Source organism: Prionailurus bengalensis, chromosome C2, assembly GCF_016509475.1.
Source record: "Prionailurus bengalensis isolate Pbe53 chromosome C2, Fcat_Pben_1.1_paternal_pri, whole genome shotgun sequence".
In the NCBI taxonomy this organism is placed as follows: domain Eukaryota; kingdom Metazoa; phylum Chordata; class Mammalia; order Carnivora; family Felidae; genus Prionailurus; species Prionailurus bengalensis.
In genome coordinates, this window is record NC_057350.1 from 126,265,657 (window position 1) to 126,337,745 (window position 72,089).

At 40.8% G+C, this 72,089-nt stretch overlaps 1 pseudogene; it reads left to right on the forward strand.

The window, feature by feature from the left end:
* The first annotated feature begins 36,293 nt into the window (after positions 1-36,293).
* On the forward strand, positions 36,294-36,988 carry LOC122492411 (annotated as a pseudogene).
* Positions 36,989-72,089: the final 35,101 nt, after the last annotated feature.

The following is a 72,089-nucleotide window of genomic DNA, read 5'->3' on the forward strand; positions in this document are numbered from 1 at the left end:
CCACCTTCCATCAGATCCTTCTCTTCAGCAACTTTTCTTTGGAAGGACTCTTGTGAGTGATGCGGGAATTCTTACAAAAACTCATGAAGGCCTGAGAGCACAGCATAAAATGAATGACATGCAACTTCCTAAATAATCAACCTGAGCATGTACACACTCACATCAGTTGTCTACATAAATGCCTACCTTGCTAGGTTCTGTGGTGTGACCCTCCCAACCTTCCTATCACACCTTTCTCTTTGTCTCTCTCTGACAGGTTTGGAGCTTCTGGTTCTACCTTGTCCCAGTTTTGCCTCAACTGCCACCTTGCTCCTGCATCCTGTGCTGTCTGTCTCATCATGATCAATACTGATGAGATGAGTGGATTGGTCTAAGGGCTAATGTAGTAATTGCAGGGGATACTCAACTCCTCTATGAACTTTCTTATCCTATTTAATGTTGCTGCTTGAAATCCTGCAAATCCTGGGAGTATGAGTCTCTTCCAACTCAGCCCCTCCTGTGTGTACCTGAAATGCCTTCTTCTCAGAGCTTTGTGTTAGAGCACCTGGGTTTTTGGGTGGAAAGGGAATAGTTGCCACTCTGAATATCACCTCAAACAGTTCCCCTCCGAATTTCCATTAAGCCCTTTACTTCATTTTAGTTCTTGGCTGCATTTTCCATTTGCCCATCTTGTGTTGGGTGACTTGCTATTTTGTTTGAACATTGTATATTTACTTACTTACCTATTATAAGTGTTTCTCAAATCCGTATCCCTAGATTTAGGCAAACAAATAAAGTAAACTGAAATGTAAAACTAACTGTACGTGTTTAAGCTGTGTTCAAACTGTGTACGTGTTTGGATCACCAAAACGGATTACTAGCATTCTACTTAGGAATTGAGGACTTGCCAGCTAATAAGACCCCAGGGTAACTTTTTATCCTGTTTGTTTTATTTTTTATTGGAATTTTTTTGAGGTTCTTTTTTAAAAAATCAATCAATTAATTAATTTTTTAATTTACATCCAAGTTAGCATATAGTGCAACAATGATTTTAGGAGTAGATTCCTTAATGTCCCTTACCTACTTAGCCCATCCACCCTCCCACAACCCCTCCAGCAACCCTCTGTTCTCTATATTTAAGAGTCTCTTATGTTTTGTCCCCCTCCCTGTTTTTATATAATTTTTGCTTCCCTCCCCTTATGTTCATCTGTATTGTATCTTAAAGTCCTCATATGAGTGAAGCCATATGATATTTGTCTTTCTCTGACTGACTAATTTCACTTAGCACAATATCCTCTAGTTCCATCCATGTAGTTGTAAATGGCAAGATTTCATTCTTTTCGATTGCTGAGTAATACTCCATTGAATATATATACCACATCTTCTTTATCCATTCATCCATCGATGGACATTTGGGCTCTTTCCATACTTTGGCTATTGTTGATCGTGCTGCTATAAACATGGAGGTGAATGTGCCTCTTTGAACCAGCATACCTGTATCCCTTGGATAAATGCCTAGTAGTGCAATTTTGGGTCATAGAGTAGTTCTCCTTTTAATTTTTGAGAAATGTCCATAATGTTTTACAGAGTGGCTACACCAGTTTGTATTCCCACCAACAGTGCAAAAGAGATGCTCTTTCTCTGCATCCTCTCCAACATCTGTTGTTGCCTAAGTTGTTAATGTTAGTCATTCTGACAGGTATGAAGTGTTATCACATTGTGGTTTTGATTTGTATTTTCCTGATGATGTGTGATGTGGAGCATTTTTTCATGTGTTGGTTGCCCATCTGGATGTCTTCTTTGGAGAAGTGTCTATTCATGTCATTTGCCCATTTCTTCACTGGATTCTTTGTTTTTTGGGTGTTGAGTTTGGTTAAGTTCTTTATAGATTTTGGATACTAACCTTTTATCTGATATGTCGTTTGCAAATATCTTCTTCCAACCCATCCGTTGCCTTTTAGTTTTGCTGATTGTTTCCTTCACTGTGCAGAAGCTTTTCATTTTGATGAGGTCCCAATAGTTCATTTTTGCTTTTGTTCCCCTTGCCTCCAGAGATGTGCTGTGGCCAAAGTAAAAGATGTTTTTGACTGTTTCTCCCTGAGGATTTGATGGCTTCCTGTCTTACATTTAGGTCTTTCATCCATTTTGAGTTTAGTTTTGTGTATGGTGTAACAAAATGGTCCAGGTTCATATTTCTGCATGTCACTGTCCAGTTTTCCCACCACCACTTACTGAAGAGACTGTCTTTATTCCATCGGATAGTCTTTCCTGCTTTGTGAAAGATTAGTTGGCCATACGTTTGTGGGTCCATTTATGGGTTCTCTATTCTGTTCCATTGATCTGAGTGTCTGTTTTTGTGCCAGTACCATACTGTCTTGATGATAACAGCTTTGTAATACAGCTTGAAGTCCAGAATTGTGATTCCTCCTGCTTTGGTTTTCTTTTTCAAGGTTGCTTTGGCTATTTGGGGTCTTTTGTGGTTCCATGAAAATTTTAGGATTGTTTGTTCTAGCTCTGTGAAGAATGCTGGTGTTATTTTGATAGGAATTGCATTGAATATGTAGATTGCTTTGGGTAGTATTGACATTTTAACAATATCTGTTCTTCCAATCCAGGAGCATGGAATCTTTTTCCATTTTTTTGTGTCTTCTTTGATTTCTTTCATAAGCTTTCTATAGTTTTCAGTGTATAGATTTTTCAGCTCTTCAGTTACATTTATTCCTAGGTATTTTATGGGTTTTGGTGCAATTGTAAATGGGATCGATTCCTTGATTTCTCTTTCTGTTGCTTCATTGTTGGTGTATAGGAATGCAGCCGATTTCTGTGCATTGATTTTAATGTTTTTTTTAATTTATTTATTTTTTTTTGGTGGGGGGACAGAGAGAGACAGAGCATGAACAGGGGAGGGGCAGAGAGAGAGGGAGACACAGAATTGGAAACAGGCTCCAGGCTCCGAGCCATCAGCCCAGAGCCTGACGCGGGGCTCGAACTCACGGACCGCGAGATCGTGACCTGGCTGAAGTCGGACGCTTAACCGACTGCGCCACCCAGGCGCCCCTGTGCATTGATTTTATATCCTGCAACTTTGCTGAACTATGGATCAGTTCTAGCAGTTGTTTGGTAGAATCTTTTGGGTTTTCCATATAGAGTATCATGTCATCTGCAAAAAGTGGAAGTTTGACTTCCTGGCCGATTTGGATCCTTTTTATTTCTTTGAATTGTCTAATTCCTGAGGCTAAGTCTTCCAGTACTATGTTGAATAACAGTGGTGAGAGTGGACATCCCTGTCTTGTTCCTGACCTTAGGGGGAAAGCTCTCAGTTTTTCCCCGTTGAGGATGATATTAGCATTGGGTCTTTCATATATGGCTTTTATGATCTCATCATATGCTCCTTCTATCCCTACTTTCTTGAGGGTTTTTATCAAGAAAGGATGTTGTTTTGAGGGGCACCTGGGTGTCTCAGTCGGTTACGTATCCAACTTCGGCTCAGGTCATGATTTCACAGTTTATGAGTTTGAACCCCTCATCAGGCTCTAGGTTGACTCCTCAGAGCCTGGAGCCTACTTCAGATTCTGTGTCTCCCTCTCTCTGCCCCTCCCCTGCTCATACTCTGTCTCTCTGTCTCTGTCTCTCAAAAATAAATAAATGTTAAGAAAGGATGCTGTATTTTGTCAAATGTTTTCTCTGCATCTGTTGAGAGGATCATGTGGTTCTTTTCTTTTCTTTTATTGATGTGATGAATCACATTGGTTGTTTTGTGGATATTGAACCAGCCCTGCATCCCAGGTATAAATCCCACTTGGTCACAGTGAATAATTTTTTTTAATGTATTGTTGGATCCAGTTGGCTAATATCTTGTTAAGGATTTTTGCATCCATGTTCATCATGGAAATTGGTCTATGCTTGTCCTTTTTACTGTAGTCTTTGTCTGGTTTTGAAATCAAGGTAATGCTGGCTTCCTAGAAAGAGTTTGGAAGTTTTCTTTCCATTTCTATTTTTTGGAACAGCTTCAAGAGAATAGATGTTAACTCTTCCTTAAATGTTTGGTAGAATTCTCCTGGAAAGCCATCTGGCCCTGGACTCTTGTTTTTTGGCAGATTTTTGATTACTAATTTGATTTCCTTACTGGTTATGGGTGCGTTCGATTTTTCTATTTCTTCCTGTTTCAGTTTTGGTAGTGTATATGTTTCTAGGAATTTGTCCATGTCTTCCAGATTGCCCATTTTATTGGCATATAATCGCTCATAATATTCTCTTATGACTGTTTTTATTTCTGTTGTGTTGGTTGTGATCTCTCCTCTTTTATTCTTGATTTTATTTATTTGGGTCCTTTCCTTTTTCTTTTTGATCAAACTTGCTAGTGGTTTATCAATTTTGTTAATTCTTTCAAAGAACCAGCTTCTGGTTTCATTGATCTATTCTAATGTTTTTCCCCCACTTTGGTTTCGATAGCATTAATTTTTGCTCTAATCTTTATTATTTCCTGTCTTCTGTTGTTATTGGGTTTTATTTGTTGTTCTTTTTCCAGCTTTTTGAAGTGTAAGGTTAGGTTGTGTATCTGAGACATTTCTTCCTTCTTTAGAAAGGCCTGGATTGCTGTATATACTTCCCTCTTGTGACCATGTTTGCTGCATCCCAGAGGTTTTTGGCTATAGTGTAATCATTTTCATTGACTTCCATGTACTTTTTAATTTCCTCTTTAACTTCTTGGTTAGCCCATTCATTCTTTAGTAGGATGTTCTTTAGTCTCCAAGTATTTGTTATCTTTCCACATTTTATCTTCTGGTTGATTTCGAGTTTCTTAGTGTTGTGGTCTGAAAATATGCACAGTATGATCTCTATCTTTTTGTACTTGAGAACTGATCTGTGTCCCAGTATGTGATCTATTCTGGAGAATGTTCTATGTTCACTGGAGAAGAATGTATATTCCTCTGCTTTAGGATGTAATGTTCTGGATATATCTGGTAAGTCCATAAGGTCCAGTGTGTCATTCAAAGCCATTGTTTCCTTGACTTTCTGTTTAGACAATCTGTCCATTGTTGTAAGTGGGATGTTGAAGTTCCCTACTATTATGGTATTATTATCAATGAGTTTCTTTATGTTTGTGATTAATTGTTTTATATGTTTGGGTCCTTTCACATTTAGGGCATAAATATTTACAATTGTGTCTTCTTGGTGGATAGACCCCTTGATTATGATACAGTGCCCTTATTCATCTCTTTTTGCAGTCTTTATTTTAAAATCTAGATTGTCTCATATAAGTATGGCTACTCTGGCTTTCTTTTTTCAACCATTAGTGTGATAGATGGTTCTCCATCCCTTTACTTTCAATCTGAAGGTGTCTTTAGGTCTAAAGTGAGTCTCTTGTAAACAGCATATAGATGGATCTTGTTTTCTTATCCATTCTGTTATCCTATGTCTTTTGATTGGAGCTTTTAGTCCATTGACGTTTGGAGTGACTAGTGAAAGATATGAGTTTATTGCTATTATGTTGCTTGTAGAGTTGGAGTTTCTGATGGTGTTTTCTGGTCCTTTCTAGTCTTTGTTGCTTTTGGTCTTTTTTTTCCCCCCCATCTTTTCTCCCCTCACTGAGTCACCTTAAACTTTCTTGCAGGGCTGGTTTCGTGGTCATGAACTCCTTTAATTTTTGTCTGTCTGGGACATTTTTTATCTCTCCTTCTATTTTGAATGACAGCCTTATTGGGTAAAGGATTCTTGCTGCATTTTTTTTTTTGATTCATCACATTGAATATATCCTGCTACTCCTTTCTGGCATGCCAAATTTCTGTGGATAGGTGTGCTGCGAATCTGATCTGTCTTCCCTGGTAGGTAAGGACGTTTTTTTCCCTTGCTGCTTTCATGATTCTTTCCTTGTCTGAGTATTTTGTGAATTTGACTATGATATGCCTTGTTGATGGTTGGTTTTTGTTGAATCTAATGGGAGTCCTTTGTGCTTCCTGGATTTTCATGTCCATGTCTTTCCCCATGTTAGGAAAGTTTTCCACTAAGATTTGCTCACCTAAATTTTCTACCTCTTTTTGTCTGTCTTCCTCTTCTGGCACCCCTATGATTCTGATGTTGTTCCTTTTTAATGAGTCACTGATTTCTCTAATTCTTAAATCGTGCTCTTTTGCCTTAGTCTATCTCTTTATTTCTGCTTAATTATTCTCTGTAAGTTTGTCCTCTATATCGCTGATTTGCTGCTCTGCCTTATCCATTCTTGCTGCTGTGGCATGTATTTGGGATTGCAGCTCAGTTATAGCATTTTTTATTTCATTCTGAGTAGCTTTTTACTTCTTTATCTCTGCAGAAAGGGATTCTAATCTATTTTCAATAGATCGTATTCTTACTATCATGATTTTAAATTCTGGTTCAGACATCTTGCTTGTATCTGTGTTGATTAAGTCCCTGGCTGTCATTTCTTCCTGCTCTTTCTTTTGGGGTGAATTCCTTCATTTTGTCATTTTGAAGGAAGAAAAGAAATTAATAAGATAAAAAAAATTAAAATTAAAAACAACAACAACACACACACACATCAAATAAATGATGTTAGATTCTAGTTGTGTTTTGGTTTGGTTGCTGAAAGGAGCTTGATAGAATAGAGAAAAAAAGGGGGAAAAAAGAAAAAAGAAAAAGAAAAGGAAAACATTTGAATATTTGAAAAAATGAATACAATGAAATAGAATAAAATGAAACGATGGAAGTCAAACAGAATTTGAAAAATTTATAAAAAAGTAAAAACATGCAGTAAAAAAAATTAAAGAAAAATAGAAAATAAAAATAATTTTTTTCTCTTTCTGCATTCAAGAAAAAGAAAAGAAAAAAATAGAAAATTGAATAGATGGACCAGTGAACAGACTGAAATACGATTGAAATTACATTGTTTTCCCCTAGGAGTCAAACTATGAAGCACTTTATAGTCTGTAAAGGCGGAGAGGTTTGTGGTGTTCCTGAAGAGCGATGTTGGCTCAGTTTGGGCGGGGCTTAGTGTAATGACTCCATTCTCCACTAGATGGCATTGCTTAGCTTACTGGGGTGGATTGTTGTGGTACTTGTAGGTGTGTATGCGCATGCCCCCCAGGGGAGTGAAAATGGCATCACCCAGCTACCAGTCTCTAGTATCAGAACTCTGTTCTCTCTGATCAGCAATTGCGTACCTGTCCTTTGTCTCCAGCTTCAGTCCACTCCCTGCTTTTATGCTATCTGTGACCAAGCCATCAGGTTGCCCAGTGGCACCTCCCTCCTGAGTTTTATCTCAGATGGGGCCATGTTTCCTGACCCCTCACTTCTGAGGGACTGTAGCTTTGACCCACTCAGGTCCTCTACAAGAGGGTCTCACAGGCATTGGCCGTGTGCCAGCCACACCCAGCAACGTTCACAGGACTGTGCTATTGCCGATGCCCAGAGACTGCAGCTGGGTGCCAGCCTGCCCCAGAAAAAGTTCATGCGATCGTGTAGCAGCAGTGTTTCCAGGTTTATGGAAAATCACAACACACATCTGGCACCAGCCTTCACCCCCAATGACCTTGTTCCTGCACTGACCAGTGTGGTTGTTCTCTGGGGTTTGCTGGGACCTGGTGGCCACACAGCCCCCATCAAATGTCCTTTGAGCAGAGAACCACCTCTCCCTGTGTGGCCTGAGGATCCCTGAACCTCACTCTATTCCTGGGGATTCGCCCTTTACACCAGAGCACCACCAAGTATTGAACTGTGGACTTTCAGACTCTGCACTCCCCCTATTTATAGAGTCTTAATGGAATTTAGACTTTCTCCTTTGTCCTTTCTCCCTTTTTAGTTCAGTCCCTGTGACTGTTTCTACTTTTCCACTTTGTCTCCAGCTGCTTTTGGGGGGGTGCTTTTCCTGTACTCTCCTCCCATCTCTGTCCTTTCTCCACAAGCAAAAACAGCTCCCTGCCCTCTGTGGCTTCTCTCTCCCTCAGTTCACCTTTCCATGCCGTGTACCTGCTGAGTTCTGTGGTTCAGGTTGTGCAAATTGTTGTGTTAATCCTCAAACCAGTTTTGTAGGTGTGCAGGATGCTTTAATGTTGATCTGGCTGTATTTCATGGATGCAAGATGCAAAAAAACTTCCATGCTGTTCTGCCTTCTTGGCTCCTCCCTTATTTTAATTTTTTAAAAAATTTCTTGAGAGAAAGAGAGAGAGAGAGAGCAAGAACAAGTGGGGGAGGGGCAGAGGAAGTGAGAGAGAGAGAGAGAGAGAGAGAGAGAGAGAGAACTCCAAGCAGATTCTACACCCAGCAAGGAGCCCAACATGGGGCTTGATTTCACCACTGTGAGATCCTGATCTGAGCTGAAATCAAGAGTCAGACCCTTAACCAGTTGAGCCACCTAGGTGTCCCTATCCTATTTGTTTTAAACTAAAGATGGGTTTCCATGGGATTCTCAGAGTTCATTTTAAGCCTATTTGGGGGTGAGCATAGTAAGACATATAGGCAGCAAATAAGGATTCAAAGTCCATAAAAAGAGGGAAGCTCCAGAGTGTCCCCAAGCTCTGAGGCCTGGGAAAAGTGGGAGGACTGTCAGTTCCTTGGAGTGACTGCAGGTTTCCTGCTCATGTGTAAAGCTCAGCACTGAGGGAACTTATGAGAGTGAGTATGTTATGAACTGTGTTTTCCCCAAATTCATAACCTCTAACATGACTATATTTGGAGATAGGACCTTACAGAGGTACTTGAGGTTAGGTCACACAGATATGGCCCTGGCCTAGTAGGATTAGGGTCCTTGTAAGAAGAGGAGGAGACACCAGGGACATTCATGCACAGAGAAAAGGCCATGTGAGGACACAGCAAGGAGGCAGCCATCTGCAAGGCAAAGGGAGAGGCCTTAGGAGAGATGAAACCTGCTGACATCTTGATCTTGGATTTCCAGTATCCATAACTGTGAACAAATAAATTTCTCTTTGAGCCACATAGTCTGTGGTGTTTTGTCAGGGCAGCCTGAGCAGACTGAGATGGTGCTGAACACTTCTGTTGTCCAGAGCTGTCCAAAGATTGAATGGCTTGCCTATGGAAATAATGAGCTCTTCATCCCTAAATTTAAGTCAGTATCTGCTTGGTAGAGATTTTGGAGCTGGACTCTGAGCATCAGCCAAGGGATTCTCAACTAGGGCAGTACATTCTCTTCTAGGTGTGTTTGGAAGTGTGGATGAGTGGCTTTGGTTGTTACAGTGACCGGGTAGATAAAACATGTCTAGGTAACCAAGTTTCTTTTAAGATCTACTCTAATAACAGCAAATTCAAAGGTGTGTGACTTTTCTTTTTTAAAAGCACCTTTAAAAAGATATGGTTACTCATGAATGAAAGCACAGAACTACAAATGGAGTCACTCAGAGGCTGTGATACACAATGGCTCCGTATCTGGTCCTGTAAAGGAATGTTCCCAAACTTGATGAAAAAATAATCTCTGCAGTGCTTGGTAAAAAAGCAGATTCCCAGGTCACATCCCAGACTGCCTGAATCAGGCCCTCCCAGGGAAACCTTGAAAAGCTCTGTGTACGTTTCTGAACCCTGGCTGTGAATGGAATCATACAGGGAGTTCAAAAAAGTCTGATGCCGTGGCCTTGCTCCCAGAGGCTGGTGTAGCTGTCTGGGTTGGAGGGATGGATTTCTTTCTTTTTTTATTTTTTTAAAGGTTTTTATTTATTTTTGACAGAGAGCGAGACATGAGCTGGGGAGGGGCAGAGAGAGAGGGAGACAGAATCTGAAGCAGACTCCAGGCTCCAAGCTGTCAGCACAGAGCCTGATGTGGGGCTTGAACTCACGAACCATGAGATCATGACTTGGGCCAAAGTTGGATGCTTAACCGACTCAGCCACCCAGGCACCCCTAGAGTGCTGGATTTCTTAAGGCTCTCTAGGTGATTCCGCTGTGTAGTCAGAGCTGAGAACCATGATTCTAAGTGATTCTTATACTGAATCATAATGGGTAATGTGTATTGAGGAATTAAGTGTTCGTTGATGGTCTGATTGATTGTTAGCACAGGCACTTATGAGCTGCGTGTAAGATTAAGGAGTATATCTTTATTGGAGGATCAGGAATCTTTAGGCCTAAGTTTGACTGGTAATAGGGACCTGATGTCATTTGCACAATTTTACCAGCATTGATTAAAGTGACCAATGCTACATCAAACTTGGGGTAACCTGGGTGGAGGGTGAGAATTAGGGGTTGAGGGGTGATGCTTCCCAGTGGGGAAGAGATTTTTTTTTTATCACTGATATTGCTTACAATTGCAGGTGCATAGTGATAATAGAAAGTAGGCCAGTGTTTAATCAGCTTTATTATTGCTTTTAAACTCCCCTGGGGCACCTGGTGGCTCATTTGGTTAAGTGTCAGACTCTTGATTTTTGCCCAGGTCATGATCTCAGGGTTGTGAGATTGAGCCCTGAATCAGGCTGGAGCCTACTTGGGATTCTTTCTTTCTCACTCTCTCTCTGCCCCTCCCCTGCTTGCACTCTCTAAGTAAGTTAGTAAGTAAGTAAATAAGTAAGTAAGTAAGTAAATAAATAAATAAATAAATAAATAAATAAGCTTTTTATTTTAGGATAGTTTCAGATGTACAAAAACGTTGGGGAGATAATACAGAAGGGTTCTGTACATCCTGCATATATTTACTGTATTGTTAACATATCACATGATGTGATAAATTTGTCACAACCAATGAATCAATATTGATAGATTAATTAGAGTTGATATTTTACTCAGGTTTCCTTAGTTTTTACCTAATGTCTTTTTCTGCCCCAGAATCCTATCCAGGATACAACATTATAGATCATATATCATCATGTCTCTGTAGGCTCCTGTAGAGTGTGACAGTTTCTGATGCTCTTCTTCTTTTCAATGGCCTTGATGTTTTTGAGGAACACTGGTCTGATATTTTAATTTAAGCAATGATCCCTGAGAGAAGAGAAACAAATGAGGTAAGCCTGATTGTTCCAGGTTACCGTTTAGAGTTTCCAGCACAGGAAGGGGAAACACATAATACAGTAGTCTTCCTGAGTTGAGGAAATAATTCAGAGTTCAGGGAGACCAAATTTGCAGAAAGTCTGAGGACAGAGTACCAGGGAAGGGAAAGTTGCACAAAGAATAAAGCTAGAGAGAATTCAGGGGATTCCTCTTGCATCTTTAACTGAGTACTGATCAGGGCATGTAAGTGAAGAGACCATTCAAGCCCAGGAGAAGAACCACTGGAAATGAGTAAGCAGAAACAATTGGTTTCCATGCTAGAGTGGCAAAAGCTCTGAGCACACTGGACACTGAGTGGAGTCCTCTGAATGGTATTGCTTAAATAGAGGGGTCAAATTGTTCCCAGATTAAGGGTGCATTGGGTCCACTGAAAGAAACTGAAAATCAATCCTTGAAAAAATCAAATTGTTTCCAGGAAATTTAACAGTGTCCCTGAATAAAGACCAGAACTATATAAAGGAATACACAAACATTCCTGTATCTAACAACATAAAAATCACAGTGACATCTCATTAAACATTATCAGGCATGCAAAGAAGCACAAAACTATAATCCATAATAAGTAGAAAAATCAATTTATTAAAAACAGCTCCAGATATGGCACAGATGATAGAATTACTAAACAAAGACATTCAGACAACTATTATTAATATACTCCATGTGTTCAAGAAGGTAGTAGAAAATGTGATGAGGGCATCTATGAAAGAATTTTTTAAAGACCCAAGTTAAACTCTAAAGATGAAAAATGCAGTGTCTGAGATGCAAAATACATTATATGGGATTAACAACAAAATAACTCAGGAAAAAAGATTAGTAAACTTTAAGACATAATAGAAAGTATCCAAAATGAAACACAAAGAGAAAAGATTGAAAAAAAGAACAGAGTATTGAGTTGTGTGTCAAAATCAAGTGGCCTGGTATATGTATAATTAGAGTGCAAGGAAAAAAAAAGCTGGGGAGGGTATAAAAATAACTGAAGAATTAACAGCTGAAAGATTTTCTAAGTATGATGAAAATTATAAACCTGCAGGTTAATATGTTTACATATGGAGCTAGTTATGATACAAAATGAAGATTCTGAACTCAGGAATAGCCGAATGTATGTTCCCAACCAGTTTTGCAATGCCTTATCTGTGCTGACTTGGTTTACTTAAGCTAAGCTTCAGTTTCCTTATCTGAAAAGTAGAGATTAAAATTGCACCAAAATACTCGTTTTTTCATGTTTTTTAGTAGAAAAATATTTGCAACAACTTAATGTCTATCTGGAAGGCATGGCTAAGTTAATTATGGTACAGCTATAGCATGGAATATTATGCTGATGATAAAAAGAGGAATGTCTATAAGAATTGGTATGGAAAGGTCTCCAAGAATACTGCTGTGTGAAAAAGCACATCAGAAGGTATGATTCCATTCGGGTATTCGAAAACCTTGTATAGATAGACACATACTTGTGTCCAGATACACACAAATGGCACCGGAGGGATGCTCGCCAAATTGCCTCTGAGAGAGAGTGAGGTGTGAGAGAGGGCCAGTCTCTTCCATGTTTATCTCTGTAAACCTCTGCATTGCTTACATGTTTTACAGTGACTGTGAGATAATTTTTACAAGAGGGGAAACAGAAGCAACATGGTTGTGGGAGTGTGTCCCATCTACCTGTGCTGAAGGATGGAGGCTGAATGCAAGGCTCAAAGATCAGGTGGACTGGTGACAGTGTGAATTCAAGGAAACCATTCCCCTGCTGAAAATCCTTCTGTGACTCCCTGGTACCTGGGAAATAAAATCCAAGCTCCTTAGCAGGGCTCATAGGAGCCCATCTAATCAGGCCCTGCCTCATTTTTCTGGGTTTATTTCCTGGAGTTGAGCACACTGGAGAGCTCTTTCCCCCTCTTGCACACTGGCCAACTTTTGGTCATTCTTCTGTACTTGTATTATTTAGTACACCACCTCTTTGCTTTCTCTCTCCCTGCCCCTAACCATTTACTCCTATGCTATCTCTCACCTATACATACCTCCAGATTGGAATTTATTCAGTGTAGTGCTGCTGTGTAATCACCTGTGCATTTAGACAAAGGGGACTGATAATATTCAGTTTTGAGATCTCAGTGCCTAGTGCAGGGCCTGGTCTATAGCAGGTGCTGAATGAGTGGTGAGTGAATGACTGAATGAATGAACAGAGATTTATTTATATCTATTAGTAATAGCATTTATCAGGTAAGTCTTATATTGGAAGTATGGACTGATAACTTTTTAAATTGCTTTAATGATTTCATCTCTGAGAATAAAGAAAGCAACAAGGAGAAATTTTGGTCTGGATATAAGTCTGATGTGAAAGTTGTATTAATTTTCTAGGACTACCATAACTAAGTATCGTAGACTATGGGGCTTAAATAATAGAAATTTATTTTATCACAGTTCTAATGACTAGAAATCCAAGACCAAGGTGTCAGCAGGTTTTCTTTCTTGTGAGGCTTCTCTCCTTGCCTTGCAGATGGCCACCTTCTTGCTGTGTCCTCAGATGGTCTTTCCTCTGTGCATGTACACCCTGTGTCTTTTTCCTGTTCTTATAAGGACATCAGTCATACTGGATTAGAAACAACACTAACAGCCTCATTTTAACTCAATCACTTCTTTAAAGGCCCTCTCTCCAAATAAAGTCATATTCTGAGGTACTGGGGCCTAAGACTCTAACATATGAATTTCAGAGGAACACACCTCAGCCCATAACAGAATTGCTCAAAACTTCAGAAGGAAATAGCCATTGTATTTTGAAGTTGGTGACATTAATAGACAGTATCATAGGTGTTAAATGTGTAAACCTGTAAGAAGACAGATTTAAGACAAAGACCATTCAAATAAAATCACACAGCTAGAAACTCTACCCAGGCAGATACTGTGCAACAGTTTTATAGGCATGCAATATGAGATAGTGAGACCATCATCATCGTATGTATTCCAGAAGAAGGATCTCTACATTGGGTAGGAATCATGCCAGATGACCTCTCAAGCTCTTTCCAGTTCTCCGTCTTTTAATTCTATGTTACTCAGATGCCAGATTGCAAGATGGAGAGATAAGATGAAATTCAAATCCAATCTTTTCTAAATGAAATGGGAGGTGAAAAAGGAGCCCTCTGAAAACCAAAAGTGAGGGTGGGAGAAACTGACGGGGACCGCCCACCTAGGGGGTGAAAATATAGGCAGCCAGGGGTGAGGTGGGCTTGCTTTGACTCCTGGCATGCCCCTGGAAATACCACTAGCTCCTGTGGTCTTACTTAAGAAAGAAGGTTTGTTGCATATTTTTGATGTCTTTGCTCTGGTGCCAGTGAGGATTGAGCCCTCACAGAGATCTTCTATTGCTTCTGCATTGCCTGGTTAGTACAGTCCTTGGAGGCATGCGCCTTCTGACTATCTGAAGAGGTACACTCTTGCTTTTCCTATTCAGAGCCATAATGTGAATTGGGATGAAGTATCTGATGCCCATCGCACTCAATCTGTGTTAAGAATCTGTACTTTGAAAGGAATATTGGAGCTGTTGGGAGACAGTCTGCAGGAAACAGGGCTGCTTTCTTATGCAATCCATACTGATTCCCCACCCCACTTTCTTTTTTTTTTATTGAACTGGTTACTCAGTCATACTAAACATGGAATAAAGTGAAATATATAAATATATAAAACTCAGAGTGCACGGAGTCTTTTCACTGTCAAGCTGGCTCAGATGTTCTCAAAGTTTATCAGAGAGCTTGGTTGCCCTGGTGAAAATAGCATTGTGCAGTGAAACAGAAAATAAGATGTCATGGCAAACTAAACATCTTCACTTTCTGGACAAATATCTGAGTTGACTGGACCATAGAGAGAAGCCGAGGAATGACCACAGTGGGGACGCCCAGCTTCCCTGCCCCATGCTTTGGGCCTCCCTGAGGTTCAGGTGAGCACCGACACCTGGCTCCTGCTAAAAGTTCTGGCAACTTCTGACCAGCTCGAGTCTATATTCAGGCGGCTCTTTTGTTTGTTGTGAAAGTGAAGATGTTTAGTTTGCCGTGACATCTTATTTTCTGTTCTACTGCACAGTGTTATTTTAACCAAGGCACCTCCCTGATAAACTCCCTGGGACTTGATATCTGTAAATGACTCCCATTAAAATGAATGGGTATTAAAATCAGTGTGTGTGTGTGTGTGTGTGTGTGTGTGTGTGTGTGTGTGTGTGTAGAAAGGATAGGGTGAAAAGTCTAGGGAAGGGAAGGGAAGGGAAGGGAAGGGAAGGGAAGGGAAGGGAAGGGAAAAGTCAGGTACATCTACATTCACTTATTAGCTTGTTATTTAATCTGTGTGCAACCCCCATCTAAATGTGGGGATAACAATGCTACTGACCTCAAGGGGGTTTTATGAGGATCAAATAAAATACTTGGATCATACCAAGCACCCCCTAAATAAAATCAAATGAGTACTGGCACAATTAAGCACTCCTTGCGTGTTAACTGTATTTTATTATTTACAAAAATGTAAGGAGGAAAAGTAGGACAAAAGAGCAAAATTTTAAAACTAAAGAACACATTGGAGATGAGAGGAAAGATCTTATTTCTTTTTTTTTTTTTAATTTTTTTTTCAACGTTTATTTATTTTTGGGACAGAGAGAGACAGAGCATGAACGGGGGAGGGGCAGAGAGAGAGGGAGACACAGAATCGGAAACAGGCTCCAGGCTCTGAGCCATCAGCCCAGAGCCTGACGCGGGGCTCGAACTCACGGACCGCGAGATCGTGACCTGGCTGAAGTCGGACGCTTAACCGACTGCGCCACCCAGGCGCCCCAAGATCTTATTTCTTAGCAAAGATTATATCTATGAAGCCAGATTCACTCATTTATTTGTTCATTCATTCAACAAACAAGGGCAAACACGTATGAAGCACTAACAAAAGTAGGTAATGCAGGAAGGTAGTAAAAACTGTCGGTGCTCCACTAATATCCCCGTGAGTCCTTTACTGTTTTCCTGCATGCTATTTCCTTGGATACTTTCATCCCTAACAGCTAGAACTTGGGCCTTTTTGTCAGAGGAGTTCCCTCAGGTACCTTAAAACTCACTTTGCCAGAGGCCCCCAGAGCACCTAAGGTGCTTGAGGATTTTCATCCCATTGGGAGCAGATCTTGACTGAGGGATGACACTATTGCTTCCCTTCCTTCTTTTCCTTGGTCCCCCTTCCCCAATCCCTTACTGGTTTTTCCTGACACCATATCCTAATGAATCAGTTTAGCATGGATTCTTATCTCAGACTCTGTTTCTTGGGAATCTAGTCTAAGACAAGAGTGTCTCCAACTTATACTTTTTTTTAAAAAAGGTTTGTAAATCAATTTGGAAATAAAAATGAATTATTTTGTGGGGAATATATTAGAATTGTTAGAATCCACAAAGCTTATTTAACTCATCATGTAATTAAAATACTGAGCATTTGCAGAATGGGGGAGAAAGCAAAACAAGAGCAATAACAGTAAAAAGCAGAGTTTTCCTTGAGCCTCAGTTTGTGAGGGAGTTTCTAGGAATTTCCAGGAATGTGAGAAGCTGCTAAAACTGGGTCTTTTTTTGTCTCATCTTTCTTTCCTTCCCTTCATGTAAATGCACCACAGATAAGCACCATTCTTCCCTTTCAAAGCAATGCAGTCTTTCTGATAACAAATATTTCTGATAAAAATAGGGAGGAGGAGGCCTGTAGGAGGACTTATGGGAGGGAAGGAAGAGAGGAGGAAAGGGAAGACATTCTTTGGGTCAGAATAGGGGTTAAAAAAAGACAAAAAGAGGAGAAGGGATTTAAGAGAATGACTGTAAACATGGGGAGAGAGGTGTAGAGGGAGGAAGTCATCAATCAGTGCAAAAAGGCAAAAAAGAACAGGTGTATGTCCCGAAGTGGCCACCAGAGGAGGTTATGGAGAACTCAAGAACAAGAAATTAAGGGTAGAGAGAAAAGTGTTCTCGAAAGGCATGAGGAGGATTGGAAACCTTTTCCTGGATATCTTCTCTCCCACTGCCTTACCCTTTTGTGGTCTAGAGCTCTTTCAGTGGATCCTATTCACCCTGTTCAGCGACCTACAGGTAATGTAAAGGAATTCTGAATCTCTTTTCCTCGTGGATTTTTGAGCTCTTTTCATACTGTTTGACTGGCAGCCAACTGGCAATACATGAATGAGTCTAGTTGATACCAGAAGAATCATGCAACTGAGCCCAGCACAAGTTGCCAGCCCACAGAATCATGAATGACATAAATAGTGGTTTTAAGCCCTGAGTTTTGGGGTGGTTTGTTTTACAGCAAAAGTGTCTGATAAAGTATTGCCCATGATAATGCATTAATTATCATAAAAAAACCATAATCATGACAATGCAAACATATTATATTCAGATTAATGTACATACATTAATATATATTAATACAAGAGATGTATTAATACTACTGGAAAGTAAAACGATTATAGTTTGAAACGAAGTTTTTAGCTTTTCATTTTTTTATTAGTTCCCTAGTATCTATAATCAGCTCAGAGTCTTTCATTTAATCACCAACACACTCACATTTAAGGAAGAAGGGTTTAGACCTGACTTTTGCAACTGTGGAGAACCTTAAATATTGGGACTGTGTGGTTCAGGGTCAGTATTTATTCCTTAACTCTCCATCTAGACATTCCTCATGCACTGTCCCTTGTGTCAGGAGGGTCCGGTCAGAAAAACAGAACCACATTAGTTATTTTAACAGAGGGAATTTAATACAAGGAATCATATAAACAGTAATTGGAGGACTTAAAAGGCCAACAAGGAACCCTGCAGTAAGAAGCCACAAACCCCAAAAGTTAGGAGGAGACAGTGGTAGAGCTCTAAGTGATTGGAAACTAGAAGCTGGGAGGAGCACTGTGGAGGACAAGGATAGTGCCTGGATAGTGTTGATGCATCTGCAGGGATGTACTGGGACTATGTCTGGAGGGCTGGAAGTAGCTGGAAACTGGAACCTACTGCTCCTGGAGTGAAGACTCATTGCTGGGGCATCCTGATAGAAGCAAGCAAGCAAGCAAGCAAGCAGGAAGGAAGGAACATAGTTCTGTCTCCCTCCTGTCTTCCAGTCTCCCTCTGGAGCTCCAATTGGTAGGACTTAACAGGAATCATTCGTTTATGACAAAGAAAACCTGTGTTTTCCAGAGTTCCAGCACCAGTATCAAAGATCAGCATATAGAAGGGTTTGGAGGTAATATATAATAGTTTAATAACTGTCATTTCCAATCTTTATCTCAAAGACTCCTTGAGCATGGCTTTCTTCTCTTTTCTCTGTGCCCACCTCAGATGTCCTAGACTTGTCACAACAAAATCTCCAAGCACAAAGTTGATGCTTAACAACTTTTGGTTTAACAACTAAATATGAGACTGTAGAGTTACCTTTTTTGGGTCAGATCCTGTACTGAGCAATGTTTGTCTTCTTCGATACAATAACCATATAAGGAAGAAAATTCTATTTCTCTCTCCTTGTGCCAGTCAGTGTCCAGTCAAGAAAACAGAAATCCACCTAGGTATTTCAAATAGAGGAAATTGGTTACAGAAAATGGGTTACAAAAGTTGTAAGGTCTGGAGGAACAAAAGGGGAAGATGATGCTACCCAGAGCCCATTGGTGTGTTCTCACTACTGAGGTTGATGGGCCTTTACTGCTGTACCTCTTTGCTGGGTAGAACCACAATACTGCTGCTCAGCCCAAGGCATGGATGCCTCATCCTCCACTGTTGCTACAGCAACTGCCTCAGCTGTAGTGACCACTGTCACTATTGTAGGGACCTGTGGTTACCTGCTGTTGCAGCTGCAGCAATCCACACTATTTCAGGACACTATGGTCACCTGCAGTAGCCTCCAGTCCCAATATGGTCACTCCTAGATCCAGAAGCAGAGAAAGAGCTGCATTCTTCTACCTGTCTTCTGATCTCTGGCCAGTGCCTCCCTTTGATGGCTTTTCACAGAAGTCAGCTGACAAGGGAGTTTTGAAAGTGTAGTTTTCAAGCATCTAGTCCTGGCCATATAGAAGAGTACAAAAGAACAAGTGTGAGGCTGAGGGCCCAAGATTAACATCTGGAACACCCACCCTTTTGGCTACTCAGCATCTGTATATACTTTTCTACTTTTTTTAAACTTTCATCAGCAATATAAACAAACTCATGCTTCCATTTACCACAATGTGCTATCCCTTATACAATGAATATACTTTTTAAAATATATTTATTTTTGAGAGAGAGAGAGAGCACAATTTGGGGAGTGGCAGAGAGACAGAGGGAGACACAGAATTCAAAGCAGGCTCCAGACTCTGAGCTGTCAGCACAGAGCCTGATGTGGGGCTTAAACCCATGAATGGTGAGATCCTGACTTGAGCTGAAGTCAGATGCTCAACTGACTGAGCCACCCAGGCTCCCCTAAACCAATATACTTTTAATCTCTTCCCAAAAGGAGAAATATAAAGTTCAAGTGGTTATCCATCTCTAGTATGTACCTCAATTGGCCCAAATCCAATATTTTGCTCATCTTACTTGGTCCAACAGTCTTATAATCCATTTCCACGTATACTTCTCAGGGTTTTTCCAATATAAGTGAACAAAATTTTGCACTTATTTAGGCATATAAAGCTGTATCCTTCAAGGCCAGACATTAATCTTTGGCCCTTAGAACACTTTGCCCTTAGACTCTGACTCTGATGTTGGTTATAAGTCTGGAGGCCATGAAGTTTGGAGAGAGTGAATCTTGAGAACTGCAACCTCTTTTAAGGCAACTTCTTTGGGTGAAGTTATTAAAAGAATCTTCTTGAGGGGCATCTGTGTGGCTCAGTTGGCTAATTGTCCAACTCTTGATGTCAACTCAGGTTGTGATCTTGTAGTTCATGAGTTCAAGCCCGAGTCAGGCTCTACACTGACAGTGTGGAGCACTGTCTCTCTCTCCTGTCTCTAAATAAATAAATAAATAAATAACCTGAAAAAAAAAAAAAAGGATGTTCTTGTAAAGGAAGACAAGTCTTCTCAGCTAGAGGAGGAAGGAGTGTTTCTATTGACAAGGGGACTTGGGGGGATCAGGAATTTCTCAGATTTGCATGAGTCTATCCAGATGGCCCCATTCCAATTCTCAGGCTCCCACCCACTCCTTCCCAATCAATCCTCAAACTCTCACATAAAATCTGATGAGCTCATGAACTGAAATTACATTCCAAATCTCCAACCTGTGGGGTAGAATTTTGGGACTATATCCCTCCTGTGGCTGCAAAGATAAGAGATCCCTTTAGGCCAACACAGAAGCTCTGGTTCTGTGACCAGAACGAGCTATTAAAGCCCTAAGCATGTCATTCTCTTTCTGCAGTGTCTCCAGAAAAGTCAGTCACAGACACCCCACCCCTGGTCTTATAGTCATCATTCTCACCATCACACCCACCCTGCTGTTATGATGATCACTATCATTCTTGCAACAGCCCATAATTACCCTCCAGGGCCTCCATAGCAAGTGCCTGCTGCAGCCACTCCCAGAGTCAGAAGCAGAAAAATGACCCTCTTTTCTTGTTGCTTTTAATCTCCCTCCAGAGTCTCCCTTTGGCAGAGACTAACCTGCCTGCAGCCAGCATAAGAGGCTGAAAAAAAAAATGTGATTTTTAGGTTTCCTGCTTTGGCAGTACAGAATAGAACTAAAAGGCCAATTGTTGGACTGAGGGCCAACAAGTTATTGTTATTATCTCCATTTTAAAGATGAGGAAACTGAGGCTAAAGCACTTACATAACCTTCCCCAGGACATAATAAACAGAACTCATAATAGAGATAAGACATCCTGAACTTTCTAAATCCAAGTATGTGGTCTTTTCACGTTTCCAGGAACCAGTTGTTCAGAGAATCTGAAAAATAACATGAATTTGAACATTTCCAGTTTCCCTGTTCCATTTTAGATTCACCAGTCATTGTTCCTAACTGATTTGGATACATTGATAGGCCTCCTTGCCATCAGCAAAGGTTGAAATTATGCAGGGATGGAGAAGATGCAGTAGCACATTAAGAGGCAACCATATTACAGTGGTTAAAGTCATAGACTGCCTGGGTTTGTAGCCCTGCTCTATGACTTATTCATTGTATAAATTTGAGCAAGTTATGCAACATCTCAGTGTCTTTGTTCCTTCATCTGTATAATGGTGATAATACTCCTTGCCTCCTATTGTTGGTATGAGGAATAAATGAGTTAATCTTTGTGGAGCTCAAAGAATAGTTAAATCTACTTGTTATTAGTGGGGTATTTAATTGCGTTTGACTACTAAGAAAGTCCTAAAGACAGAGAATTTATTTTCAGTGTCTTTCTCAGAACCAGTTGTGTCTACTGAGAGCTCTCAATAGAGAGTTTTAGATGCAGATCCCCAAAGTGAAAGGCAAGGGCTAGGTGGGGATGGTTGGGAGGAAACCCAGCTATTCCCAAGAAACAGGAGAGGCTTGAGGGAGAAGGAAGCCTGGAATGAAGGCAAAGGCCCACCATTAATGAGAGAGCCAAGGAGGCCAAGTGCAGCTGTGGACTGAGGCTATACCTTGTGCCCAACCTGGGGGAGGAGAACCGAAAAAGCTGCCTGCTTTCTGGGTGACAAGGGGCACCCACGGGGCACTCGGCATTGGGAGCTGTAAAAAATAGAGCAGAACCAGGAAGAGAAGCCATATCCCTCAGACATCCTGGCCAAGATGCAGTCTGGAGTGAAGGGCTGTGTGAACTGTCAGACCTCTAAGACTTATCCCCTGGCTGTGTAAGTCTAAGCCTTGTGACTCTGTGTTGTAGCTGGCATTGTTTATCCCTTACTTCTTATTCTTTTTCTCAGTCAACAGTTACTCATTAAGCAACAACTTATATGTCAAACTGCTTCAGGTTCCTAATACTATTCCCATATTACAGATGAGGAAACTGACATGCAGACAAGTTAGATAACTTGCCCCATCACACAGGAAGATTTGTAGGGGAATTCTTATTACCTCTACAGCTTACTTTTCCCAAGCTGTATTCTCTTAGGAATCCCTAAGTCTTCACTGGGATAGCAGAGAAAGTAGGAATGAGGTCTGTTTACTGGAAATTGTGTCACACTTACTCAGGCAATTGACCAATGGAGAAATCATGAGGCAATGCTCCTCATTATCAAGTGAAACTCTCCCTGTCTTTGAAAGTTTTGGTCTGAATACATTTTGTGTGTGCATGTGAAGGACAAGAAAATATCCAATAATGATGTAACTGGGTTTTCCTGGAAAGTCTAGTAGCCTCTGCTTTCGACCCAGTAGAAAACCTGAAATGCACCAAACTTGCTTCAGAGGGACATGCCACAGCAGAGTTTGGCTCAGACCCTAGTCCTAGGTGAAGGAAGGGGTGCTACTCTCTGCCAGTTCTACGTCTGTTTTATTATTCATAGTACCTGGCTGATCGTGCAAGATAGGGTTAGGAAGGTCAGCACGACATTAATATGTTGAATTGGGAGATGGCATGGACTGGAGATGGAACCTGTCACACCAGAGTGATTCTTATTGAGGGGGCTTGATTTGATATTAATATTAATTTGATGTTTCTTCCCATCTTCAAGAAATTTGTCCTACCCAGATAGGAGAAAGCCTGAATGCTAGCCTCATGCAAAGCAGTAAGGTATGTTGGATTTTATGGTGGGGGTGGGGAGTTGGGGGTGAGTGAAAGGAGGATCAGAGTATCTAAAATATTTAGTGTGAGGCTCTACCATGGATGTTTGGGAAGGTATGTATGGAGCCTTTACTGGAAATTATACAGGTTCCACATTTCTGCTCAAATATATAGTTCTCAAGTATGTCTATCTACTCAAAAGCATTCTTAACCCTATCCATCAATCAGTTCAAGAAACTTCTGTTTACTGTGCAGTAAATACACAAATCCAATTTGTGTATTTAGCAGAGTAAATTTGACATTACTGTAAAAGAAAAAAAAAGTCTTCAGCTTGCACATGCATCGGAATCACCTTGAGGGCTTGTTAAAACCCAGATTCTAAATTCAGTGGGTGTGGAATGGGGACTGAGAATTAGCATTTCTTTTTTTTTAATTAAAAATATTTATTCTTATACTGAGCATAATTTACAGTTTTTGATGAAAATATATTCAATTTTTATATACTTTAAATACAGTAACATTTTATTTTATTTTTAAAATATAATTTATTGTAAAATTGGCTAACACACAGTGTGTTCAGTGTTCACTGCAAAGGAAACAACAAAACTAAGAGAATTAACGTTTCTAACCAGTTTCCAGGTGATGCTGATGCTGCTGGTCTGGGGACCATAATCTGAGAACTACTGCCAACACAGATGAAAGTTTCAGCCACCTGAGTTATGAGATCTGAATGATGCTGAATAGCTATTCTCACTGGCTTCTTCAATTGATTAAATTTTGTTCTCCCCTGGCTGCTACTGTAGCTAGGCTTAGGGCAGCAGCACTTGGGCTGCAGCAGTGAATGGGCTCATGATATTGAGCCTGGCGGTCAACAACTGATGCCAGACACAGCCCAGCATTCTGGTTTGAGGTAAATTTCCTCAGATCACACTGAGAATTGGCAGCTGCAGGACCCTGGAGGCCCTGATTAGAAACATGCCTTGCTGCTCATATGATAAACTTAGATGTTATGCTAAGATTCAAAATTGCTTCTGGAGTATGAGCTTCCCAAAGTCAGGGCTGTGTCCCTCCACATCTGTATGCCTAACACAGAGCCTGGGAGGAGTGGGAACTACATAAAAGTTTGTCAAGGGAAGTTGCCCCCTCATGTGCCCCTCAGGCCAAAGCTTAGCCTGTCCACACTCCTGGGCCCTGCTGAGATTCAACAGAGCTGGCCTCTGTTGGAGTTGGAGGTACCACCAGCATCTGGTTCTCTTTTCCTTTCAGCAATTCCGGACATTTCTGCTGCCCCCAACCTCCAATAGTTACACTCTTCTTAGGAGAAGTGACATGGGTCACTTCTTCCTTCATGTCTTTCCAAGCTCTCTCCCTTCCTGGCTGGTGTGGAGGTCCTGAGCTGAGATGGACAAGCCTCAGATGGAAGAAAGTCTAGATTGTCAGAATACCACACACAGGACAGCTGCTCTGGAGAGTTGCCCAACTCACTTGAGTGAGAATAAATTTTGCTGGTTTCTTGACCCTGAGATTTAGCTCTTCTCCAGGACTTGAGATTTTTAGCTCCTGGTGCCTTGTTTTGAATTTCTCTGTTAAAGGCAGATATTACCTTCTGGGTTTTAGATTCAGCCTGAGGTCAGATCAGGTACGCTTTGCCTGCTCCACCAAAACCTGGAAAACAATATGAAGTCATCATTTGTCATGTTGTGTAATGACTACTTCCATTTGATGGAGAGTGGGACTCAGTATGTTGTTTCTCCTCCCAGACACTTGCATATTATACTCTTTCCCTGTAATTAGAGGGAGGAGAAGGGGAGGGAGGGTCACTGGGAAGGAGGAAAAGACAGAGAGAAATGAGACTTTTCTGTGGATTGAAGAGGTTTTAGGCATTAGTGATCATATGGACATGTGAGGAGATTTGGAGGGATTAAGGAACCTTCTTAGCACCCATGAAATTTGATATACCTACTTGTAAGTGTTGTCTTGAAGGCAGGATTGTTACAAAAATAAAAGAGGATTCCATGCTTGAAGCAAAAGCAACACACATTTGTTTCCTTCTCCTGCTTCCTGCAAGTTAGTTACTAACCTAATTTCCCAGATGAGATCACTTTGTCTAGAGACATGATGAAACTTGCCCAAGGTCACATAACTAGAAAGTAGCGCAGCTGGAAGTCCCACCTCTGTATACCTCCATGTGTACCACTTTTTCCGTGCTTCACCTTGGCAGAACTTGCTCATCTTGGGACAAAACCTAATAGCCCCCAAGCATCATCCTGTCTGCAATCCCTGGAAAGGGATACAGCTGGCATATCTTCCCAAGGTCCGGAACCTGCCTGGCTGGGCGCAAGCCCTCAGATCCCTCCCTTCAACTCCTCCTTTGATGCTGCCCTGTCTTTCCCACTGACCCAGAATGTGTCAGGACAAGATTCCCCTTTCACCTTCCCCTGCAAACCAATCCCTTGTATCTACAACTCAAGGCTTGAGCTGCCAGGACTCTTGAGGAAATGCTCCCACACAGTATACCAGCATACTGGGCTATAGTATACCTATACTGATCACTGCTCCCCTCCACCCCAGCTTGGGGTGGAGCTCCCCCACCACAGGGTGCTTCTGGCATGTGCAACCTCATCTAATCATCCTCAGTATGTCATGCATACACTGTCATCTCTCTGTACCATGCCATTAAAAGGGCCGGAGAATGCTCTGGAACACGTTCTACCTGCTGAGAGGAAAAAGCTGGTAGAGAGAGAGGCTGTGATCTGGGGAGAAAGGAGATGTAATTGATAGATAATAGATAAAAAGTTTTTATACATTACAAAGTACTATAGATGCTCGTGTTAACACTTGTGTGCATAATGACCTTTTTGTGATCTGTATCTTGCTTTCTTTCAATGAATTGCATTTTGGCTTGTTTTCCAGAGTAGCACTTATAGACTTACCATGTTCTTTTTAGTGATTACATGTGGCTCATCCTTTGTTAGTACTATATTTTACTTAATTGGTCCCCTATTGATGGATGTTTAGATTGTTGCAGGGGTTCTTTTGCTATTGTAAATAATCTTGCAATGAGCATCCTTCCACATATGGTTCTCTTTTGTTTCTTTTTCTTTCCTTTCTTCCCCCACATTTTCTGAGTATAGATGTAGGATAAATTCCTAGAAATGTAATTTCTAAGTCAAAGTGTATGTTTGTTTTAAATTTTAGTAGCTACGTCTAACTTTAGAGGCTTTAAAATGTGTATAGTTCACCTTATTAATCTTTCCCATAATGGTTTATAGGTTTTGTGCCATGCTTAGAGAGGGCTTCTGTCTATAAAAAGTTTCCTTCTTGTGCTTTTATGGTTTTATCTTTTTGATGTTTAAATCTTTGCCCCATCCGGAATTCAAGTTAATGTAAGGAATGAAATAGATATCAGGTTTTATTTTTTCCCAAACAGCTAGCCAGTTGCCCCAACACTGTTTATTGAATAATCCATCTCTTTTCTTGCTGAGTCAAAATGCTACTCTTACCATGTACAAAACTCCCACATGTATTGGATCTTTTTTTCCCCCCAATTCTCTGCTCTGTTCCATTAAATTTTCTATTTAATCCTATGCAAGTTTTGTTTTTTTGTTTTTAAGTAGGCTCCATGCCCAGCACAGAGCCCAGTGTGGGGCTTGAACTTAGGACCTTGAGATCAAGACCTGAGTTGATATCAAGAGTCAGAAACTCAACTGACTGAGCCACCCAGGTGCCCGTAATCCTATCAAGTTTTGATTACTGTAGCTTGATTATGTATTTTAATATGTAGTTGAGTTAGTCTCCTCCATTACTCCTCCTTTTTCAAAGATTTTATGGCTATCCTGCCTTATTTAATTTATAGGTAAACTTAAATATGATTTATTAAATAAAAAATGATGCAGATTTTTGACTGGCATAACACAGAATGTAGAGATCCACATGGAGGAATTAACTTCATTCATTAATCTTGCCATTCACTAGGAAAGCATTCCTTTCTTTTTTTAAAAAAATTTTTTTCAACGTTTATTTATTTTTGGGACAGAGAGAGACAGAGCATGAACAGGGGAGGGGCAGAGAGAGGGGGAGACACAGAATCGGAAACAGGCTCCAGGCTCCGAGCCATCAGCCCAGAGCCTGACCCGGGGCTTGAACTCACAGACCGCGAGATCGTGACCTGGCTGAAGTCGGAGGCTTAACCGACTGTGCCACCCAGGCGCCCCAAGCATTCCTTTCTATTAAAATATTTGTTGTTGTTTTTCTTCAGAAGCGAGTAGAAATTTTTCCTCATAGTGGTCTTTTTACAGTTATTTCAAAATGTATTCCTTTTTGGGGGGATGGGAGTAGAAGGATTATTTTTGGTTGCGATATTAAATGGGATATTTTCACTTTAATGTCTTTTCTAATTGGTTATTACTTGAATACAGGAAAACTCATTTTTATGTTAAGTTTGCAGCCATTTATGTTAATAAATTCTCTTACTGTTTCTAATAGTTTTCAGTTGATTCTATTGGATTTTCCACATAACCTAAAACCATGATACTGTGTTTAGTCCAATGGGAAGTCTTCTAGTGCTTTAACATTAAGCATAATTCTGGCTTTTGAATTATGTATTAATCTTGCACATATATATCAGCGTATGTGTGTATGTACATGTTTACCTGTATACACATGCAAACATATCAAGTTAAAATTTCTGTTTCCTTGGAATTTTTATTGTAATTTATATTGAATTTTACCAAATGGTTTCTTTATATCTATTGAGATGATCACTTTGTTTTCATCATTTGACTTGCTAATATAATGAATTATATGAGAATATTTCCTAATATTTAACCCTTATTACATTCTTGAATGAATTCTACTTTTTTATTTAAAGAACTACTATATTTTATTTGCTAATATTTTATTTCAGAATTGTGTATCACCATCTGTAGAATGATTAGTCTGTATTTCTTTTTTGTGCTATCTTTGGGAGTTTTTGATAAATATTTTTCTAGTTCCTTTATTAAAAGGGTTTGGAATAATAGTATTGTTAAAATAAAATTGCATATCAGGAGTGAGGAAAGTGGTACATGGGCAGGTTTAGGGAAGAAATATGTTTAGAGAAGAATGAATGTGAGTATATGTGTGAGAGAGAGTTTTGAGAGTGTGTATGTGTGTGAGAGTATGTGAGAGTGTGTTTGTGTACATGAGAGTGTATGAGGGTGTGTGAGAAAGTGAGAGGGTGTGAGAGAGTGTGTATAGGAGTGTGGGTGAGTTTGTATGTGAGTGTGTGAGAGGGTGTGTATGAGAAAGTGTGTGAGAGTGTGTATGAGATTGTATGTATGTGAGCATGTGTGTGTGTGTGTGAGAAAGTGTGTGTGTGTGTGTGTGTGTGTGAGAGAGAGAGAGAGAGAGAGAGAGAGAGAGTATGTGAGCTTGTTGATATGAGTTTGTGAGAGAGAGAGCGAACATGTATGTGTGTGAGAGAGTGTGAGTGTGTGTGTGTATGACCCAGGAGGGCAGGACTGCCATAGGTGGGCCGCTATCAGGGGAGAAATGCTGTTGTGTTTCTTGTTAAGGATTTAGGGCATATTCCAGCTGAGCTGAGATCTCCAAACTCCCCTTTAATTCATCTCTATCAATTAAAAAATTTGAGTCTGCACCTTTAAATATTTGTTCATTTACTCGAAATACTTCTGTATTAAGAAACGTCAAAAAGGAGCCTTTTGATTTTTATCTAGTCCAGTGAAATTTCAGATAGCTTTACATCATGTCTCCCAAAACTTTAAACACCACTGAAGAAATTATAGATACAATTTTGGCTAATATGATAGTTTTACCATTAGGTACCAGCTAAAGTTATAATATATTCCTAGAGTCAGGTTCATTTTAAATGATAATGAGTATAAAATTATTACTATAGTCTTTTTCAACTTTATTTTTAGTGCCAATTTCTTGTCAGATCTGACTACTTTGCCACTGTTTTGACCTGGTATGATAGCTGCTGTTGAGCTTGGGTATACGGTGTCCATTGACTCTGTTATTTCTCACTGCTCACATGTGCTTACATTGTTAGTAATGATGATGCAGCCCATACTTCTATTTAATTAGGCTCATTTGATCACATAACACAGTTGATGTGTCTGATAAGTGAGGGCCCCGTGGGGCATTCACTTGCTTCCATCAGGGAACCAGGAGAACCCTTTATGACAACCCTGTGATAAGTGGACCAGTGAGGGTGCCAGTGTCAACCCATAAATTAAAAGGGTAAATATATTTCTTATATTTTTAGATTGAAGTTAAATATTGATCATCAGTAATTCATTTTGAACCATTATATATAGAGATAATCCAGGGGAAGATTCTAGAGTTTTCTTCCGATACCTGTGAAGAGGGTATGAGGAGTAGCTAGACTTCTCTCCAGACTTGTGAAAAGTCTATCACTTGCACCTTGGCCAGGACAGCCCTTCACACATGCCCTGAGGTAGCCACTCCCTCACTGACCCCTTAGGTCCTATCACAGGAGTCTGACCTGGATTAGCAGCCTCAGCATACCTAAGCAGATGGTGGCAACCCTGCAGCAGCTCCATCTTTGTGGGGCCAGGGAGGACTGACCCGAAGGTCACCAGACCACTGCTCCCATGAGCAATGAGTTCCTCCTGCTGAGTTCTGCTTGTCTGCATCTAGGCTCCCTCTCCTCTTGACAATTCTATTTTGTTGACACCATACATAAAGGTGACATTACAAGAAAAATTGGGGTCTTCTGACAACTGCTCCTTCAGAGGTTTTTTGTGTGTTTTTTTTTGTTGGTGGTGGTGGTGGTGGTTTGTTTTAGCATTTCTTAACTGTACAGTTATGAGAGGGCCTGAAATGGGATAATTCTACTTTGCAAAAAGGAAGATAGTACCTAATGGCTACAAGAGCAGACTTCAAAGCAAGCTGCGTGGGTTTGCCTTCAGGCTCTGTAACTTACAACCTATGCAGCTTTGAGAAAGTTACTTGACATCTCCAAGCCTCAGTTTTCTCATCTGTAGAATGGGGAACATTGCCACCATGGTCCAGGACTACTCCTATTTCTTCTTCCTCAGGATGGATGAAAATTATAACCTCTTGCCTCACAGAGTCAATTTCCAAGATGCCATCTTTCCAGACACTCAAGAGAACAGAAGGATGTTTTCTAACCTTTTCTAGTTTTCAAATTGTTCTCAAGGGCAGCACCTGGCAACTTTTTCCAGTGACTGGGAGATCCAGGAAGACAATAGGATGCTTCTTGTCTACAGACAATGACAGGTATATTGAGACATCACTTTGGGAACATCTGGGAAAGGCTTGCAAAGAGGACATGTAAGTAGGAAGCCTGGATGGGAGATTGACTTTCTATGCTGGAGACTCTTAATGATGTGCGTTTGATCTTAATTTTCATAGAACTCTAGGATTGATCATCCAAAGTGAATTGTATCCTGAATCCCTTTTACTACCCACTTGAGTGGGATCTCCTTTTTCCACATGTTATTTTACAGTTCGTATATAGTAATGGAGCCTTCTCTTTATTTTATTTTTTATTTTTTTTTTTTATGAAATTTATTGACAAATTGGTTTCCATACAACACCCAGTGCTCATCCCAAAAGGTGCCCTCCTCAACACCCATCACCCACCCTCTCCTCCCTCCCACCCCCCATCAACCCTCATTTTGTTCTCAGTTTTTAACAGTCTCTTATGCTTTGGCTCTCTCCCATTCTAACCTCTTTTTTTTTTTTCCTTCCCCTCCCCCATGGGTTCCTGTTAAGTTTCTCAGGATCCACATAAGAGTGAAACCATATGGTATCTGTCTTTCTCTGTATGGCTTATTTCACTTAGCATCACACTCTCCAGTTCCATCCACGTTGCTACAAAAGGCCATATTTCATTTTTTCTCATTGCCACGTAATATTCCATTGTGTATATAAACCACAATTTCTTTATCCATTCATCAGTTGATGGACATTTAGGCTCTTTCCATAATTTGGCTATTGTTGAGAGTGCTGCTATGAACATTGGGGTACAAGTGGCCCTATGCATCAGTACTCCTGTATCCCTTGGATAAATTCCTAGCAGTGCTATTGCTGGGTCATAGGGTAGGTCTATTTTTAATTTTCTGAGGAACCTCCACACTGCTTTCCAGAGCAGCTGCACCAATTTGCATTCCCACCAACAGTGCAAGAGGGTTCCCGTTTCTCCACATCCTCTCCAGCATCTATAGTCTCCTGATTTGTTCATTTTGGCCACTCTGACTGGCGTGAGGTGATACCTGAGTGTGGTTTTGATTTGTATTTCCCTGATAAGGAGCGACGCTGAACATCTTTTCATGTGCCTGTTGGCCATCCGGATGTCTTCTTTAGAGAAGTGTCTATTCATGTTTTCTGCCCATTTCTTCACTGGGTTATTTGTTTTTCGGGTGTGGAGTTTGGTGAGCTCTTTATAGATTTTGGATACTAGCCCTTTGTCCGATATGTCATTTGCGAATATCTTTTCCCATTCCGTTGGTTGCCTTTTAGTTTTGTTGGTTGTTTCCTTTGCTGTGCAGAAGCTTTTTATCTTCATAAGGTCCCAGTAATTCACTTTTGCTTTTAATTCCCTTGCCTTTGGGGATGTGTCGAGTAAGAGATTGCTACGGCTGAGGTCAGAGAGGTCTTTTCCTGCTTTCTCCTCTAAGGTTTTGATGGTTTCCTGTCTCACATTTAGGTCCTTTATCCATTTTGAGTTTATTTTTGTGAATGGTGTGAGAAAGTGGTCTAGTTTCAACCTTCTGCATGTTGCTGTCCAGTTCTCCCAGCACCATTTGTTAAAGAGGCTGTCTTTTTTCCATTGGATGTTCTTTCCTGCTTTGTCAAAGATGAGTTGGCCATACGTTTGTGGGTCTAGTTCTGGGGTTTCTATTCTATTCCATTGGTCTATGTGTCTGTTTTGGTGCCAATACCATGCTGTCTTGATGATGACAGCTTTGTAGTAGAGGCTAAAGTCTGGGATTGTGATGCCTCCTGCTTTGGTCTTCTTCTTCAAAATTCCTTTGGCTATTCGGGGCCTTTTGTGGTTCCATATGAATTTTAGGATTGCTTGTTCTAGTTTCGAGAAGAATGCTGGTGCAATTTTGATTGGGATTGCATTGAATGTGTAGATAGCTTTGGGTAGTATTGACATTTTGACAATATTTATTTTTCCAATCCATGAGCAGGGAATGTCTTTCCATTTCTTTAAATCTTCTTCAATTTCCTTCATAAGCTTTCTATAGTTTTCAGCATACAGATCCTTTACATCTTTGGTTAGATTTATTCCTAGGTATTTTATGCTTCTTGGTGCAATTGTGAATGGGATCAGTTTCTTTATTTGTCTTTCTGTTGCTTCATTGTTAGTGTATAAGAATGCAACTGATTTCTGTACATTGATTTTGTATCCTGCAACTTTGCTGAATTCATGTATCAGTTCTAGCAGACTTTTGGTGGAGTCTATCGGATTTTCCATGTATAATATCATGTCATCTGCAAAAAGCGAAAGCTTGACTTCATCTTTGCCAATTTTGATGCCTTTGATTTCCTTTTGTTGTCTGATTGCTGATGCTAGAACTTCCAGCACTATGTTAAACAGCAGCGGTGAGAGTGGGCATCCTTGTCGTGTTCCTGATCTCAGGGAAAAAGCTCTCAGTTTTTCCCCGTTGAGGATGATGTTAGCTGTGGGCTTTTCATAAATGGCTTTTATGATCTTTAAGTATGTTCCTTCTATCCCGACTTTCTCAAGGGTTTTTATTAAGAAAGGGTGCTGGATTTTGTCGAAGGCCTTTTCTGCATCGATTGACAGGATCATATGGTTCTTCTCTCTTTTTTTGTTAATGTGATGTATCACGTTGATTGATTTGCGAATGTTGAACCAGCCCTGCATCCCAGGAATGAATCCCACTTGATCATGGTGAATAATTCTTTTTATATGCCGTTGAATTCGATTTGCTAGTACCTTATTGAGAATTTTTGCATCCATATTCATCAGGGATATTGGCCTGTAGTTCTCTTTTTTTACTGGGTCTCTGTCTGGTTTAGGAATCAAAGTAATACTGGCTTCATAGAATGAGTCTGGAAGTTTTCCTTCCCTTTCTATTTCTTGGAATAGCTTGAGAAGGATAGGTATTATCTCTGCTTTAAACGTCTGGTAGAACTCCCCTGGGAAGCCATCTGGTCCTGGACTCTTATTTGTTGGGAGATTTTTGATAACCGATTCAATTTCTTCGCTGGTTATGGGTCTGTTCAAGCTTTCTATTTCCTCCTGATTGAGTTTTGGAAGAGTGTGGGTGTTCAGGAATTTGTCCATTTCTTCCAGGTTGTCCAATTTGTTGGCATATAATTTTTCATAGTATTCCCTGATAATTGTTTGTATCTCTGAGGGATTGGTTGTAATAATTCCATTTTCATTCATGATTTTATCTATTTGGGTCATCTCCCTTTTCTTTTTGAGAAGCCTGGCTAGAGGTTTGTCAATTTTGTTTATTTTTTCAAAAAACCAACTCTTGGTTTCGTTGATCTGCTCTACAGTTTTTTTAGTTTCTATATTGTTTATTTCTGCTCTGATCTTTATTATTTCTCTTCTTCTGCTGGGTTTAGGCTGCCTTTGCTGTTCTGCTTCTAGTTCCTTTAGGTGTGCTGTTAGATTTTGTATTTGGGATTTTTCTTGTTTCTTGAGATAGGCCTGGATTGCAATGTATTTTCCTCTCAGGACTGCCTTTGCTGCGTCCCAAAGCGTTTGGATTGTTGTATTTTCATTTTCGTTTGTTTCCATATATTTTTTAATTTCTTCTCTAATTGCCTGGTTGACCCACTCATTCGTTAGTAGGGTGTTCTTTAACCTCCATGCTTTTGGAGGTTTTCCAGACTTTTTTCTGTGGTTGATTTCAAGCTTCATAGCATTGTGGTCTGAAAGTAAGCATGGTATAATTTCAATTCTTGTAAACTTATGAAGGGCTGTTTTGTGACCCAGTATATGATCTATCTTGGAGAATGTTCCATGTGCACTCGAGAAGAAAGTATATTCTGTTGCTTTGGGATGCAGAGTTCTAAATATATCTGTCAAGTCCATCTGATCCAATGTCTCATTCAGGGCCCTTGTTTCTTTATTGACCGTGTGTCTAGATGATCTATCCATTTCTGTAAGTGGTGTATTAAAGTCCCCTGCAATTACCACATTCTTATCAATAAGGTTGCTTATGTTTATGAGTAATTGTTTTATATATTTGGGGGCTCCGGTATTCGGCGCATAGACATTTATAATTGTTAGCTCTTCCTGATGGATAGACCCTGTAACTATTATATAATGTCCTTCTTCATCTCTTGTTACAGCCTTTAATTTAAAGTCTAGTTTGTCTGATATAAGTATGGCTACTCCAGCTTTCTTTTGGCTTCCAGTCGCATGATAAATAGTTCTCCATCCCCTCACTCTCAATCTAAAGGTGTCCTCAGGTCTAAAATGAGTCTCTTGTAGACAGCAAATAGATGGGTCTTGTTTTTTTATCCATTCTGATACCCTATGTCTTTTGGTTGGCGCATTTAATCCATTTACATTCAGTGTTATTATAGAAAGATACGGGTTTAGAGTCATTGTGATGTCTGTATGTTTTATGCTTATAGTGATGTCTCTGGGACTTTGTCTCACAGGGTCCCCCTTAGGATCTCTTGTAGGGCTGGTTTAGTGGTGACAAATTCCTTCAGTTTTTGTTTGTTTGGGAAGACCTTTATCTCTCCTTCTATTCTAAATGACAGACTTGCTGGATAAAGGATTCTTGGCTGCATATTTTTTCTGTCTAGCACCCTGAAAATCTCGTGCCAATTCTTTCTGGCCTGCCAAGTTTCAAAAGAGAGATCAGTCACGAGTCTTATAGGTCTCCCTTTATATGTGAGGGCACGTTTACCCCTTGCTGCTTTCAGAATTTTCTCTTTATCCTTGTATTTTGCCAGTTTCACTATGATATGTCGTGCAGAAGATCGATTCAAGTTACGTCTGAAGGGAGTTCTCTGTGCCTCTTGGATTTCAATGCCTTTTTCCTTCCCCAGTTCAGGGAAGTTCTCAGCTATTATTTCTTCAAGTACCCCTTCAGCACCTTTCCCTCTCTCTTCCTCCTCTGGGATACCAATTATGCGTATATTATTTCTTTTTAGTGTATCACTTAATTCTCTAATTTTCCCCTCATACTCCTGGATTTTTTTATCTCTCTTTTTCTCAGCTTCCTCTTTTTCCATAACTTTATCTTCTAGTTCACCTATTCTCTCCTCTGCCTCTTCAAGCCGAGCTGTGGTGGTTTCCATTTTGTTATGCATTTCGTTTAAAGCGTTTTTCAGCTCCTCGTGACTGTTCCTTAGTCCCTTGATCTCTGTAGCAAGAGATTCTCTGCTGTCCTGTATACTGTTTTCAAGCCCAGCGATTAATTTTATGACTATTATTCTAAATTCACTTTCTGTTATATTATTTAAGTCCTTTTTGATCAGCTCATTAGCTGTTGTTATTTCCTGGAGATTCTTCTGAGGGGAATTCTTCCGCTTGGTCATTTTGGATAGTCCCTGGCGTGGTGAGGACCTGCAGGGCACTTCCCCTGTGCTGTGGTGTATAACTGGAGTTGGTGGGCGGGGCCGCAGTCAGACCTGATGTCTGCCCCCAGCCCACCGCTGGGGCCACAGTCAGACTGGTGTGTGCCTTCTCTTCCCCTCTCCTAGGGGCGGGATTCACTGTGGGGTGGTGTGGCTCGTCTGGGCTACTTGCACCCTGCCAGGCTTGTGATGCTGGGGATCTGGCGTATTAGCTGGGGTGGGTAGGCAAGGTGCTCGGGGGCAGGAGGGGCAGGCTTAGATCGCTTCTCCTTAGGTGATCCACTTCAGGAGGGGCCCTGTGGCAGCAGGAGGGAGTCAGATCCGCTGCCGGAGGTTTGGCTCCGCAGAAGCGCAGAGTTGGGTGTTTGAGCGGAGCGAGCAAGTTCCCTGGCAGGAACCGGTTCCCTTTGGGATTTCGGCTGGGGATGGGCGGGGGAGATGGCGCTGGCGAGCGCCTTTGTTCCCCACCAAACTGAGCTCTGTTGTCAGGGGGCTCAGCAGCTCTCCCTCCCTTTGTCCTCCAGCCTTCCCGCTTTCGGAGCAGAGCTGTTAACTTATGACCTCCCAGACGCTAAGTCGCGCTTGTTGTGGGAACACAGTCCGTCAGGCCCCTCCGCTTTTGCAAGCCAGACTCGGGGCTCTGCTTGGCCGGCGAGCCGCCCCTCCGCCCCGGCTCCCTCCCACCAGTCCGTGGGGCGCGCACCGCCTCGCCGCCCTTCCTACCCTCTTCCGTGGGCCTCTCGTCTGCGTTTGGCTCCGGCGACTCCGTTCTGCTAATCCTCTGGCGGTTTTCTGGGTTATTTAGGCAGGTGTAGATGGAATCTAAGTGATCAGCAGGATGTGCGGTGAGCCCAGCGTCCTCCTAAGCCGCCATCTTGCCGCAACTCTGGAGCCTTCTCTTTAAAGATGAGTATCCAGAAGTTAATGACTCATGATTGCAGGAGAAAAGAGAATTAATGATTAACAGAAGATTACTGCCTTGTGTATACATTTTGACTATCATGGCTAATCACTTGTTAAGATGAACTGTTAAGAGTCATTTTTTATTAAACTCTGATGGTTTTGACGATAAAAATAAATAAATTAAAAAAGATAGGGGGGACGGAAGTGAGCATTGCTGGGGCCTGGAGGTCCGGAGAAAGCGACTGTGGGAAGAGGCTGTCTCGACCAGCACTTGGATTCAGCTCCATCATTTCCAACATGGAAGAAACTTACGTCGATTCCCTGGACCCTGAAAAGTTATTACAATGCCCCTATGATAAAAACCACCAGATCAGGGCCTGCAGGTTTCCTTATCATCTTATCCAGTGCAGAAAGAATCATCCTGATGTTGCAAACAAATTGGCTACTTGTCCCTTCAATGCTCACCACCAGATTCCTCGGGCCGCAATAAGCCACCATATATCTCAATCTGTGGCGATAAAAGTTGTATTGAGCAGGATGTTGTCAACCAAACCAGGAACCTTGGACAAGAGCCTCTGGCCGAGAGCACCTGGCAGTGCCCTCCTTTCAATGAAGACTGGGATAAAGATCTGTGGGAACAGACCAGCACCTCATTTGTCTGGGGCACAGCCAACTACTGTGGCAACAACAGCCCTGCAAGCAACATAGTTATGGAACATAAGAGTAACTTGGCCTAAGGCATGCGTGTTCCCAAGTCTCCGCCATATGTTCTGCCATGGAAAAACAATGGAAATGCACAGTAACTGAATATCTATCTCATCAAATGCCAGATCCTAGAAGACTCTTGCTTCTTCCTGCTACCAATGGGTTCTTCATTTTTTTTCCTCCTAATCTAAATGTAGAAAGATAAACTGTGACTTTCAAGGTGGAAAAAAAAAAAAGGACTATCAAAAAGATAGTCCTTATAAAGCTCTTAGTATACTAAGTGCTCTGTCAACATTAGCTGGTTTTAAGCCAGCATGAGGGTGACCTAAAGACAGCGCTTGTTGGACTGGTCAGAGGGGTCACCAGGAAAGGGTGTTGGCCTCTGGTCAAGGCCATAGGGTCCTCATCCCAGGATGCCTAGGATGACAAGGTCACTTTAGCTTTGTGGGCCTGTTTCTTCGAAACACCCAATGCTGCTCAGTAGCTAAGATGCTATTTGCATTTCTGAGCTAACTAATGAAATAGTTCATAGTTGTACAATAACTCTTCATATAAAGCTGCTTTTTTTGTTTACTAACAATTGAGTATTGTATTTTCTAAATAAATGAAAAAGAAAAAAATTAGGGATGGTTTAGTTTCTTTGTATGACTATAAGAGATACTTATATTTTCAACTTGAAATTATTCTTTATATTTATTTTTACAGTAAATAAGAGAAAATATTTTATTTGGCCTCAGGATAGATAAGAGACATCAGTGTCAAAAGTTAAAGAAAAATGTGTGGGAAGAAAACTCGAAATTGAGAATATTCTACTCAGGAATTGATTTTTTTCAAATATGAATGGGGCAGGCTATTATTCAATTTCCACATTAGCACTAATCATAGAGCACCAGGATTCTATGGAAGCACAGTCTGAATACACTGTAAAAATCTTTGTAGTTATTCATGGTAACTACTTATTTTTACTATGTATTTTTTTTTTAATGTTTATTTTTGAGACAGAGAGAGACAGAGCATGAATGGGGGAGGGGCAGAGAGAGAGGGAGACACAGAATCGGAAGCAGGCTCCAGGCTCTGAGCCATCAGCCCAGAGCCTGACGCGGGGCTCGAACTCACGAACCGTGAGATCGTGACCTGAGCTGAAGTCGGACGCTCAACCGACTGAGCCACCCAGGCGCCCCTACTATGTATTTTTTTATTATGATAAAATACATGTAACATAAAATTTCCATTTTAGCAATTTAAGAGTATAATTTAGTGGTGTTAGGTACATTCATAGTGTCATGCAACCATCACCACTGTCTAGTTCCAGAACTTTCCATCACTCCCAGAGGTAGCTCCATAGTCACTGAGCAGTCACTACTCCCTTTCTGCCTTCCCCCAGCCTGTGGTGACTACTAATCTGCTTTCAGTCTCTGTGGATTTGCTTATTCTAGACTTTTAATAGAAATGGACTTGTACAATTACTATGTATTTCAAAACATTAATACTTCAAGCTGCCTTTGATTAAAGGTGAGGAATTATGTACTCTTCCTCTGAGACCCCACCTAAAGGAATATCATACATTAAGCCACAGGGACAAAGAGATTGGTGAAGATATTAGTGACAAGAGATTTCAGTACATTTTTAGATGCTGGGAAATAAATAGAGAAGACACAGTCTGAAGTGTGCATAAATCAGAGAGCCATTTTGTCCTAAGAACCCCAGAGTGGGACTGGGATGCCATGAGGTGAGGTAGGGCCAAAGACAAGAAATTAACCCCCAAAATGAGTATATACCAGTGAACCCCAGTCACCCATCACCCACCACCTTACTTGCAGAATGTCAGTGATGAGGTGTTTACCTCACTGAGGATAAGAGGTTTCTCTCTAGATGGCCCTATGCAGTGACACTTAGGGCTGTCTCAGCAGCCCTGCCTGGAGCACAGACCATGACCAGATGATCCTTGCTTCCAATTATCCTTTCATCACCCATAAGTATGAACAGATGATGGGGAGTCACCAGAAATTTGAAGAAGGCTTCAAGCAGGAAAAAAAATAATGTGTCTAAAAGGAAGACTAAATCTGAGCAAGATGGATTACTCAGAGAATTTAAAACTAAAACAATAACCAAAAAAATACAACCAAACAAAAGCAGTTTGGTATCAAAACTGGTATTCTAATCAGTTTCCTCAAAAATGTAGGGGACGATGGCCATGAAGAAAAGGAAGTTTAAGAGAACAAGAGTGAGGTCTTGGAAATTAAAAATATTGCCAAAAATACAAAGGCAATAGATGTTAGAAGATAAAATGGAGAAAATTCCCTGAAAGGGAGAGGGGAAATAGGTGAAAATAAGAACCATAGAGGATATAATCCAGGAGGCCCAACCTTTTACCCATAGTTGTTCTGAGGGGGAACCCAGAGAGAGCAGAGAAGAGTAGGTTATTTATCTTAAATGCAAGAAAATATTCCAGAGCTGAAGGATGAAAGTAGAGACTCTTAGTTAAAGTCGCACCAGGTACCTAAAATAATTAATTTAAAAACAGCTTACATTAAGGCATATTATCATGAAATTTCAGAACCCTAGGGATAAAAGACAACCCTAAAAATTTATGGAGCAGAAAGAAAAAGAACCTCTACAAAAAATGAGAATCAGAATGGCATCAAACTTCTCAATAGTGGGTACTGCACACTAAATGACAGTGGTATGGTGTCTTCAAAGTGGTGAGGGAAAATAATTTTCAATCTAGGATTATAATTCAATTAAATGATCCGTCAAAATGAGGAGAAAATGAAAACATTTCATACATGCAAATATACAGACAACTTCTTCTCTTAGGATGTGCTTGAGTAGAACCAGGCATGAAACCAGAAAAGGAAGTAACCGGATGTGGGAAGAGTATAGTCAACCCTGCAGGGCCATGGAGGAACATTCCAGGAGAGCACCGGGCTGCAGGACCAGACAGTAACTGGTGCCCATTGGAGGGAAGACTCTGAGTAGGGGACCTTCAGGAAAAAGGGGACTCCATACAACGCCCAACATGATGAAACGTTCGGAAATCACGTGAGTATGTTGATGCCAGAAAAACAGCAGGAAATTAGGAAGGCAATTAGAGACATCAGACAAAACAAAAAAACGATGAAGGGAGAAAATGTAGTCACAACGCATTCCTTTGCTTTGCAGAGGACGTATTTACTGTGTCATAATGCTGTAAACTACCGATTATGGATTTAACAAAAATAGTGAAATAACTATATTAGGAGGATGTGGACAGGTGAGGAGGGGACAGCCTAAGAGAGTTAAAGAGCTATTAATCTTAACACCATAATCGATAGATAATGTCAACAGTGGATAAATCAGGAAATAGTAGTAGAAGCATATTATCTGGAACTATAGAAACAACCAACAGAAGAAACAGCTTTAAAAAGTTAAAAATGCTGGCATCTGGGGAGCAGGAATGGGGATGGGAAGGGCTAGGATAAAGGACCATTGTTTTCCCTCTTTCTAAAATGCAATTTTAAAAACCATGCGTGTATTACATTGATAAAAATAAAGCAAATAATAAAAATCAACTCAAGCTGAGGTATGAGAAAAATATGTAAATGGCATTCAGAAGCCAATTTATTTGTGATTAAGACAGCTATGCTATACAACTGCAGACAATTTTTTAAAATTTCGAGTCCTATGACAAATGAAAAATGGCTTCCTTAGAAAAGAAGATGAACCCGCAGCCAGCAGAAATAAGCTTCTATCCGTTTCCAGAAGAAAATTCATTGCTCATTATGAGAATACATATAGGGTGTCTCTATCAACCTACAACCTGAGTTGTTAAAGTTAAAATTTAACAGTTTTAAAACTTTACAAAGACCATGAAAAGCCTTTATAACGCTGTAAATTGCAACCTGGGTGGAGGCATGAAGTCCACACAAATTCTGGCTTCTTTCAACTTCAAGTAACTCAGCATGTAAATCCTTAGGAATCAAGATGAATCCTAAAAGTGAAATATTTGCACCTTTGCAGAAAAAGCAGTTGAGTAGCATGTAGGTCAGTAAGAACGGGATTCTAAAGTCCACACACAGCATGTACGTACACCCAATATGGCCCCAAAAGGGCTTGGGGCTGTTGGAGAAGTTGTAAGCGCTGGGCAAATTGGGCAGGGTTAGATGCCCCTCTCTACTAGAGGGAGCCCTTCTTAGCTCCAAAACACTACAAACATCACAAAGTGTATCAGTCAGTGCAGGCTGCCATAATAAAATACCACATACTGTGTTGCTTAACAGAAATTTATTTTCTTACAGTTTCAGAGGTTAGAAATCTAAGATCAACGTGCTGGTAGGTTTGCTTTCTCCTGAGGCCTCTCTCCATGGCTTGTAGATAGCCATCTTCCTGTGTCTTCACATGGCCTTTCCTCTGTGCTTGGGCATCTCTGGTGTCTCCTTCCTCTTCTTATAAAAACACCCACCCTCCTGCCTCATTTAACCTTTATTACCTCTTTAAAGGCCCTATGTCCAAAAACAGTCACATTGGGGGTTCAGGCTTCAGGCTATGAATTTGAGGTTGGGGAGCACAATTCAGTTTATAGAACAGCCTATAACATGGTGTCCATCAGTAAACCTCAGGCTTCCACAGAGAAGAGCCCCCCAGAGAGGGATGCTGCGTGACAGTGCCATGATATGGACACATGAGACAGCCAAAAGAGCACACCCACTTTACCAGTTTCAATGATTTGAATGAGTCAAGATGTTAAGGCATAGGAAACTGACTTTAGCAGGGTTTTCTGCTTCTGTTTTCCAAAGGACTCTCCAAGTTGAGACACAATTCTGAAGTTGGAGGAGGAATCTCTGGTTCTCTGGCAAAGGCTCCTGCAGGGCAGAGGCAAATAGATCCTGGATGGGAACATCTGGGCATATGCTTGGTGACCAGTGGTTGTGCAGGAGAGGAAATATATTCCTATGTTACTATATGGCTTGGCTATGACAGTGTTTAAACCATTATAATAATGACCGCACAGAATATTAATCTAACCAAACTAAGATTAATTCTAAGGGGAAGTTCAGGGATGAGGAGGGAGCTTGTATACAATTGGCCAGAAATTAGGAAAGGGATCTGAATCCCCATCTCTCATAGAAAGGTCAACAAATCATCATCTTTGTGAGAGGGAAGTCAACCAATAATGCCTAAAACAGAAAATGTCATAAATCAACACTTGAGAGATATTATTTAGAAACAATGGGGTAAATCCTAAGATAATCAGCTAAAATAAGAGAAAGTGGAAAGAGAAAAGAAAGATGGAGAATGGACCTGGAATTTTTTTTTCAAATAAATACCTTATAGAACTAGTTAACACTTTAAATTTTGGGCATGTAAACTTTGATTAAAATAAACAAATAACATTATAAAAGGAAAAATGAAAAAAATCATACTGGCCCAATTTCCTTTGTCCTAAGATGACTATATAGAAAAGGCAGGAGCTAGAGGTATATGTAACAGTGATGGCAATAACAACAAGGCAGATTCCATTCCTTAATACTTTGTTGAGAAAATGTGTTTCTTCAATAAACACTTATGTACCTACTAGGTGCCAAGACATGGTGATGATGACACTCAAGGTTCCTATTCTCATAGATTTTATATTCTAATGGAATAGAATGAAAAATACATAAACAATTGAATAAATAGGATTATTTCCTAAGATGTTGATTGCTTTGAGGAAAATAAAAGACAATGGTTTAGAGAGTAACTGGGAGGAAGAAATGATTATTTAGACTGTGTGTTCAAGGAAATCCTTCTTAAAGAAATGAGGTTTGAGCTCAGACCTGAACAATGAAGAGGCAGCTATGGGAAAGGCAGAAGTAGCAGAATGTGCAAAGGCCCTGAGGTAGAACTAAATGTGGTGTGTTTGAGGACTAGTCAGGAGGCCAGGCCAGTGTGACCGGATTGTAGTGAGTGAGACAGAACATGAGATGAGGTATATGTGGTAAATTTTATTCTGAGCTTGATGGAAAGTCATTGAAGATTTTTCAGCAGCCTTGTGACAAGAGTTGATTTGCACTTAAAGAAACAAAAACCAGTCTGGTTGCAGGGTGAAGGCTAGATTGGGGGATGGAAAGGGGAGGCAAGTTTAGTTTGGATATTTGAAGGATTTAGGACAGGATGAAGCTGTGGAGATAGAGAGCAGTGGACAGATTTGGACTGGGAATCTTAATTTCAGTGTAGCTCTAAAGGGTAACTAAGAGGTTGGTAGGGGAACCTCAGAGGGAGTCAGGTAGAAGGAAGAAATTTTACTTCTGCAGTCGATCTCCCCAAATTCCCAGGTTCCCTTTGACATATGTGAACAGGAAGCTGTGGTCAAGGGCGGCTGAGGAATCTGAGTGATTATGCAGGGAATAAAGACTTGCCAAATTGCTTTAAACTCAGCCCATCTCCATCCTGGCTTTCACCACACTTGACGTGAACGTGTAACTGAGCTTGTAAATAACAGTGCTTGGAGGCAGAGCTGGGAATTACGCCCCTCTAGACAGCTATTCAGAGGCTGAGAGAATAGGGCCCACTCGCTGTAATGCTATGCATTAAAAAGCACTTATGCTGCTAAAACCAGCATTAGAATTGCACATAAACATTGCTGTCATGCTCTCAATGGGACTCTGGAGTCCAAGTGGGACTCTCAGAGTCTGCAGAGGGGAGAAAAGCCATCTTAGGCAGTGCAGTGATCTCTCCCTTACGGCCCACCGAGCAACACCACCTCTCTCTCTTGTGGAGAATCCTCTCTATAAATGGGGAGAAAAATGAGTTTATTTCCAAGCCAAGATTAAACTGGGTCCACACTGCATGGAGATGATGGGTCTCTGAGAAAAGAGAAATAAAATGAAACCAAGAAAGTACATTCATTCAGAGGTGGCAGGCAGGGATGAGCCAGGGGTTCTTGGAAGTTACATGCAGCTCCCTGCACAGTGCCCAACACACAGCAAGCTGTCGATGGATGGATGGATGGATGGATGATTGGTTGGATGGATGTGAGATCCATACACTTCCAAAGGTGTAGCCTTAATAGTCCTTTATTCACTCAGTTTCTGTTTAAGAATTAAATGAATTTGCTAGGCTGAATCTGTGCAAAAGGCCTTGGGGGACACATGTGGGCAGTTGGCACCACCCATGAATTTGTGTTGCATACAGATTACGTTTATCCCACTCCAGTAATTCATTCCCTAATGTGATCTGAAGTCTCGAATTATCCATGACCACCAAACAGCAGGAAGTGAGTCAAGATCAAGTGGTCAATCTGGAGTACCTGTATTGGACCATACAGTTCACCCTAAGGAAGCAATTGCTGGGATTACCTCCCTGTTCAGATAATCATCAACTCTCAGATTTACTTGGTTCCTAAAGAAGTGACAAGAAATATTTCTGAAACCTCAAATACTGAGGAGGACAAGGCCTGGACTACGATAGTTGTCCTGGGGTGAGGTTGACCTTTACATACTCTGCCTCCTTTCTCATCCACAACAGGAATCAAATTACTACCAGTCTTGAAAGGATGCTACTTGGATAAATAAATCAAGTGTAAGAGCACTCTACGTCAGGTCCAAAATATGTGAAACTCATGGAAGAGAAAAGAAATTGTCAAAAGCAAACAACATCTCTTTCAAATCCTGACATGGCTGTCCTAAGGTCTTGTCACTAAAAAGCCCTTCACTGAGCTTTATTTGCCTTTAGTGCCAGTATGATTCTTATTTAACATATAGTTATCAGTAACTTATGTATGACTCTACCATAAATTAAAAATAACGTACATTAAGAAAGTGTGGACCTTTAAAAAAAAGGCCTTAGCTAGAAAAGACCAAAAATCAGACATAAACTTATCCAACCTCATGTTATATTTGTATATCTAAAAGAGATACAGAAGAGAAAGGAAGAAAAAAAAGAACACAGGAAATCATATCACCCCTTGGGAATAGTCAGCAAGATACAGTTAAGTTATGTTTTGGTCCTCACTTCCTGAAGACAAAAAAGCATGTCAGAGTTTTCAGAAATTTAGCCATAAAAATGTCTAAAATAAAAAAGTTCTAGGCATTTCTGTGGAACATTTCTGGAAATATTTTCTATCTTGAAGTAGATGGTAGTTACATGGGCGTTTAATGATATAAAAGTTATTGAGTCATTAATTAGAACTTATGGACTTACTATATGTACATTATACCTTAGTTTAAAAAAATTCAAGACAACAAGGAATTAAATTCTCGAAAAATTCGTTTACATGCAACATCTTTCTAAGCGTTACCAGATAAATGAAGGATAATTTTACTTCTCTTACATGTTAATTGTAAAATAACCACTACTGATTAAGCATTTACCAAGTATCATACCTATGCTAACCTCTGCATAATCTTCACCAATTCCAAGTCCTTGGTAAGAACTGAGGGTCATAGGGGTGCCTGGGTGGCTCAGTTGGTTAAGTGTCTGACTCTTGATCTCAGGGTCGAGAGTTCAAGTCCTGTGCTGGGCTCCATGCTGGGTGTGGAGCCTACTTAAAAAACAAGCAAACAAACAAAACTGAAGGTCATAGAGGTTAAAGTGTAAGATGTATAACAACAGAAAACAGTATCTGTGATTCTGGCCCATCTGTCTTCTGAATCATTATATCCCCAATACATAGGCTGATATCGGGAATATGATAGGTACTTAGCAAATATTTGTGAAATGAAAGATACTTTGTATAATGTCATGGAACTAATATCAGAATATTCAAGTTTGGACCTTGAGTCTGCCTCCAAAGCTCAGGTTCATAACCATTCATGATATCAATGTCTGATAAAAACAATTGAGTCTATATAGTAGTCTAAAAAATTGTAAACCAACTTCAGGATTATCTAAAAGTGTACCATACCTGCAAAAAAATGTGTAAAACATAGCTGTACATTTAAAGAATGAAAATAAAATGAACACTCATGTACCTACCACAGTTAATAAATACAACATCATCAGTACCTTAGGAGCCCTGCATGTGTCTTTCCTGACTGCATCTCCCTCCCCAGATAACTACAGGTGACCTGAATTTTGTGTGTATCAATAGATTTCTCTAATCCCTCAACTTCATTATATGTTATATATTTTTTTTAGTTTTCTTAATTAAACAGAGTAATTTTGGTAATTTTAGTGATTCTCTTCCCACTACCATAATCTCTTTAATCTCTCTCTTCATTCAGTAGGATACTTATAAATATTTAACAAGCAATTTGAGTGGGTGGCTGATGTGTAGCATTTGTTGATTTCCTTGGTGTAAGTTTTCCCACTGTGGCTGACTGATTTTAAGCCATCATCATGATGCCACTGAACATGGGGTTGGGGAGAGATGCACACAGTTGACTCCTGAGAGCCAGTAGAAGCCAATTACTGTATCCCTGAACCTAATATACAAAACCTCATCCCTGGATAAGCCCAACTAAACAGTTTCTCTCTAGTTATTCCTATATAATCTTATTATACAAGAGTAACCAGTTGGGCCAAACTGAACCAGAAATGAGAGGGCAAAGAAGCCCTTGTATAGTCCATGGAGGCCAGCATCTTAAGGGCAGAGAACAGGGCTCTGCTTTTTTCTCCTATTCTTCCTATTTTTTCCTATTTGCTGTACTAAATGAACACAAAAATTATGCTTAACTAACAGAAATGTATCTTCTTGCAGTTATGAAGTCCAGAAGTCTGGAATGAACCTTATAGGGCCAAATGAAGGTATCAGGCTCATTCCACTCCCTCCAGGGGCTCCAGGGGACAGTCAGTTCCCTTGCTATTTCCAGAGTCTAGAGTGACATTCCATGCATTTTTTTTTTTTGGCTTGTGGCCTCTTCCTTCATCTTCAAAGATGTACAGTGATGTACATCTTCCTTCTCTGCTTCTTTCCCGTGGCCTTGTTCTCTTCTATGTCAAATCTTCTTCTCACTCGCTCTTCTAAGAACACTCTGATCACATTTAGGACCTAGTGGGATAATCCAGGATAATCTCTGCATCTCAAAATTTTTTATTTCATCACATCTGCAAAGTTCCTTTTGCCATGTAAGGTAACATTCACAGGTTCCATAGATTTTGACCTAAATATCTTTGGGCCATTATTCAGCCTCCCAAAAGAGCAGAGGAGGGCAGACAGTGGATTTGGAAGAGCAAATGGAAGATAACTAGTACTATCCACTCCTTTGTCCCACAGCATCCATTCTTTTTCCTTCCAGTGAAAAGTTCATGCCTCTGGCACAGGAAACAAAGTCTCATCATATTATCATCTTATTGTGGAGTGACATCAATTTGTGATACTCCCCCTGGTAACCTAAAGTATTATTCACTACCAATAATCTCCATATATACTAGTGTTGGGGGAGATGGGGGAAGAGGAACAATTAATTCACGTAGAGCATAGTTTCTATAGTTCTTATTTTCTACATATTGTCCTGAGGTCCACATCGATAATCAGACACCAAGGAATCTTCTGAGGTCCACTTAGCAGGGGTCCAGTTAGCAAAATGTCATTAATGTAATGAAGAATGTAATGTAGGGATGATGTTCTGTGGGCTGTCAGTGTGATAGAAATCCCTCTACTGCACAGTTGCTGTACCCGGATGGTATGGGAGACTGTTCTCCCTGGGTCTCACCTTGGCATGAGGCATGAATACTCTTTACTCTTACCTCTCCAAACTAAGGGGGGGTAGGTATTTGTCAGACTCAGTGCAAGGTGAGGGGTGGCTGTGGATAAAGCATCTCTGGGGGCACCTGAGTGGCTCAGTTGGTTGAGCATCCGACTTCGGCTCAGGTCGTGATCTTGCAGTCTGTGAGTTCGAGCCCCGTGTTGGGCTCTGTGCTGACAGCTCAGAGCCTGGAGCCTGCTTCGGATTCTGCGTCTCCCTCTCTCTCTGCCCCTCCCCCACTCATGCTCTGTCTCTCTCTGTCTCAGAAATAAACAAACGTTTAAAAAAATTTTAAAGCATCTCTGGGGGTCTTTTATCTCAACTGTGGGGGTAGGATTAATTGGTTCTGTAAGTACACATCTGAGTCTTTCTTATACCCAGACAAGTCCATTTTGAACTTAAGAGCCATAATTTCCTGTCATTGTCTGTCTGGTTTTATAGTGACCTCTTGTCTAACTGGGTTGGCTGGAATCAGGGAAAGTCCCTCAGGGTATGAAGGGAAAGTCATTGAGTGCAGAGCAGGTGGGAGTGGCAGGGAGTACATCAATGAACTCTTTGAAATATTATCCACACCATCTCTCTCATTTGTACATCACCCTCCAGCAGTCACTCTCTTTTCTCTTCCCCATTCTTAGCCAAACATGGTGAAATCTCTTAATTTCCTCACCTGCCATTTATTCATCAGCCCACTCCATTCTGACTTCTACACACTCTCCACCCAAAGTCTCCTCTAAGTTCATGAGGACCTCCATGTGTGGCAGTGACCTTTTAAATCCTTATCTTGCTTGCTCGCCAGCAACAGTCTTCCACTGCTCACATGCGCTGGACTGTGTCTGTTTCCCACTCCAGATCTGTTCTTCCTTTCCACCATGACTTCCAGTTGACTTCTAAGGATTACATCAACAGGCCCCCATACCTTCTGGCTAACAGTTAGTGTTGGCCAATGAAAGTCCAGACAGAAGATCAGAGGTGGGGAGGAGAGAAGCTTCAGGGAGTTTATTCCCCTGGCTTTAAGCTGTGAGACATTCATGAGTATTATAAAAAATGTTTTGATAAAATCTAGGCAATCAAGAGATGAATAAAAATAAAGAACTTGGGGCGCCTGGGTGGCGCAGTCGGTTAAGCGTCCGACTTCAGCCAGGTCATGATCTCGCGGTCGGTGAGTTCGAGTCCCGTGTCAGGCTCTGGGCTGATGGCTCAGAGCCTGGAGCCTGTTTCCGATTCTGTGTCTCCCTCTCTCTCTGCCCCTCCCCTGTTCATGCTCTGTCTCTCTCTGTCCCAAAAATAAAAAAAAAAAAATTAAAAAAAAAATAAAAAATAAAGAACTAAAAAATAGAGAAGTTGCGATAAATGTGATGGGTGCTGAATCCATTAAATATAAACTAAGACTAGATAAATGTGGGACTAGTGTCTAAACATCTTGATCAACAGATAAGGATGGATTTGGAAGGTAGAGATGATAGGAGGAAAAATAAGAGGACTTATTTCCTCCACTTTTAGACCAAGAAATTGATAAATGCTCCCTAAAATGTAAGCATGTAGTTTATTAAAAAAGGTTATGACCTCAGCCTCCAAAAGTGCCTCTCAAACTTTGTTCTCAATCTTAGTGCTGTATTTTAAGAAATCTCATGTAGTGAAGAAGCCATCTTCCAAAGTTCGGGCATTTCTTCAGATTCATTTTGGTTCCTCTTTCTTCTTGAAATTCAATTAAATTTCAATATGTAACTTTCCCCTTAAAATTAGTATATAGAATTATTTTATCTTTACAGGAATATGTCTCATGTTCATTTTCTCTCACTCATACAGAAGTGTCTGAAATGAAGTTTATCTATACTAACAATAGTTATTTCATGGTGGTGGAATTTGGGAACAATTTCCTATATCACTATAATTCTGTTGTAACAGCTAACAAAATTAACAATAATACCTTAATATCATGTAATACCTAGTTCATGTGAAAAATTCCCCAACTGTCCCCAAAATGGCACATTCAAACCAGGATCCAATCAAAGACTACATATTGTATTTCATTGTTATGCCTGTCTCCTTTAACCTTAGAACTACCTCATTCTCTTTTGTCTCCCTTAACAATACCTTGTTGAGACTAGGCCAGCTATCCTTTAGAGTGTACTGCCTTGTGGACTTTTGTGATCCCTTGTGGAATTGTTTCACTTGTTCCCCTAATCCCTGTGTTTCTTGTGAACTGAAAGTTAAAACTAAAGTCTTGGTTAGATTCAGTCCTAATAGCTCAGGCAATCGTATGTCACAGCAGATGTCATACATCATGTCGGTTCATCACAAAAGGCCCGTACTGTCTGGTTGTCCCACTGCTACTGAGAATGAGATAGAACCCTGATTCCTCCTCTGCAAAGCCTTCCCCCTTGTAATCTATGGGATGACACCCAGTTAGCACCAGACAAGTGTCCCCTATTGGTCCATCCAGCAGTGATCCATGTTTGAATCATTCCTCTTATTAGGAGTTGTGAAGTAGTGATTTTCTAATTCTGTAAGTCCATCTGTTATCAGCTGGGGTTTTACTATAAAGAAAAAAAATGTCCTCTGGTTACCCTGAAATACAGCTGCCACTTGAAAGGCAAGATAATGCCTAATTCTTTTCCATTAATTGTAAATTTTACAAGTAAGGAGTTGATATAATAGCCTCCTCTGATGATGACAAGTCACCTTTTTTGGCCTCTTCTCTTTTGAGCATCATTATAGACTTAGGATTTTTATACATTCAATTTATAGTTATCATGTATTTAATGCTTAAGTTGCCCCAACTTTGACCAGTAGGAAACCCTTCAAGCTTATGCCTATATTCTTTTGACACAACCCTATTTTTCTTTGAAAGCTAGCTTGCTTGCTTTCTGGTTCAAGGGACCTCGGTTTTAAGGAGTAAATTCCACTTATTTTGCCCCAAGTGTTGAGGGGAGAAATGTACTTAAACAGGTGTATCCGATGCATGCCTTTTATATATTTAGTCCAAAGCTGGGCACTGTGAAAGAAACCAAAACAAAAGTGTGTTCCTTATTAGCTAGTGAGAAGCTCATATTCCCACTAGAGAGATGCCTAGAACCAAGCACAGTTAGGGCAAAGTGAAGGAGAGCATTTGTTTTGGGTTGACTGTCAATCAAGCACAGGGGCCCAGGCATAATCAGGAACAAGCAGGGAAACTGACACTGCCCTCAGGGCCTTACCTCCAGTACAGGGAGGTGTGGGCTATCTCCTGCCTCCATGAGACTCAGGCTAAGGTCCAGTGTTTACCTGGTTCCCAGAGTTCTCACCTCAAACTCCACCACTAAAACAGCATGCCTGGCAAGTGCTGGGGGTTATTTGAGAGGGTTCTGGCTTTGGATGGCAGTACAGACTTTCCAGGAAGGGGTATCTGGGGTGGTGTGCCACTTTACCCAAAAGTGGCATGCCTCACAGACAGGCAGAGGGCATGTTGTCAGTGGCTGCTGATTGGCTCAGGTAATGGTTTGTACCATGTCTGTTTCTTTCGCCACTACATGGTTGGCTCCAAGCAGACGGTAGCCTACCTTGCTCTCCTTCTGGTGCTCAGAGTCAGGCACCATGCCCTGTACGTCAATGGCTATTTGACACGCAAGGAAAAACTTTAAAAACCATTGAGTTTAGAAGTTGGAAGGAATAAAGCGGAGAGACAGATTCTGTTTTAGACAGAAGACTATAAACCCACTGTGGTAGGCTCAGGGTTAAGACAGGAGAAGATATAACACCAAATAATTAGATAATACCCCTAAAGAACTTAGCTTTGTGCTGGTAAGATAGTAAGACTGGGTAAGTGTTGTTAAAGTTAGCATAGCATCTGTCTTTGTCAGGTACTTGCTTGTGTAATATTGGACAAGTTACTTTACCCCTGAGACTCAGTCTCCTCACCTGTAAAATGGGGACCCATAACAGTACCAACCTCACAGGGGTGTTGTGAGGATGAAATGAAATAGTGCATTTAATGTGCTTACCTGGAGCCTAGCACAGTCACTGTTACATGTGTGTTGGTTGCTAGTATTTTTTACTGGTAGGAGGCAGTGCTGCATGTGGCCAACTGTGTGAGATGCTGTAAAGAATTTCAGAAAGTCAGGAAGGGGAGAGAGCCCTTTGGAGTTGGAGCAGATGTCATGGGTAAGTATGAGGAGAACAGCTTTATTACAGTGATAGGAAATAAAGAGATATATTTGGTCATGAGAGTGAAAGAAAAATGGAAACAGAGCAATTAGGACACTCATCTGATAAGGCTGCTGAAAATAAAAGAGAGATTTAGACTGGTAGGTAGAAGAGACAGCAAAAATCAGGGAGGGGGAGTGTTATTTTAAGTAGAGATATGGCCTTTATCTATTTGAAGAATCTAGAACAGAAGAGAAGTCTAAAAGTGCTGGAAAAAAGGACAACAAATGTGGGTTCAGTTGGTGTCTGACACAGCCCCATCCACCCTTCCTACTATTTAGCTAAGAAGAGACAGGGGGACCTTCCCCTGGGCTAAGAAGAGACAGAGAAAATAGACTTTCCTACCAAAACAGCATCATGGCTCTCCTATTAAAACCCAGCAAGGTGCTGGGGCGCCTGGGTGGCTCAGCTGGTCAAGCCTCCGACCTCAGCTCATGTCATGATCTCACGGTTCCTTAGTTAAAGCCTCACATTGGGCTCTCTGCTGTTCATGTGGAGCCCACTTCGGTTCCTGTCTCCCTCTTTCTCTGCCCTTCTCCATCTTGTGCTTTCCGTCTCAAAAATAAATAAAAACAAATCAACAACAACCCCAAACCCCCAAAACCCAGCAAGGTGATCTGGGAAGACTTGAGCCCTGCCTGTGCACTATTGGCCGGATGGCCTGACTCTGGTTACATGGCCTCTCTGAAATGGCTTCCCCTCCTGGACAGGGAAGATAATACTGCCACCCTGGCAGAGGTGCCTTAAAAATTAGAGAGGATGCATATAAAACACCCATGACTCCCTAGGTGCTAAGTAAATGGTAGTCACAGCATTATCAGTGGATCATATTTATACTCTAGCCTCCAATTTTATAAGGGATGTTCTTGAAAATGATGTACTTGCTATCAAACATGTATTTGACAAATTATTTAAAGGGGTCTTACAGAGAACAACTTCTATGGAAGCAAAATATATTCCATACTAGAAAATTGAAGAAGGCAATCATGTGTTCAAGCTAGCAGCATCACCATTGACTTCAGTGCTCAGTTGTCCTGCCAAAATACCAGTTGTCCACCAAACATAGGGTGATTCCTCAATATAAAGTAGGGATGGGTTGGGAAGGGGCCAGAATTATTATTTTGAAGAAATTTCTTCTTCTCCTCCTCCTCTGGCCTCCTCCTGCTCTTCCTCCTCCTCCTTTTCTTCTTCATTATCATCATAATGGAATATTATCAGACCTGGGGTTCTATTTAATTGAAGTTTCTGGCTAATTGAGGTGGATCAGATAACCCCTATCATTTCCACATTTGTGAAACATCATTCTGCAACGTATGAACCCACTATATCGTCTAGTAAGTGTCATCATGGAACATAATTGGGTCTTTCTTTGATGATTCAGGATCCTACAGTGCCACAGGGCGGTCAATGCAAACATTAACAGGAAGTAGAGTTCTGTAGGAAAATGAAGAAGGTTGAAGGAATTGGACTGAATTGGCTCCAGGACATAACCTCTTTATACATTCATTTTCACAAGTTTCTTCTAAAAGCACTTCTGGCTTACAACTGTGGTTTGTTGGGTTCTGGTTAATCTAATGTAACCAGGGAGTCAAAAGGGTCCCTAAGTGTTGTTTATTTCTCTTGGGCCCCATGATGACTTCCTGGAAGTCCATTCTGTCTTCTGCCAGGCTCTGGGTTCAGGGCCACCCCATGTGGTACTATTAACTACTTTCTTCCCTAACTTACCGTCTTGTCCCATCCTGCCTCATTATTGAATATATATCATTGCAATGGATCAAAATTAAAATATTAGCACAGCATTCCTGTTTAGATCCCTAACTGTGTGACAATTGTATCTTTTCTTGTGAGATTTTTTGCCATTTATACAAGCTTGTAGTAAGAAGAGTTCATTTGCATTTCAAAATAGAATTTTGCTAGTGGAGAATCCACACCAAGAAGACAGGATCACAGATTATTTTCTAACAGTGATAGCACTGCAAGAACAGCACATCTTAGTTGAACAAATAGCTTTTTAAGGAGTAACTTACATGCATACAGGTTTCTTTTTCCCAAGGGACATTAACAGGCATTCCAGTATTTGGCTGAACCATATAAGGAGACCCATTGAAGAGAAAGTTTATTAGCTTTTTCAATAAAAGAGTTTTATCACAAGAAAATTAATTTTTTATTAACATATTACTAAGCTACATAATTTCTGTGCTGATTCAAACATTTCTCCAAATACTTTTTGTTCTTTTTTTTTTTAGCATCACTAAAGCTCTGTGCTTTCTCTCTAGAAGTTTAATACATTTTTGAACTGTAACATCTAATTTCACAAAGTTCAAAAGGATGTGGGTGAGTCTCTGTAGTGGAAATAGTTCTCATACTTAAAAAGTTAAATCATAGAGCCTATTCCGTCTGGAGACCAATGTCCAAGGGAGTCATTTTTCACAAGGGTAGATCAAGTCACAGACCATGCCAGCTCACCCATGGTACAGTGTTGCTACATTTTGTCTTATTGGAAAACATGTTCTATTAAGTCTGATATATTTTGTAAGCATAATTTTCACCCAAACTCTCACACAATATATTCCCAAGGTTTAATCGCGACCTCAAGAGACAGGGCCAATAGGCACTTCAAATTGTCCACCCCAAGCCCTCTTGACATCTTGAGTCATCTGGGAGCCCCATCAGCCTAGAAATGGAAGAGCAGTAAGAAGACAGTCTCATTTGTGCCTGTAGTTGGGAAAACGCAACTTTACTTTGGGGTGAAGTCACGGCATTCCAAGTGCCCACAAGATGGCACCATTGTACCCATGCAAGCGTAATGGAGCCTACTGGGCAGTTGCTGCAGGGCCCAAAGTAAGAGAACATTTGGACCCTGGTGAAAAGCCAAAGGACACCCAGCACAGGAATGAAGAGTGTTGCAGGGAGAGTGTAGAAAGCTTAGGGAATAGAGATCTGGGTCAGCTTCCAATTCAAAAATTGTATTTATAGAAATACTATACTTTTATATATTGAGGTGCTGGTTACTTCTTGAGAAAGAAGGAAGTGAAATTTATGGGCCCTTTTGATTTTGAATTAAGTTTCCTTATGGCTTATCCTCTTATCATTTGCCAAGAAAGCAAACTGAAATCAGAGATTTCTTTTAGGAAGAAAGTTTCAGGCCAAACCCGTACCTAGCCCAGTGAATCCTCTCTGACCCAAAAGACTTAATCCATTGGAAGATTAGTTTTAAACATCAGTTATCTGTACTGTTACTACTTTGGATGATTACAGTATCACTGGACATCGTGAAAAAAAAATAGTTTCTTTTTCATTTTTTTTTAGTCTAAATAGATCCCTGGGTGGTTTCAGGGATCTGGATGCAGTGCTTCAACACTTGGGAGGCTCATGGGTGTGTAGGTGAGTGTGTGCGTGTACTTTTGTGTTATACTGGGGAATTTATTTTTAAAAGGTCCTTGGTGACTTCAGATGCCCCTGCGCCCCGCCCCGGGCCTCCTCCAGCCTTCCTACTCCTGGGTACCTCCAGAGCATAAGGATTTGTGAACAACCCTAAATCAGGCCATATTGATTCTGTTTTCCACAGAAAGAGTCCTGCTTTTATCTTAGGGAAGGAGAATTCTAGGCCCTTTGGCTTAAGTGAGATGGGTTACCAGGGAAAACAGCACTATCTTCCTTTGATATGGGCTCTAATTCATGTAGGAACATAGGGAGTCAGTTCAAATAATGTGACAATGTGGGCCCTGAAGCCTAGGGGTGGAACTCTGAGAAGATCGAAATTAAAAATAAATATATTATACAAAATTAGACTAAACAAAATTTAAAACAACAGTACTCATACTGACAGCATATATTGGAATATTCTTTTCAAAAAACAAAATACAAAGGACCTTAAAATGTTTCTAGACTTTAACCTGCTAACAACAAATGTGTGAATTATTCTAAAAGGATCATTCAACAGGAGAAAAAAAAAGCCATAAGCAAAATATTCTTTGCAGCATTATCTGTAATTCCAGAAAATTAGAAAAACTAAATGTCAAACAATATATATGATTAGTGGTTAGATAAAGGTACACCTAGCTACTAGATGAAAATATGTGCAACACCACAAGTGAAAATAAGTATCACTTTAATAGAATTTTAAAGTGCTAATTTCAGGAAGTAGAGTGAAAAGCAATGATCTGCATTGCTAGGAAGGCCAGGCTTATTCCAATTGGTTCAAAAAACGGGGCTTCTTTCCAAACAGTACCCTGTGCTCAGTGTGTTCAGGGCGCAGTGAGTAGATTCAGGGTATGTCTGTGTCTCTGGAGTGGCCTTGTAATCAGCATCTGTGTGCCCTGTCAGTACACTTTTGCATTGTTGCAGAAGTAAGCTTGGTGTTAGGATGTCCGTGACGGTGGCCTCGGCTTCCAAATGTTTGGCCACATAGTCTCATGGACTCTTAGGGTCTCTAAGAACTCTCGTGTACTGCCGAGTGCAATCTGCAAAACAGAAACAAAGAAATCACAACTGCCCCACTCCCTACTCCCCACCCCATCTCCCATCCCCACTTGTCACTGATCTGAGTTAATGGAACAAAAGATGCTATAAACAAGCAAAGGAACATCAACTCTTCCCTGATTACAAAGCAGCATCCACTTTGCAGATTATCAACCTTGGGGATTATATAGGGTGAAAATTTGATTTCCCCATCACTGACCGCCCTCCTCCCACCATCCAACAGACTCCTTCCCTTCCTCTCCCTGCTATGTACACAGACTGCAAATGAATTTTCATATTAGTGTAAATTATACACAATTAGTGAGGCAACTTGGTTAAATATAAATCACATCACATAACCAAAAACAAATGTTAATAATTTATGGATTGGGTTATAAGTTCTCTAGGAGGGTGTGTGTGTGTGTGTGTGTGTGTGTGTGTGTGTGTGTGTGTTTGTGTGTGAGTGAGATCTCTTCAGGAGTCCAAGTATTGATTGTTAATTGTATATTGATTTTTGTGCAGATACAGTAAAATATAAGCTGATAAAGTTCCAGGTTCCTAACCACACAGCCATCAGAGTCAAAGCATTAAGACAGGGACAGGTTCCCCTGACTCAGCAAGCTCTTTCAATATCAGTTTTTCACCTTAGGACAGAAAATGACTCTACAACTTTATTTACTAGTGAGCCCACTGCTGCCATTCCCCTTCCATTGGGTGAACAATCAGTATGAAGAAAATTCAAGTCAGTTGTGGTTGTCTACAAATGTCAATGAGAGAAGCTTTACTTGTTTTGTGCGTTATTTCCTGTGTAAGTTAGAATAAAATATTATAAATTATCTGGAAAAGATGAACTCTGTCTTTGTAACCAATATGGATGGAAAAGGGGTTGCTGGTGAGTTAAGATAAATTGAAATGCCATCTAACTTCTGTATAGAGGCTTTTATTTTTCTTTTCACCTTCAACATAAGAGCTACTTACATTTTGAATTGTCCTTTAAATGCTGGTCATGTTTAACCTTGTCAAGTTTTGAGGTTTCAGTGGAAAAGTGCTAGAGGGGCGGGTTGTGAATTAAGTGCTACTTCAATTGAAAGTGTTATGGAGTCTCCCTACTACTTACCTGTCCATAGTTTGCTCATAGGGGCTTGATGGAGGCGGAGGATAGGGGCCAGAAGACAGACGGATATCGGGCTGAGCTTGAGAGGGTCAGCTTGCAGAGACTATTATCGGCACCATGTGACTTCCAGAGGGCCAGGCCTCAAATAGTAGCCAAGTTCCCTGGGACAAGGCCAGCATCTAGGAAGGAAGGGAATTAAAAACAAAAACAGGCATCGCTTTCCTGGATTACATTTCTTTCCTTTTATTGCAATGATTTTATATACAAATGCGCTACATTATGCCTCTGCAGCCAAAATAATTTCTGTCTCACGTTGTGCCTATGGTGAATCAATTGGAACTCAAGCCTTCAGAGTTTAAAGAGCTATTACACTCTGTGAGGGAGCCAGAACTGAGAGGCTGTATTCATCAGTAAATCACCACTGCGTTCTGGCCTGGAACTAGGCCAAGAATGCAACCATCCCCCAGAAGACAATGGAAGGTTCCCAAGGTCTGACTTCTTATTAGCAACTTCAGGACATAAAAGTCACATAATTAAAAAAAAAAAAGTTGATTAAAGAGAGTAAAAAAGTCAGCATCACTCTGGAAATTAGATGCAATGTGTGTCTTTCTGTGCCAGCCAGATGATTAGCTAATGGTCTGTGCATAACCTCTACTCACAAACACTGAAGAGATTTCCTCCAGGCCTCTCTGCCATCTCTCTCATATTGACAAATAGGTCGAATCATGTTTTAGCAGCTTGTTCAAAGAAACATATGCATAGAGGGCTCTACTCTGCATTTTCAGCAAATTTTCTTTTTCCCTTTTGTAAACTGCTTTTGGAATAGAAGGATGGTGGGAGACATGACTGGTTGGTCTGTCTGTCTGAATTTTTTTTAAAGCTTATTTATTTATTTTGAGAGAGACAGAGAGAGTGCGAGTTGGGGAGGGGCAGAAAGAGAGGGAGAGAGGGAGAATCCCAAGCAGTTTCCTCACTGTCAGTGCAGAGCCCGACTCTAGATTTGATTGAATTCATGAACCATGAGATCATGACCTGAGTAGAAATCAAAAGTCAAATGCTCAACCGACCGAGCCACTCAGGTGCCCTTACTTAAAGTTTTAAAAGGGAGGATTAAAAAAAATTTAAGCAAATATGGAGATTACTAAGAATAACGTATCAAATCCATATATTCAGCACTCGATTTAATAAGTAGCATTTGTTTGTTGTATTTTTTAAGAAATACAAAATTTAAAAGAAACATAAAGTCCTGCATTTCCTCTTCCTGGCTCCATTCTCTCTCTCTCCCTAAATAAAATCACTGTCATGAACTTAATGTGTGCCTGGTCAATGTTTCTATACTTAACCATATACAGAAATATATGCAGAAATAATGAATTTTATGAGAATTTTATAAAATTATATAAATGTATGCTCTCATATCTTGTATAATGCTTTCCAGCTTTAATTTTTTCCTCATTCTTGGTTTTGATTTCCATTATATAACTATGGATTTGGTCAATAGAGTTATTCCATCCTATGGACTATGCCACAATCTATCCAATTACTGATTCCTGATTCCTGGACATTGAATTATTTCCATTTTTTGTTAATCTTTATAACTAAAGATATTAAGACACCTTAAATAATTTTAAGACATTAAAACAGACATTCTTGTTCACATTTTCATGTGCAACTACATAGGGCTGGCTACATAATTTGCTGGCCCAGTGCACAATGAAACTGTAGGGCTGACCCCACTCTCTGTTCAAAACATAGGGAAAAAGTGCCCTTAAAGGTACTAAAATATGAAGGCTTTTCCTTTAAATTTTTTTTTAATGTTTATTTATTTTTGAGAGAGAGAGAGAGAGAGAGTGAGTGGGAAAGGGGCAGAGAGAGCAAAACACAGAATCCAAAGCAGGCTCCAGGCTCCAAGCTGTCATCATGGAGCCTGACATGGGGCTGGAAGTCATGGACCATGAGGTCATGGCCTGAGCCAAATTCGGACACTTAACCAACTGAGCCACCCAGGTGCCCTGAAGCCTTTTCGTTTCTTCCATGTTCTCTCTCTCTCTCTCTCTCTCTCTCTCAACTTGTCATGGTGCTTTTGATTTGCCATCCTGATGTTGTTCTAAGAAAAATTAAAAATGTAAATTATTATCATGAGTTTTACCTTTTATCATTATCTTGTGCAATGACAAGTTTAAAATGCAAATAGAAGCATATTTAACACTTATGGGGGAAATCACTGAAATTATACAATTTGCATTTTGTGGCTCCTATATGCATAAATATTTCATTCTTACCAGATCAGTGAAAACACTGCACAAAACTAATTGAACTGCCTTTATCTCGCTTGTCGATTCATACACTTTCTAGCCACACTCTCTGCCTTCAGCTTACTGATGAGTGAGGAAGGACTGAAAGGGAAAGGAACTGAGATGCTCCCTTTTCCTTTCCTTCTAAGGCGTCACTTTCAGCATAAGTGGTTGGTTAATACAGAGAAGTAACATGAGTAGAAAAGGATACGACAGAGTTCTTTGGTTGCTCATGCTTTCTTTCTGCCTTTGAAGCAAGTTCTGGTTCAGACAGAAAGCCTGGCCTCTCGGGGCTGTCGGCTCCCCTGTTATTCAGTCCTGGACGTCACACTCTTACCCTGTTCTGGTTCTGAGGCCTGCAGAACTCTCACGTGTCATGACTCAGCCGGAATTCTGTGACCACCTGCATCCTGAGTGCTATTAGTGAATGCGCCGCAGGGAAGGGGGGCCAGGGGTGATCTCATTGCGCCCCTGCCCTCTGATCACGACATGTTCCATTGTCCCATCGAACTTAAAAGCACAATTTCAAAAAATGAAACTATTAACAATTTCAAGATAGTAAAAGCAGAGCATTAAACCAACACAGGGGCCTCCTGAGAACAGAGCCCTGTAGATGGCACATGCCCCAGGGAGCTGGTCCTGCCTCTGCCAGAGAGTTTCTCTGGGACATAGGTCTGCAAATGGGTTTCTGGGTGGTTCTACACATTGCTGGTTTTAACCTGATGTTACCAAAATGGGTTCCAGAAGGGCTGTGCACATATTCACTAATACTAGTAATCTGTTGAAGTTCCTATTGGCCTGTATTCTCACTTGTACTTAATAGTGATATATTAGTTTTTGCCAATCGTATTATTTTTGTTGTAATTTCCCCATGAGGTTGAACATTTTTTTCATTGGTTTTTTTCCCGGGTGGTGCGTGTCTCTCTTCCGTGAACTGCTTGTTCTAATAATCTTTCCCATTTATTTACTAGGTTGTGTGTCTTAGAGTATTGAATTATAGGAGTTTTTTGTTCTGTTTTGTTTTTTTAAAACATTCTCAGTACTAATCTTGTTAGTATCTTGCCAATATCTTCTTCTCACAAGTCTGCATCTCATCTTTTAAGTTTGTAAGTGAGGCCTTTTTTCCTACAAAAAAATAAATAAATTTTCTGGTAGTCACATTTATCAATTTTTCCCATTATTATTTCTATTTTTTAGAATAATATAAATAGAATTTAATAATTATTAGAATCTTTTTCTGTAGAATTCTTTGGTTTTTTTATTTTTTATTTTTAAATTTACATCCATGTTAGTAAGCATATAGTGCAACAATGATTTCAGGAGTATGTGTCTTCCCTGCCCTAGGATTGCAAAGGTATTCCCCTATATTTTTTTTCTAATAGTTTTAAAGATTCTTTAAAATGTTTTATTTTAATAAAATAATGGTAGGTACTTAAGCCATTTGGAGTTTGTTTTTATGTACAGGGTGAGGTAGGAATTTAACTTTATATTTATTTTAATATGGAAAGTCAGTTACCCTAACACTGTTTATTAAATAGTCCATCACCTCCCCCACTGATTTCCATTGAGTTGTTTCTCAGATCTCCATATTATTCCACTGGAGTAGCAGAGCTACTTAGTGAGTACTGCTATCTGGAAGACTGAGAACCCAGTACTTTTAAATAATACCAATTCTATTCATTAAAAAGCACAGAAACAATAAAACAAAAACAAACAAGTTTTCTCACTTTTGGGGATGCATTAAGAAATTCTCCAACCCAACTAGCGTGAAAACACAATGACTTTGAAATCAGACAGACTTGAGTTCTTATCCCAGGCTTGTCATTTTTTGGCTGTTTGAACTTGGGGCATGTTTCTTAACCTCTGAGGCTAGACTCTCTAATCTGTAAAATGGGGATAATAAGATCTACGACCTAAAGCTATTGAGAGGATTAAGTGAGTTAAGTGCCTGGCACAACTTAAACACTCAGGAAATATTACTTTTCTTCCCCTTTCCTGTCCTTGAAAAGAACCATGTGTTTCTTAGTTATTCTATTCACTCATGGACTCTACAAAGGACAACTGGAGCTTGCTTAAAGGCAAGACAAAATCCATCCCGGGCTGATGATCTGATTTAGTCGCTTTTCTAAAACCCAAATAATTGCCTGGGCTTTGAAACAGCAGAAGCTGCAAGGATGTCCTTAAGTGGTTCGGCAGCTGGCTGCTGCTTTTCTTATTAATTAAATGACACAAATAGGTCATAATAAGACCAGAGCCAATCGGCCCCCCCTCCTCCAAATTACACAAACTCAACTCTCCTGACAAGTGCTGAAAAGATCAAAAGGACGAGGAATCAATAGGATTAAGAGTTTGAAATTCTAACATCTTACCTACAGTGAGTCCGGGACCTCGAACTCTCCAGCAGTGCTCAGACCAATATCATTGCCTGAGATGGAGAGGAATTCTTTAAACTAATACACCTTGAAACCTGGGATGGAGTTAGGAACATGCTTGGAATTTCATCATGTCCAGGTAGAAACCTAAATTGAAGTGGCTGTTCTGGAGGATCAAAGGAAAAAAAGTGCATCAAGAATAAATACATGACGAATCCCACTGCAGCCAAAGGAGGAAGCTAATGGGCCTAATGAAGAGGGTGGTTAGCCCCTCTCCAGGAGCTCCCATCATGTAGGGCACACTCCCAGAGAGACACAAACTAGCAGATGCATCACAGAGCAGGCTGGGTTCACACAGGTGATGCTCTGGGGTGTCATCTGACAGAACCAAGGGGCACAGCTGGGTGTTGAAAGCAAATGCTGTGAAGAAAGGAGTCTGAGTCTGGGGTCGTAGATGGCAGTGGCCACTTCTCTCCTGGAACCACCACTGTGCTTTAATACCTTCCACAAGAACGAGTGTCAGTAGAGTGAGACATGCAGGGGAGAGGGGTTCTGGGAGCAGACCTATGTTCACATCCTGATTCCAGGACATGCTAGCTGTATGAATCTAGGCAAGTTACTCAGTCCTTGCTGGGCCTTGGGTTCTTCATCTGCCAAATGGGGGAAAGAATTTCAAACTGAAAGCATTGTTTGAGAATAAACCGAAATGAAATATGACATATGGAGTTGTTTACACCAGAGTGGTTCAACAAATGCACCTACCACTGTGGTTGTCTCTGGTGGTCCTGGAGGATGAGCAGCTCTGAAGTTTTGCAACTTCCCCACAGCAGCACTGAGCCTCCTATGTCCTGGGCCTTCTACTCCCACAGGAAGCTCTCTATCCACCTCAGCAAGCTTCCCTTCCCCTCCCCACCTCAGCATAGCCACCTCATTCATGGCTCAGCTCTATTAACTTTGTGCACGCACGTGTGTGTGTGTGTGTGTGTGTGTGTGTGTGTCTAGAGTTACATGTATGTGTAAGATCTGAACTTACAGAACGTGTCTCCAAAGTTTGTAAATGAGATATGTGTGACTCAGAACATATGGCCCCATTGGTTACAATAGTACAAGTCAATGTTTCCCTTGAACATTCTGACTCAGCGGGTAAAGAGAGGGTCCAGGAATCCGCATTTAGCAAGTAGCTCTGGATCTTTGCTATCAGTGTGGTTTGGCAGCTCTGGCACTGGGGGAGCTTGTTAGAAATGCGGAATCTTAGGCTTCACCACAGACCTGCAGAACCTGACACTCAGGTAGAGTTGCCAGATAAAACACAGTATGGCTGATGCAATTCTAATTTCAGATAAATAATGAAAAAGTTTTAAAGTGTAAGTATGCCCCACAAGTATATCTGTGTTTTTTTGCTAAATCTGGTGACCCTATCTTCAGGTGATAATTGTGCAAGTTGAAGTTTGAGCAGCACTGGTTAAGATTGGTAGACCTCAAACTTTTGCATGTTTCAGAATCACATATAGGCCCTGTTAAAACCGTGATTGCTGAGCCCTACCCCCAGAGCTTCTGATTCAGTGAGTCTAGACAGAGGCCTGAGAATTTGCATTGCTAACAAGTTCCCTGTTGCTGATGCACCCCAGGTCAGGAGTACCACAGACCTATCTGTGGCTAGATTCCCAGGTCAGTGCACAAAAATGTCTGCGGTTCCTAGGGCTGAGATAAGATAAGGGTTGAGGTTTCCTCCAGCACTCATAACCTATGAATTAAGAAAGAGAATAGCAGTCTGATTCCAAGCCAACAGCCTATAAAACCTAACTACCCTTCGTAACAAGGTCTGTAAGGATAAGTGCATGGATGGTCCTGTGGAGCACCCAGAAGTCATCTTCTTCTGACTTCATGTTTCTTCACTGTTTCCAAGCTACTGGAGGTGGTTCCCTGAGTACAGAGGGACAGGATGGGAAGGCTGCGGACAGATAGATTCAAAGCAAGGACAAACCTCTTAAGGGGATAGGTGAGGGTGGGGTCATATCTGAGTGTGGGTCAGGGAGAGACCAAGTGGACAGTGTGGGAAATGGGGTGGCCAGTGTTGAAGAACGAGAAGTGGGAGGAGGAGGGGACATGGGGTAGGGCTGGCTTCTCAGGACTGAGCGGCCTCAGTTGAAGTGTCCATTGGAGCTCAGAAGGACAACAGCTCCTGGAGTCTGGGTCTTAAAACCCCAGCTCTGCAGGCATCAGCCCCATGACCTCGTGCATGTGGTTCCACCTCTCTGAACTTTAATGTCCTCAGGTGACCAATGACCCCCCCCCCCCGCCCACTTCACTGAAGGATGATTGCAGGGCAAAGATGAAACAATGCGTGTGGATAAAATTCCTGATTACTTGAGTAGGAGCTCAGTAAATGTTGGCAGTTGCTATTTTAGTTGCAAGAGTTCCAGAAGGCAAAAAAAGTTTAATGCTACTTTAGAGTAACATTCTGTTTTAGAGAATCTCCTCACCTATATTTAATTTCATAGGATAACAGGTTTAGGGGAAATGTCCTCCATACTCTGTGGTGATAGAGGCCTCTTACAAAAAGTCTGCATTATTAATTAGATGCACATTCCCACCCAGCCTCTCACCATGGAAGTGTTGAAGCCTGGACTTATATGGAACAGGTCACTGGCCCTCAGCCAGTACAGTAGGAAGGTCAGTTGGACATCACTCTGGGGAGAGGCATCAGATGACAGATTGGAGTGGGCCAATTTAATCCAATAGTTTTATATCCTTGTGAACACAGCGCAAGTGTTCCTCAGTGAGTTTCTGTGCCTTGTTTTATAATATTTTATTTTCAATAGGAACATACAGTACGATTGCCCATTTGATGTACAGTTCTATGAATGTTAACATGGGTACATATTGGTGTGACTGCTACTACAATCAGGACACGGAACAGTTTTATCACTTAAAAATGTACTGGTGCCGCCCCTTTGTTAGCCACACCTTGACCCTTAGCAACTATACTTTTGACTTTTCAAGAATGTCCTATAAATGGAAGAAATTCTGCTGAATGAAAAAGTCAGCCTTGCCTTAGTTTATATTCTAAACAAATATAAACTTACTTAAACTTAAGTAAAACTTAAAAAAATATTTGACATTAAACTGAATATGAGAAAATCCACTTGTAAATGAGACTTTCATTTTTATTGTCATACTTCCCTTCTCTCCCTTACACGCTTTCCTTTAATTCTTTATGAACTTACTTCTTCCAGAAGGCTTCTCCTATTGGTTCCCCAGAACTTCCTTATCCTCTTGCTCTGGGCCTTTCTTCCCACACTCTGTCACTCTCTTTTTGTTGAGCAGCATGACACAGGGACAAGCACATGCTCCTTGAAGATACTCAGATCTCAGTATCAGTCTCAGTCTGATAGGGCTGTGGGCAGAGTTGGCCTCCTTGAGCCTCAATTTCCTCAGGGCAGAATAACATCTCCTTCCCACTCCCAGCAAGTGAGAGAGAAGATGAAATGAGGGGACAAATACAAAGCCCCCAAAGAGCAGGCAGCCAGTTGCAGGAAATTATTATGCTGAAGTATCAGTAGTAAGAGTGCTCATTATTATGAATTTACATCTGCTTGGCCATCACAAAAGCCTACAGACCATCCATTGGAGGCCGCCACATTGGAACAGCACAAAAAATTTTGCAATATCAAAAAAGTTAAAAACAGTGCACTAAACTTTCATTTTTTCATCCATTGTCCTGGTAGCATGTGAAGTTCAGCTCATGTAAGGGGAGGCACCCAAAGGGCTTGCTCTGCCACTGACCCCTTGTGTGGCCTTGACTATGGCACCTTGGCCTCCTCAATCCTTGATTTTTTTTTTATGTGAAAATGTGATGCTGACCTCAAAGCTCTCAATCATTTCTCTTGGCTCTGAACTTCTAAAACCCCAGGAACACACAGACTGCTTTAGAATTTAGTAAATTCTTGTATACTCTTTCCCTGTTACAACTGGTTTGAAACTGTTTGCTGATCCTGAAGGTGTGGACCAACCCCTCTCCTTCTGTTTATTATTCTGACATCTCACTGGTTCTGTACAGAAGCTTGGAGAGATTATTAAGTGAATCAATGTATAAACAATGACTAGATAACTGACTTTAAAAAATATACAGGGCCTTGCTGCTTAAATATCATGAATAAGGAAAAAGAGAGAAGGGAAAGTCCGAATTAAGAAAGAAGCTCACTCCATTGGCTCCTGCCATGTAGATACAATTCAATAATAATACATGCCAATCATTAATTTCCTGGGCATTTAATATGTGCCAGGCACCAAGCTGGGCACCCTACGTGTCATTTCATTTAATCCTCATAACACATCTGGTAAGGTGTTGAAATTGCTATTTTAATCTCTTTTTTAACTGATGAGTAAGCCGACCCTGAGAGGTATAGCAAATAGCCTGTAGTTATACAAGGTAGTATGTGGCAGAAGACCAGAAAGTTAAAGTACAAGTAATTTCAGAACAAGAATTACCTTCATTCCCATCATCAAAGGAAAGACAGTGGTCTCCAAGGGTTGGCTTCATCCTCCTCTGAATCCTTAGTGCCAAAAAGTGCTTGAATGTGACTAGCACTCCATGACTGTGGGTTGAATGAATAAAGGTATAGAGATAAAGAAAGAGGAGGAAGCCAGTGTAGGAAGTCAAGAGAGAGGCAGGGCAGACTGCACTGGGGAAAGAGGAAAAGAAAAGCATGGAGGTCAGTTGGGAGTGGGACAGCGAGGAGAGGCTGGGTCTGGGAAAAGCAGACTGAGCACAGAAGAGTGAGACCTTCAGGGATGCAGTTACCCAAAAGGACTGTGATGAAAACAGGAGGCATTGGAGATGCTGGATCTGAGAAGAGCAGGAGCTGAGTAATGCTCTCTCTGATCTCAGAGCCGAGCACTCCACCAAAATCCCACTTGCCATCTCTAATTCTTGACTGCTAAAAAGACCAGTGTTTCTGAAACAGGAAAGAGTTTTTTCTTTTCATCATAACTCAGATGAAACAGACAAGATTTGTCAATTAGAACATTCTTAAACTGTGCTTTTACCCCCAATTATTCTATGAAGAAAACAAATAACCTGTATAATGATGGGCAAACTGTGGCCTCATGGGAAGGGGGAAAAGGCTGAGAATTCTCTTTGTGTTATTTTAAAAAGAAAAATATGATTCCACTTTGAAAAGATGTGCAGAATACATCCTAGCCTGATATTCTCACTCCATCATAAAAAAATATATGAAGAAAGGGATTTTAAAAAGTGAAAGAAAAGAAATCATAAATCCCAAATTATAGCTAATACTTATTATACGGCATGCTACTAAGCACTTTACAACCATATCTTTTAATCCTCAAAACAATCCTGTGAGATTAGTACCATTTCTATACCCATTTTGCAGATAAGGGAAGTGAGGTACAGAGAGGTGGCACAGTTGGCAGGTACCAGAGCCAGGATTCAGTTCTGGAGGATCTAACTATAATACCCAAGTGATTAACCCAAATGATCATCTGAAGCCTGAGAAAGACACAAAAGACAAAACAAACCCAGGGCAGAGGAGTCCTAATGAATTAGTAATTGCTACAGAGGTGACCGATGAAGAATCCAAGGGCTCTGGAGAAAGCCTGAGTTTACTTGAAAGAAAGCCATGCAGGGCTTGTTAGGGTGGGAGCACCATGTTGCAGGGACCACCATGAACCAACTGAAGGCAGGGTGAGCTGGGAGTGATACATGTGTCCATCACCACAGGAGATAGCCAGAGGGGAGGAGCTACAAGATAGTTCTGAAGGAGAAAAGCCAAGCAGATGGAAAAATAGCAGTTTGTGAGAGAACATCAGACCTTCAAATAAACAGTAAAGGAAACCAGCATGGGTCTGCAACAAAATACTTGATTTGTTGGGATCTTTTTTCTTCTATGGCGCTAAACTGGTTTACAGGTTCTTTGTTTCCTTTAACATTTACTGAAAGCTACTTTGATCAGTGCTGGAAGTGACAAATGCGAGGCCATGCAATTTTGGAAACAACCAGACTTTTCAGGGCCACGGATAAAGAATTCAGCACCCACCCCCCCCCCACCCCCGCCAGGCCACAATGTGCTTCAAGTTCAAATACCCAGGGAAATCAGCAGGCAGGGCTATACATAGCCCTGGGATTCCAGCTGATGGAGGAGATTCTCTTCCCTGACACTCTGCATCTTTACATGGAACAGAGGCACTAGTGCCCTCCCATGAATGGACCACTAATGGTTGGTGGCCCTTCCCTTCCCTTTCTGCCCTCTCCTGCCCAGCTGACCTTCTTAGAGGACACACAGCCTGTGTTTCCCAAAGCCCATTCCGATCCTTCCTGCCATAGAATCCCTTGTCTTTCCCCCCAGTTACTGTAGAAATGCATTTAATTTTATGCAATATGATTAGTAGACTGAAAACATTCTGAATGAGAGATAAAGCTTAGCACTACCAAGAAAGCCCTTAAGTTTTATGAGAGAACCTGGTGAAATCTTCATACCCTCCCCTCCACCAAGAGAACATGCTAATTGCCTAATGCTTTCTTTTAGCCTCTGATAAAAATGAGAGAAATAGATGGAAAGAGTTCTGGGCCAACACCTAAAAGACCTGCTCTATAGACTAGCCTTTCCTGTTTTTAAGCTGTGTGACTTTGTATAAATCACTTCACGCCTCTGAGCTTTCTTCTTTCTCCTCTGTGGTGAAGTGAGCAGTTTAGATCAGTGTTGCTCGAAGTGTGTGACAAGATATTCTGACTGTTATAGGGCAAGAATTTTAATTTCAATTAATATTACCAAAAGAATGACCACGACAAACTCATAATTCCTGTACATTATTGTGTAGGTTGGGGCTAAAGTGAAAAAAAAAATGAGTCAAAGAAAGCTATAAACTAATATTATAGATGGATATGACCAAAATTGTAAAGGTGATACTTGAAAGAAAGCCAGCTTTGACCTTTTGTCTTAATCAAAGGGCAGAGACCAGGACCACCAGTCAGGCTTCTCTCACTCTCCTTGGTACACCCTCTTCCCTCTCTCCCAGCCTCCATCAAGTGTTTCCGGTCAACGCTGTTGAAAAATCTGCCCAACACACATCCACTGGTCTGCAGCCCTTAGGTACAAAACTGTAATTTGCACAAGTGATCAAATGCAGCTCTCAAATAAAAGTTTTTAGTAAGGCCAATAGCATTTCAAATCTCCTTTTAAAATGTTTATAAAATTATCAAATTTTGCTCACAGGTTTCTGCCCTTCAGTTCTCCATGAACTCCCTCCTCTGGTTCGTACATTCGTTTTTTATGTGACTTCTTAGGAATCATCTGTATTCCAACCCAGGGTGTGATTCTAAAACTAGAAAAGGAAGAAGTGAGTATATTTCCAAGCAGTTCTGTAAAACGTTTGCCCAAAGGAGGGACTGAACAACTGAGAGACGTTGGAATGTGCCAAAATTGCCTTAACATAAATATTGTGATTAGCAACTTTTTGTTTATGGCAAGCTTTGATCTTCCCAGAAAGATGGGACAAATGAAAACTATTATTAGCAAGGAAATGCATAACCACTTGATATACCATGATTGATATGCAGGAGCTCAATATGGGATGAACAAGCAAAAACAGTGTTTGCATCTTAAAGCAAAGGCACAGAAGCTAGGCTGATTTAAAGAATCTGGTGGAGGATTCAGAGGCATGATAAGGGTAACAGATTTACTAAACCTGACTAGGAGCAGGAGAATGAGAAACAGGTTTCGGGGAGATATTTCTTCTTTCCCTTCCCAGCACACTATACCTTCAATTGCCAAGCTCCCTGGCATAGGAGGGCCCTCTGGAGTGAGCATCCTGAAATGAGCCTGGAAGGGGTTGGTGCTCATCTGTTTGGCTGTGCAGGAAATCTGTGTCTGTGGATGTGCCCCTCCAAATCTATGATGACTTGGGATTAATTTGGTGATATCCTGGTCCCTGGCCATGTCTGCAAGATGCAGAAGTACCAGTGAGACTTGGACCAATGAAGCTGAAGCATTGTGGTACCAACTAGTAACAGGGCTCCATTCATAGTGACAGGAAATGCAGATTCAGTTAGATTCCGCATATTATACTCAGCCATCTGAGAAAGGGAAAGTGTTGCAGTTCTCCGTCTTACCCAGAACTCTACATTTTCTCCTCTTTCTTGGTCTTGTCCCCAGCTTTGAATTCCTTGGGTCCTCTGTTCCTTCACCCACCTCCAGTGAGCCCTTGATTTTATAGATAGTACTGGGCAGACAGTGAGCATTTATAGATAGTACTGGGCAGACTGTTGTGAGGGCCATGAGCCCTCTGGTGAGTTATTTAATGTCTCCGAGGTTTAGTTTCCTCCTGTGTGAAATAGGAGTAATAGCAGTACCTACCTCCTGGTGCTTTGGAGAGAATCGTAACAAGATGCAGTATCTATGGTACCTCACATGCTTCTTTACACAGACTGATCAATTAATATCCATTTAGCAAACAATTATGACTCTCTCTTATTGCAAACAGAATCCATCTCCCCAGGGAAGATGGAGACAAATCTTCAGAGTCCTGGAAGGAAATACAATCAATTAAAGCATATCCCTAAAACACATTTTATTGAAAGAAAACGTATTCTCACTGACTGACGCTAGCTGAGATGATACGTTAACATGGTTGACAATGTTGGCTTTTCTCTCAGTTACTGGTATCAAAGAGATCAAAATCTTACCCGTTTGCATCAAATGGTCTGTTTTACCCATCAATGCAGGCATACTTGATGCCCCTTGGAGTAAAATACGAGTTTCTTGACTTCTTTTTCTGCATCCAAACCAGGGATTTCATTAAATGATGGTCTGAGGCTTGGTGCTCAGGCTTTTGCTTGCATGCCAGGCAACAGTTCCAGGGGGCTCTGTGAGTCTTTCAGGCCGGTCTGATCACACTCCAAGTTTTGTGTCTTACAGCATCATGGATTTCTCCTAGTAAGGCAGTCGGAACTTTTGTTGCTGCCCTCCCTTATCAAGGGAAAGAGTATATGAATGAACTTGATACCATCAGTAGGGAACTAAAGCCCAATTCTTAGGACTCTCATGATTAATTGGCAGAGGATGTCACTCCCTTCATCATCTTATTCCCACTCTGTTGCGTTGACAGTGGTGTGGAAGCTTAGCATAAGGTCTCTGGGTTCCTCTGGGTAGTGGTGACTAGCTGCCCACTCAGGACAGTAAGGAATTGGGACCATAAGAGATTAACAAATGCATGCACGAATCAAGGCTTTTTCAACTTGTTTCCCTTTATTAACTAAAGCAATGCTGTTGTGACATCTAGTTGAACCTCTAATGACCAGAAGACAGAAATTAGTACATATTCTTTTTGGTCTCCATTCAAAGATTTTTTTTTTTCTTTTTAAGTTTATCCTACTTTTGAGCCATTACCAACTAAGAAAAGTGAAATCATAATGGTACTTTTCTTTTTGGCAACAGTTTGTCACAAATCAAATTTACCTGTTTTCCTCCAGGTTGTCTCACAAAGGGATGAGGCCTCCTTTTCTCAGTGGGTTTGAGGATTTGGATGTCCATCATATTACACAATGGCAGATAGTGGAGATAATCTAATTTCTCATTCCATTAAAAAACAAGAAAGAAAGAATAAAATGTCCCTCTAGAATGTCTTCTGAGAGTGGACATGGGACAGCAAAAGGCTGTCCCCAAAGAGGCAGGCAGTCTTGGAACGCCAGAGAACTCCTGAAGTGACCACCTGCAGAAGGATGGAGCTATAGCAGAGAGAGACCTAGTCACAAAGCTTGGCTTCAGATTTGCTGTTGAAATTTCTCTTCCTAAAATAAAAAATCAAAACCCACATCCATTATCACTCACTTCACCTGTTTATTACAAACTATGTTTTCCAGAAATGTTGGAGCAAATCCAATCATCTGCAAAGGAGCTAAGGTTGCTAATTGAATAGCAGACTGATCTTCCATCTGATTCGAGTCCTCTCTCCTAATAAGTTGGCCATGAACACTGCTATATTTGTGTGATACACTTTGAGTTTCATCGAGCCTGCGCTAACAAGGCAAGTCTGAATCCCAGATGTCAGCTGGGGCTGCCACAGCAGAAGATAGATTGTCATTTATTTTCACACTTTATGTTCATATTAGCTCAGAGGATAACCTATTTACACAAATATATAAATGACACATTGTAAACCATGAGTATATTTGGACAAGAGAAAAGTTCAGCTCACCTCTGACACACCTTCAGGCCTTCAGCTTTTTTTTTT